Below are 71,300 nucleotides of genomic sequence, written 5' to 3'. Positions count from 1 at the left end.
CCGCCTCCTCCCGACGGGCTAGCGGCCACCGAGCCGGGACTGCTGCGGCTGCCCCCGCCGCCCAGTCCCGCGGCCCCAGAGCGGCTGGCCACCCCTCGGCCAGCCAGGGAGCAGGAGGGCGAGGAGCCCGCCGAGGTGGCGCGGCTGCTGCTACGGCTGCTGCTGTTGCTGCCCCCGCCGCCGCCGCCGTCTGCGCTCTGGGCCGCCCTCTCCATGATCGCTGCGCGCCCGGGGAGCGGGTGGCCGCCGAGGTGGCAGCCCGGCCGCCGCCGCCTCAGCTGCCGCCGCCGCCGCTGCAGCTCCGGGCTCCCGGGCCGCGCGTGGCTGCTCCGATTCCCCGGGAAATGCCTGACTCATACAGGAGGAAGAAGAGGAGGAGGGAAAAGAGGGCTGGGAAGGAAGCCAGCCGGGCTGGATGCAGCTGCGGCCGCCCCTCCTCCCGCCTCGACCAGGGCCCGGCCCCGCCCTCCAGCCACTTCTCGGGCAAGTTCGGGGCTCCAGGTCCCTCCTCCTCCTCCAGCTCCTGGTCCCTTGCTGTTGCTTGGGGACCCGGGCTAGGGATGCTCCTGGGGCGGGCCTGGCAGACAGGGTGGGTACGCCCTACATCGGCCCCCTGCACCCTAGCCTTTTGTTGCCCCGGACTTGGATCCTGACAGGGAAATCTCCGCACGCCCTTCTCTCCACCCCCAACCCACCTCAAGACCAGGGGGGAGGGACGGCCCTACCCACCCGGTCCACCCGGATATGGTCCCGCCCGGTCCCAGACACCAGCACGCTCCCTCTCGGTGTGTCGGCGCACAGGAGCCTGGGCCAGGCACGTACACAGTCACCTGAAAATTAGCTTCACTGGGAGAGCCTAGAAACAGAGCAGCGAGGCCCTCGGGGCTCTCCCTTGGGTTTGAAAGCGGAAAGGAAGGGGCAGCAGGTGACTCTCCCAGGTGAGCAGGCTGTCTGCTGGGGCCGTTTCCACAAGTCAGACAGAGTTAGGATGGATGCATGGCGAACACCAGGGCTAGGACTAGATGCCTTCCAGTGAGTGCTCTCCTGATCTCACACACTCTCTTCACCCTGAGCCTAGGGGTGACACGACACGCATATTCACCCTGAGCCCAGGGGTGATGGGCACAGATAAATGTGAGGAGTCAAGACTGCGGCTGGAGACTGAGCACCCGAGGACCAGAGGGGCCCAAACCAGAGGGCAAGTGAGAAGACACACACACACAACAGCTTCCACTCTTGGCCAAGAAACTTCTTTCGCCCACCCACGCACTCGGCACTTCTCAATCTGTCTTGCTCTTCAGCAAAGGCAGAGAGATAGAGGGCTCTCTCCAGCCCACCAGTTATCGTCGTGGATATAAATATTCAATGCAATCTGGGTGTTTCTAAAATTAGAGCTCTGAGAAGCTGCGACCTCTCCTTTACACACACACACACACACACACACACACACACACACACACACGATAGATGGATAGATGATAGGTAGATGATAGATGGATGGATGGATGGATGGATGGATGGATGGATGGATGGATCGATGGATCGATGGATGGATGGACGAGCGGACAGACAGACAGATTTTTTAATTGCTAGGTAGACTCCACTCTCACAGGCTCAGCTCCCCAAGTCCTGTACAGCTTCACACCTGTCCAGAGTTTTCAGATGGTTCCGCTCTTGAGACGCCCACGCTGACGCTCAGGGGTGATGGTAAGTGATGGCTACAAGGTAAATCCGAACTCCAGGTGTCATTATGAAAAAGTAAAACCCACCTTCCAAGAAGCACAAGAACCACACTGAAGCCAAGGGATGGTGGTCCACTCCTGTAAGCCCGGCAGAGCAAGAGGAGGCAGAGGAAGATCGATCTCTGAGAGTTCCAGGCCAGCCTGGTCTACAGAGCAAATTCCAGAACAGCCAGGGATACACGGACACCCTGGGGGAAGCGAGAGAACCACGCTGAAGCAGAAGGATGCAGGAGAGTTGCTTGGCTGGTTTGGTGTTTGCTCTCTTGCTTGTGGGGCTATGAGTTCACGTGTTCCAGGCTAACCTCAAATAACCGTAGAGCCAAGGCTGGCTTTGAGTTCTGGATCCTCCTGACTCTACTTCCCAAGTGCCGGATCACAGATGGGCGCCATCTGGCCCAACTGAGTGCAGGCTTCCTGCCCACAGAGGTCAGAGGGCTCGCTCTCAGTCCCCAGCACCTCTGAGAGAGCAGCAAGTGCTCTTAAATGCTGAGCCATCACTCCAACCTCTTAAAAAATATGGAGAAGAGAAAAAAAATTAAAATGGGAGGGGGCACATAAGCGCTACGGCATGTTTGCAGAGATTAAAGGACAACTTGCAGGAGTCAGCTCTCTCCTGCTGCATGGGTCAAGATGGCCAGGTCCTCAAGCTTGGCAGCAAAAACTTTCCCTGCTAAGCCATGTACCAGGGATTGAACTCAGGCCAGCAGATGTGACAGCAGGTGCCTGCTGAGCCGTCTCACAAGCCCATGAGCCTGTTCTTGTATGTGCCCCTCACTCCCTCTCCCTCTCTCTCCCTCCCCCCATATATGTGTGTGTGTGTTGGTACATATGCATGCATGTACATGTATGTGTGGGTGACAGATGCCGTCAGGTGTCATTCTCCAGAGCAATTCACCTGGTTTTTGACCAGTTTAGCTAGCGTGAGCCACCATGCCCGATGTTTACATGGGTTCTAAGGACTGAACAATTTCATCTTCCTGACTGACCTAACTCCTCATTCCCTGAGCCTCAGCAATTTGTCTTTGAATCTTTTTTTTTTTTTTCAGATTGGATTCTCACTACACAGTTGTGGCTATCCTAGAGCTCTCTATGCAAACCCAATTAGCCTCAAACTCCTGGAGATCCACCTGCTTCGGCCTCCTGAGTGCTGCATTAGAGGTGTGTACCACCACACCCAGCCCTGACCCTCAGTTCTTAGCCACCATTAACATCCGTTGTGTTGTGGTATTGCTCCATAAAGTGGCCGGTTTCATTTTCCATACTTAATGAAACTGTAGATTGTGCAGCCGGGTGCCTGGAAGTCCATTTCCTGTTTTTTTTTTTTTTTTTTTTTTTGCTCAGCAAGTAATCTATTCTCCCATCAGCAATTTAAGGGAAGCAGGGAGGTCCTCAGGGCTCTACCATCCAGCCACAGGGCTACACAAAGCACTGTTTATTGCTCGAGGGGCCAAACTGGCCTTACCAGGATGAAACGGGAGCTCCGAGGAGCAGTAGGGAACCAGGGTCTCTTGACTGCAAGCTCAGCATTCTTGCCGCCCGTAGCACCCCACCTGGACTTAAGCTGTGACATTTTCTGCAGCTTGGGGAGTGAGGGGGAGAGACACAACAGCAACAGCAACAACACCCAATGTGCTGACAGTCTGTCCTCCAGTGAGCATCCGGCCCCTTTATGAGTACTCTGTCTGGGCCAGGTGCTACACGCCTGCAATGCCAGTACCCCGAAGGTCAAGGAGGAAGGGTCAGAAATGTAAAGTTATCCTCAGCTACACGGCAAGTTGAAGGCCAACCTGGAATTCACAAGATCCCCACCCCTCTTACCCTCTTTACCTCCCTCCCTCTCCTTCTTCTGTCCCTTCCTCCCTTCTTGCCTTCTACCCTCCACTCTCTCTCATGACTGTAGCTTCCATAAGTCACTTGATCTCTGCCCCTGAGTGTAGAACCCAGAGCCTCACAGATGCTGAGCAAGTGATTTTCACTGAGGTACATCTCATCCCCCGCCCCTTTTTAAGTGTGGCAGCAGGGACAGGTGGTGGTGGTGGTGTTGAGACAGGCTCTTCCTAAGTCCCCCAGGCAGGCCTTGAATGTTCCGTCTCCTACTTCAGCCCCTCCGTTAGCTGGAAGTACAGGCTCACATCACTATACCCAGCTTAGCAGTTGATTTTGTTTGTGGAAACGCCCTTTGTGATTCTATGTGTGGGGTGGGGTGCACGCACATGAGTGTACCAGGTTGCGTATGCTTCTGCATGCACGCAGAGGCCGAAGCAGGTGCCTGGCGCCCTGAGCTGTCACTTTCCTCCTTGGTGCTTTAAGGTGAGGTCTCGCCCCCAAAGGTGGAGCTAGGCTGGTAGCCAGACAACCCCACGGATGCTCTGATGTCCACTTCCCGGAGAACTGAGATTAAAGGTATGTCTGGGGGCCATGCCCAGCTGCTTCCACAGGTTCCAGGGTCTGAACTCAGCTCCTCGTGGTTGCACAGAAAATGTTTACCACTAAGCCACCTCACCAGCTCAGCAATTGATCTTGGACAGACGCGCAAATGCAATTTAATGGAGTTTCTGCCTTCCATTTGTTTCATAACCGAGTTTATCGTTGCTATAAAATATTACTACAGGGTAGAGGATGTGGCTCAAATTGTAAAGTGTTTGCCTGGTTCTATCCCAACCACCACATAAAACTGGGCGTGGGGGTGCACACCCTGTGGTCCCACCACTTAAGTCGGGGAGGCAGGAAGGTGCAAAGTTCAAGGTCATTCTCAGCTACACAGAAAGTTAGTTCCAAGCCAGCCTGAGACAGGAGAGATCCTGGCAGGGGAGGGGAGGAGAGAAAGAGGGAGGAGGGAGAATAATAAAAGCATTACTAAGAATTGCGCACATGCACACACATTAAACCAATAAAATGTAATCTTTTGTTGTTGTTTGTTTGTAGATAGGGTTTTTCTGTGTAGCCCTAGCCATCCTAGAACTAGCCCTGTAGACCAAGCTAGCGTCAAACTCACAGAGATCCACCTGCCTCTCCCCTCTGCCCTCTGCCCTCTGCCCTCTGCCCTCTGCCCTCTGCCCTTCCGAGCACAGTGATCAAAGTTGTGCACCACCACTGCCCAGCAGAATGTGATTTTTTTTTTTAATGTGTAAACACGTGAAAGGCCTTTCAAGGAGAAATGAAGGAAAAACAAACTGGGAAACGCTCGTCCGGCAGCAATACCAGGAAATTACTGACACCCCAGCATCCCAGGGGAGTCCATGATGTCACAGACAAACGTCACACGGGTACTCCATTACTTCGGGCGTGTGACACTCTGGAAAAGGCAGAGCCAGTGGTTGCCATGGGTCTGTGTCGAGCAAGGGCTTGACCCGGAGAGGAGCTGCAGGGAAGACTTTTGGAGACTTCTGGGTGGTGAATGGCCCTGTCTTCATTTTGGCCTTAGAGACAAGGGCCCCATGCTTTTGTCAAAGCTCAAACTGGAGCTGGGGTTGTAGCACCCAGCAGAGCGCTGGCCCAGCACGTGCAAGGTCATCGCTCCATCCCTAGAACTCTTAACAACCAGAACCATGTATTAAGTTTGGGGTGTTTGGTTTGGTTTGGTTTGGTTTGGTTTGGTTTGGTTTGGTTTGGTTTGGTTTGGTTTGGTTTGGTCTGGTTTGGTTTGGTCTGGTCTGGTCTGGTTTGGTTTGGTTTGGTTTGCCTTTTTGAGACAGGGTTCCTTTGTGTACCCCTGACTGGCATAGAACTGGCTCTGTAGACCAAACTGGCTTCAAACTCAGAGAGGTCCTCCTGCCTCTGCCCCCTGAATGCTGGGATTAAAGACCTGTGTCACAACCACCAGCCAGCTAAATTGATTTTTTTTTTAAACTTTTTATTGATTCTTTGTGAATCCCACCCATTCCCCCATCCTTCCATATCTGTTCTCCGCTTTGGCAATCTCCCCAAAAGAAAACAAAATAATAAATAACAGCAAAGCCAACACCTCACCATGGAAGCCATAGCATGCCACAGTATGTCACAGTGTGTCACACTTTTGCCCACACAGCTTTACTTGCAAATGCTCATTGCAGTGAGTCATTGGCCTGGTTCAAATCCTCTGGCTTCTGCTACAAATACTGACCCTCGCCGGGACTCCTCCGGATATCCCGTTGTTGCCCTGTGTCACGGAGAACTTTCAGCTTTGCGTCTGCAGGACCCATCGCTTCATGTGGTCCTGCAGTTCATAGGTGCAGCAAACCTGGGATAGGCCAACTCTGAACCCTAGATCTGGGTTTGAGTGGAAGCTGAGTGTGTCAGCCCACCTGAGCTGTGCCATGCCACCAGGGCCAGCTCTCCCACCCGATGTGGGGGGCAGGGGGCAGAGGGAGGGGCGGATTCTCTCCCAGGCCCACACCACTGCTCAACAGACACCAGGTCACAAAGGGTCAGCTCACTCGTAGCCAGCCATCCCTGCCCCACCCCTGCCATCAGGACCAACTCTACTGTGCTGCCCAGGCAAGGTGCAGGGGTGGCTTTTCTGATTGCTGCAGCCCATGAGGGACGGGGCCAGCTCTCCGGAGTGCCACGGCTGGCAAGAGGTGGGGTCAGCTCACCAGCACTCGCTCCATCCAAGCTCGTCCATGCCATCAGAGCCAGCTCTCCCACATTGCCCAGGCGAGAAGTAGGGTGAACTCTCCCAAATGTGGTGGCTTGAAAGGAATAGGGCCAGCTCTCCTACAGCAGGTGAAGTGTGGGGTCACCTAGACACAGTGCTTGGACATCTGGACATCAATTTGCTTCAGGAAGCTGACAGACCAGGGACATCCACATGGCCTTTGGTAATAGAATGGGTCTCAATCATTAGCACAGACCCTGGCTCCCATAGGGCCGCAGACCCAGACATGTCCTCCAGAGGCAGGATGGTCCCAGATGTCGCCATGGCCTCAAGTGGCAGTGCAGGGCACTCAGATCAGCATGTCCCTTGGCACAGCACAGCCCTCAGATATCCCCATGGACTCAGGTGGCAGCCCAGACCTTAGATATCTACATGATAGTAACTTAGGGCCAGACATCAATACAAACTCCAGCTCCAGCAGGACCCAGACATGGCCCTCAGCAGCAGCTCAGACCAGGACTTCAAGATGGCCTCAGATGGCAGCACACTGAGGTCACTCAGATCGGTTTGACACCACCCCCTCCCTGACGCAAACAGACAGATAGATAGACAGACAGACAGACAGACACACACACACACACACACACACACACACACACACACCAGTACAGCCTCCAGCCGTCAGCATGGTCTCAGGCAGCATCCCAGTCCACTCAACTGGAGCCGCAGACATCAGTACAAACCCCGCTGTGGTGAGACCAGGGACCCAGACATGGCCCCCAGCAGTAGCCCAAGCCCAGACATCGCCATGGCCTCACGTGGTCGTGCAGGTTCCTCACATCTGCCTCTTCCTCACTGCCGTTCATCTCCAGTCCCTCCTCTCTCCTTCCACAGTGCACAAAACGCTCAGCTTCACTTGCTCTCCCAAACCTCCGGCGCAGTCACACACATCATATGGTACCCACCGCGGGGCATCGCAGTCACACGCATCATACGGTACCCACCTCGGGGCAGGGCAGGTGCTTGGGTGTCTTTCTTTCAGCCATTCCCAGGCTGCGGCCTTCATTTTTTAACATATATATATTTGGTAGGATGCCCCATGTACGTTCTATGTTAGGGAAATAGGTTTTCCGTGCCAGAGAACACAAAGGGGTGGATGGATGGACAGTGAATGGTTAGGCGGACGGGTGGATGGCAGATGGCGTTTTAGTTTCCGTTCCATTGCTGTGAGGAAATGCATGGCCAGAAGCAACTTGGGGGGCAGGGTATTTCAGCTTTCACTTCCAGGTCAAAGTTCATCGTTGAGGAAAGTCAGGACCTGAACTTAAGCAGAAACTCAAAGCAGAACCCGTGGAGGAGCGCCGATTGCTAGCTCGACCACAGGCTCATGCTCACGTGACTCCCTTATACAGCCCAGGAATGGACTCACCTCTCAAGTCAATCGTCAATCAAGACTATCCCTCAGAGTGTAGCCCTGGGCTACTCTGGCCTTAAGAATCCCTCAGCTGAGACTCCCTCAGATAACTCTACACTGTGTCAAGCTGACGGTTTAAGCTAACTAGGACAGATGGGTAACTGGGTGGATAAGTGGTGAGTGGGTGGGTGGGTGGGATGAGAAGTGGAGAGGTGGATGAATCAATGGATCCCGTGGATGGATGGATGGATGGATGGATGGATGGATGGGTGGGTGGGTGGATGGATGGATGGATGGATGGATGGATGGATGGATGGGTGGATGGATGGGTGGGTGGATGGATGTAAGTGGAAGGCTGAGTAGGTAGATAGATGGGTGGCTGATTGGTCTGATGGATGGAGGAATGACTGGATAGATCAGGGATGGAGGGATAAGGAGGTGGGTGGATGGATGAGTGGGTGGACAGATGGGTAAATGAAGAGATGAGAACTAGGTGGTTGAGTGAACATACGTTTGCCCATCAATCTACCGAATGCTTGCTTAAGACTTGATTCCGCAGAGGTTATTTCTAAGAGAAGGAATATGCACTTTCTCTCTACACAGCCCCCTCAAACACCAGTACTGTGAAGATCTCAGGCTTAAAGGCAAAACCAAATTAGAAATTATATGCAAATCGAGAAAATGCCTCAAACGCCGGCAATGGCATGTGGAGAGAAGAAACAATACAGATAGATGCCCAAGTGTTTCCTAACAGTGAAGCTTCTAGGAGACTACGAATCAAATACGCCAGCTTTTGGGACCCGCACAGAAAGATAGGTGGTAAGCAGGCGCTGTGGTAAGTGCAGTACAAAGCCACCACCAATGACCGTCCGCCACGTGTTCCTTTTCCAACATGACTTACCTTGCTTTTTTTTTTTTCTTTTTAATATTTAGTTTGGTTTTTTTGGTATGGATGGGTAGATGGAGGGAGGGAGGGAGAGATATCAGATGAGTGAGTGGATGTGTGGATGAGTGAATTGAAGGGCTAGGTGCTCAGTAGATGATTGGATGGATGGATGGGTGGACGGATGATAGATGGATGGATGGATGAGTGGATGGATGAATGATAGATGGATGGATGGATGGATGAGTGGATGGATGGGTGGATGGATGGATGAGTGGATGGATGGATGGATGGATGGATGGATGGATGGGTGGATGGGTGGATGGATGGATGGGTGGATGGATGGATGGATGGGTGGATGGATGGGTGGATGGATGGGTGGATGGATGGATGGGTGGATGGATGGATGGGTGGATGGATGGGTGGATAGACAGATGGATGGATGATAGACGGATGGGTGGATGGATGGATGGGTGGATGGATGGATGGGTGGATGGGTGGATGGGTGGTCAACAGATATATTTTGGGGTGGGTAAGTCTCCATATGTAGCCTGAGCTAGTCTGGAAGTCACTCTGTAGACAATCCTCCTCCTTCGCCTTCCTAGCAACGGGATCACAGGTACAAACCACCACACATTGTTCCAATGTGGCAAACTGTTCTTGGAGGATTGGAAACAAAGGATGGATGGATGGCCTTGACAGGTTCATGGTATGAAACTGAGGATCAGAAATAAGCTGAGAGTCTCCAGGGCACGCTGTGAGCTGAAGCGACAGTTGGCTCAACACAGGAGGATGCTGCTGACTGGATTCTGTTCCTCTAGCACTTGCCCTGGTACACGCACCCAGTGGTGTCTACCACGAAGGGACACCCCACCCTCAGTGGCAGTTCTGTCTGAAAGGACTAGCACCTTCTCGGCAAGCCCACCTGAGCAGAGCAGCAGATGACTGAAACAAACAAGACACGCAGGAGGGGGGAGAAGGGAGAGGGGGAGGAAGAGGAGGGGGAGGAGGAGGAGGAGGAGGAGGAGGAGGAGGAGGGGGAGGAGGAGGAGGAGGAGGAGGAGGAGGAGGAGGAGGAGAAATAGAAGAAAGGCGTCACTGTTCCTAAAAAGAAAACATCTGCTGGAATAAACGTGTTTAACTAAGAATTGAGATTTTTCTTTTTCGCTACAATCTACCCAGGGTAACTTCATTGTTCTCACTTTCCCACGCGGGGAAACAAGCATGAGGCTGTGGATTATCTGTCATGAAGCACCAGTCTCTAACCACCAGGCTTGCAAGTGGGGGAGGGAAAGAGTTCAGGGTACACTGAGCATGAGGACTTGGCCAGGTTTCTCCATATTGCTAAAACAAAAACACCATGCAGGGTGGAATGAGGTAGAACGCTTGCTTGGTTCATGACCACACCTTGACCTCCAGCCCCAACACTACAAAACCAGCAAATAACCAAACCCTTCCCAGAATGGTGAGTGCGTCCCTCCACCTGCCTCCATGCCCCCCACACACACACCTTAGTGTTGTGGATAGAGTAGTGCATGTAGCCTAGGCTAGCCTCGACATGTAGTCCAAGCTAACTTAGAACTCACAGCCCTTCTCCTTCTGTGTCCTAAGTGCTGGGATAACAGGTCTACCCCACAGGGCCCGGTGTGAGCCTGGCTTTCTTCTTTCCTGAGAAATGCTCATTTCTGAAAACCACAGATAAGCAGACACCTTGCCGTCTGGGAAGCTGCAGCACTGAGGAAGGAAACATACAAAAACAGGTACTAGTGACAGTGATAACCTGTCCAGAATGCTGGGAGAGACCACACAGAGCTGCTATCCAAAAGGCACACCAGGGAGGGCTCTAAAGCTGGCTCAGCCTTTAAGAGTAGGTGTTGTTCTTGTAGAGGACCCAGGTTCCATTCCCAGCAACATATGGTGGCTCACAACTGCCTAAACTCCAGTTCTAGGGGATTCACATACTGACCTGGTAAAGGACCAGAGTTCAGTTCTCAGACCTCCACTGGCTGGCTCACAGCACCTGCCATTCCAGCTCCAGGAGGTCCAATGCCATTATCTGGCCTCCTTGGGCACATACATGTGACACACACAGCACATATATATAAATACCCATTGTTTTTAGGCTACACCATCCTAACGTGACAAAGGTACTCGTAATCTCAGCAACGGGAAGGCAAAGGCAGGAGATTTCTTTGGGTTAAAGGTCAGCCTGAGATAGTATGTGTTGGGGGATGGGTTTCTGAACAGGTAAAAATGTTTGCTTTCTAAGCCTAGTGACTGGATCCCCAGATGCCCAGTGGAAAGAGAGAAGCCACTCCTGAAAGGGTTCCCCCCCATCTCTGAGCTATACATATACATGATAATGATGATAGTGGAGGGGAGGGGAAGGTGGTGTCTAGGAGGAAGAAATGCTTTAAGCAGTACCAGAGTTACCTATGGAAGGAGAATGCATAGGTCCCTGGTAGTGTGTGCTCACTGCTCAGTGGAGTTCCCAGCATGCACTTCTCTGCACACACAAAAGATGGGCAGGTCACCCAGAGAAGCCATGCCAAGCTCTGTCTCTACAGTCCAGTGACAGAGGCCTGACACTGGGGTCCCAACCAGCCCCCATGATCACTAAACTGGAGACAAGCGATGGAGGGTGTGGGGGGAGGAACCCACTGTCTGGGAGGCACTAAGGACCAAGCTGGATGCTGCTTCACCTGGTCTGGGTCTGAAGGAAACTGCCTGACTGTGGGATGGGCTGTGCTAGAGACTGGCTGGGAAGATCCTGATGGCGGAGCAAAGGTAGAGTCCTTATACGAGAGCTGGGGACACCCAGTCCCTCCGCTGATCTGGAACAGGACACTGTAGAAGCAGGGAGGGGACACACTGTTCCTTATGCTGTCCCTGAAGAGCCTGGGAACACCTCAGTTCCTCTCATCTCTGTGCCTTCAGCCTTGAAAAGGAAGGATCCCACATACAGAACAGAAATTGGACCCCAAGTTTAAAACTGCGAGAGATGGGTGCAAAATGGAGGCAGAAATGGCCATCCTGCTGCCAATTGCCTTGAGCCTCTGCAGGGCAACAGAAGAAGTCAGTGCTCTCGTTAAAAGTAGCCTCTGGGTGCTGAAGAGTTGCCTCGGTGGTTAAGAGCGCTGGCTGCTCTTCCAGAGAACCTGAGTTTGATTCCCAGCAACCACACCATAACCTACACAACCATCTACCTACAGTTCCAGTTTCAGGGTATCTAATGCCCTCTTCTGACCGCCATAGGCACCTGGTACACATGTGGTGCAGACACATACATGTAGGCAAAACACCCATACACATTTTTTAAAAGATTTATTTTCTATATATAAGTATACTGTAGCTGTCTTCAGGCACACCAGAAGAGGGCATCAGATCTCATTACAGATGATTGTGAGCCACCATGTGGTTGCTGGGACTTGAGCTCAGGACCTCTGGAAGAGCAGTCAGTGCTCTTAACCTCTGAGCCATCTCTCCAGCCCCATTTTTTTTAAATAACTTCTAAGTATCACTCAGCTGGTAGGTCTAAGGCTGGCAAAGCTGAGTCCTTCTGGGAGTGGAGCCTTTTGTACATGTTACCCTGAACCAGACCCCCTTATTTCCTGAAAGTGTCTGGGAAGCCCGGCTGACCTCTGATCACCACCCAGTGTCAAGAAAGAATAAGGAGACCCCAGAAATAAAGTTGCCACAAGGAAACATGGAGCTGGCCAGGGAGGGCTCCGGGTTGAAAAAGCTTCAGGGAGCAGACACCACAGTGAAACAGAAGAAGCCTCCTGCCCAGCTCTTCACTGGAGACCAATGGAGGAGAGGAGGGGAAAAAGGAGGGGGAGGGAAGGGGGAGGGGGAGAGAAGGGGGAGGGAAAGGGGAGGGGAGGGGGAGGGAGAGGGGGAGAGGGATACCAGAATCCCAAGCTGAGGCCCTGGCAACATAAAGAGATGCCCTCTGCCCTTTGGCTGTCAGGGATAACGGCTGTATCACCATTTAGTCACTTTGCAAAATTAGTGCATTTAATATTTATGTAGAAATCAGAGCTTGAATTCACATCCAAGGAAAAGATGCAGGGGCCAGGAATGTTCTGGGTTGCAGAAGGGATTGCCCAGCATGCAGGAAGCTCTGGGCTCTACACCAAGCACTGCAGACGTGAGTCACAGTGGAATGTCCCTGCAGTTCCAGCCCTGGGTCGGTACAGGGGAGCAGAATTCAAGGCCACCCCCAGCTATAGGGAGTGTAAGATCAGACTGGGATATATGAAACCCTGCTTTTAAAAAAAGGAAGGAAGGAAGGAAGGAAAAGAAAAGCTACAGAAAGATTCCACTCCATTCTCTGTCTAAGGACTGAAGACACAGGCCAAGAACTTGGCCAAACACAGCACAGACCTTACAGCCATGACAACTCTTATCTTTCCACAGTGGGAGACATGGGGACTGCAAGTGAGCTCAGCAGGTGGACTTGCCACCAAGGTGGACAGCTCAGTTTCGCTGGCCCTCGGGACTTGGTGAAAGAAGAGAGCTGTAGGCATAAAATGTTGCAGACTACTACCTCTCCTCCAGCCCACCACCCAGCAGAGGCAGTGGAAGAGGAAAGTTATTAGGATAAGGGGAAGTGGACCTGCTCAGCAATAGTTCTTTGGGGGTGAGCTCCATCTTCTTGGACAGCAGTTCAGTCCTGTAGCAAACACCAAATACAACTCAGCAGATGCAGACCAGTCCTCTAGGCAGGCAGACACCAGGCACGAACCAGCAGCTGGAGTTCAATTCTGAAGAAACCTCAAGTCGCCAACCAGCCCTTTAAGGCAAGGCCTCAGAAGCAGCAAACTGCCTCAGGAACCTAACGAACAGGTTTTGGGCAAGAGTTGAGCTCAACAACGCTATGTAAGGCGAACCAATCCATCTGTGTCGTTAGTGGAGAATAACGAGGCAGTGCAAACCAGGCCAATGCTCAGTGCTTGTCCCCCACTCTCTGTGGGGTCATATTTGTACTCCTTCATCAAGGGTCCTTTCACACGTCTGCTATATCCAAACATCCTTTCACCTGTGTCTGCTTCAGGAAAACAGTCTTCTGCGTGTCCTCTTTAATGTGTGCCCCAGCAACACAACCTTTGACATGACTAACTTTCCAAAGAAACTAGAAGTTTCCACTTCAGAGAACTGACTCCCGCCATTGTCCTCTGATGGACACACATACAAATAAATAAAACATAATTTTTTCCCAAAAGTTCAGGCTTATTGAGGGCATAAAGGAATCCTGGAAGCCCCGGGTGCCTGGGGTTTGAAGCCTGGCTTGTGTTCTACAGGGAGGCCTCTACGACCTAGCTCTGCTTTAAAGTGTGCTGCTCAGCTGCTCCTTGGGCAAAGCCTTTGGGCCAAGCATGGCAGAGGAGAAGGGATGGTTGCAGTACGGTTTGACCTCATGGTCCCCAGAGGTGAGAGACTTTCGGCATTTTCACGCTCCAGGAAGCACTGATGCCAGCCCCGGCCTGACCAAGTGCACCCCCTCATCACACTTGGGGTACCTGGGCATAGCAGGGCCTTGTCCAGAATGAGTGCCTGTAGCCAGGAGGGAGCAGGCTGTGGACTCTGGTCTTATTTTTTTCTTTTTTTTTTTTTTCTTTTTTTTTTTTTTTTTGGAGCTGGGGACCAAACCCAGGGTCTTGTGCTTGCTAGGCAAGTGCTCTACCACTGAGCTAAATCCCCAACCCCTTATTTTTTTTCTTAAGTGGGAAATATTTAGCTCCACGTTCCCCAGCCAGGACGGAGTGGACACCTATCCCTGGTAACCAAGAACAGAGAGAATGGAGCAACCTGGGCCCCTATGCTTGGGTCCCCTGGAAGCGTCTGTTAATGTGTAGCAGTTATGCTCACTATAGTTACAGAGTAGCCTCAGACACTGGGGAAGAAGCAAGACGTCGCCCATCCTCCAGTTTAAACATACTGTGAACAGATACATTTTCCTTTACCAATTTCAGTTTCCTAATTTCTTTGAAACACAGGGAAACTGAGGCAGCAGGGTTTCTAGACCTTGATTCAGTGGAACGGCAGGGTGGAGGCAGAGAGTTGTAGAACAGGAGGTAAAGCTAGGAGCTCTTTGCTAACCTTTCTCCCTAGCGCAGAAGTTGTTTGCTACACTTTGACTGGAAAAAAATGTGAAAAGTGTTGTCATTCCCAACGCAGCAGGAAACAGCAACTCAGCACGAGTGTCTTCACGAAACCTCCACCTCTGAAGCCAGGCAGGAGAAAATGTTTACAGTTAATTATGTAATCTGGTTTCATCCCTGTTGTTTCATTTAAAACACTTCCTTGTTGGAGTCTAGAAATGTGAAGCCGGACCATGGTCTCAGACCTCATGTGAAAGAAGAAGGGAAGAGTGGGGCTGCATACAACCCTCAGGTTACCCTAAGCAACATGGCAAGTTTGAGACCAACCTGGGCTATGTGAGACCCTGGGGGCCAGATAGGGTGTGTGTGAGAGGGGTATAGCAGGTGTGGTGAGCAGCACACTTCAGACTGAGATAGGAATATTGTGAGAAATCCAAGGCCAGCCTAGGCTACCATACCTCATCTCAAACCAACAATGTAAAAAAAAAAAAAAAAAAAGAGGAGGAAGAGGAGAAGGAAGAGAAAGAGGGAGAGGCAGCAACAACACAGGTAGTGGCATGTCCAGGCCTTAGCAGGTCTGCATAGACTCTGAAGGTCAGGTGGGGACTTTGCCTTTAAGGCTGAGCAGAGAGGCAGCTGCTGGCCTGCTTTTGCTAGGTGACAGGCAGTAGGCCAGCCTGCCCGCCTATCAAAGAACCAGAACATACTGCCTTTGCCACCTGACTTCCTTGCCACCTGACTAAGAGGATCACAAATGAGCCTGGGAGACCAGGAGAGGAATCACCACCAATGATAGCAGACCTAGAACAAAGACACAGGACTTCCCTGTTGATTGTGAACCTTGAAAGGTTTACAGTGAGAAAACTGGAAAATCTTGCTTTCAGGTGCTGTGGTCTTGGTGGAGGAAGATTTTTTTCCCTAAGTTTCTAAGAAATGTAGACATTGATCTCTTAAAACTATATGGGGAAAAAAAAAAAACTCAGTTTGCACCCTTTTTGTATGTAAACCTTTCTTGGCAAAAAAAAACAAAAAAACAAAAAAACAAAAACAAAAAAAAACTCAGTTTGCACCCCTTTTGTATGTAAACCTTTCTTGGCTAAAAAAAAAACTATATGGGGATAGGGAGTGGCTCAGCAGTTAAGACCTCACAATACTCTGTCTGTCTGTCTGCCTGTCTGTCTTTTATTTTCTTTTTTCCGAGACAGGTTTCTTTATGTAGCCCTGGCTGTCCTGGAACTCCCTAGGTAGACCAGGCTGGCCTCAAACTCAGAGATCCACCTGCCTCTGCCTCCCAAGTACTGGGATCAAATGTGTGTGTCACATTGCCTGGCTGCCACACTGTCCTTACAGAGAACCTGGGTTCCATTCCCAGCCCCCCTCAGGTGGCTCACAGCCATCTGTGCCCTCAGCTCCAGAGGGGGAACCATATTCTGGTCTCCACGGGCACCTGGGCTCACATGTGCAGACACACACAAACAAACACGAAATTTTAAACACATAACGTTTAAAAGACTGACGGAGCCCATGTGCTTTGTGCCAGGTACCAGGTGACCAAGAACCAAAAGCTCAGGAGCCCTTCTTGGGCCCTGAGGACACTCAGCAGTTAATGAGGTCATGTTAATGAGGTCAACACAGGCTACACTGCAGAAAGAAGAAGAAGAAGAAGAAGAAGAAGAAGAAGAAGAAGAAGAAGAAGAAGAAGAAGAAGAAGAAGAAGAAGAAGAAGAAGAAGAAGAAGAAGACGACGACGACGACGACGCAGCAGCAGCAGCATTGAGGTTTCTGCAGCTGCAGGAAAGCAGAGTTAATTACACTCCCCGGTTCATGGCATGATCTGTCATCTGTCTGTTTCTTCCTTTCCCAGTCCATGACAGCTCCTTCTCTATCTCCCTCTAGGATACTTCAGTATCCTTGTGAAAACCTACTGAAGTGAACCGGGTACTGTGGTGTGTGTTTGTGATAGCAGAGGCAAAAGATTCATGGTGAGTTCAAGGCCGACCTGGGCTACGTGAGGTTGGCCCAGAACAATCAATCAGGGCTGGGGAGGGGCGATGTAGTTCAGTAGTTAGGTGCTTGCCTAGTATACATAAGGCCCCTGGGTCTGATCCCTGGCACAGTAGGAACTGAGTGTGATTGTTCCTGCCTATCATCCTAGCCTTGGAAAGTGCAGACAAAAGGGTCAGAAATCCAAGGTCGTGATCAGCTACATAGCAAGTTGGAGACCACCGAGACCTACAGGAGATCCTGTTTTAAAAATGAAAGAAACAAGGCCAATAGGTAAGGGTGCTTGCTGACAAGCCCGGTGATCCGAGTTCAATCCCTGTAAACCACAAAATGGAAGGAAAGAAACGACCTCCTGTTCTAGTTAACTCCTTATTAACTAGACACAGCCTGCATTCATCCAAGGGAATCTCAGTTGAGAGATTGCCCAGATCAGATTGGTCTACAGCCACATCTGTGAGAGACTGACTTGATTGATGTAGGAAGACTCGGCCCACTGTGGGCGGCATCATCCCTAGGTTGCTGGGCCTGGACTCCGTAAGAAAGCTCTCTGAGCACGGGCCACTGAACAAGGCAAAGAGCCAACCCACAAACCGGCATTCCTCCATGGGTTCTGCTTGAAGTTTCTGCTTAAGGTCCTGCCCCTCGGTGATGAACGGTGACCTGGAAGTGTAAGCCATATAAACCTCTTCCTCTAAGTAGATTTTGGAATCACTGCAAGAGAAGGAAACTAGTCAGTCACCCACATGCCAAAAGAAAGAAAAAAAATGAACGAAGGAAAGAAACAAAGAAAGATACAAGAGTCAAACCAACAGAAAACTTCTATGGTGCTCTAATTCCAGTGTTTCATAACTCTGTGCTTGTGAATGGCACCGCGGTTTCTGTTCAATTCTGTGTTGCTCACCGGGCACAAGCAAGGAAGCCTATTGAGCCATGCAGGGCGATCTCTCTTTCAGCAAGATCGATAAACTCCTAGATACTAATAGTTTGTTTATTGATTCTATTGACTTTCCCATACAGTTTATATCACTGAAAAATAATGACAATTTTTTATCTCTGCCTTAGTCTCTTATATATTTCATTTTTCTTCCTCATGTCTTTCTGCACTGGTTAGACTCATCAATATTATCGGTGTCCTGTCCCATATTATTATTGTCCCACAATATTATGGGCTCTTGTCCCCATTTGTACCTTTCTCCCCTCTGTTTCCTCCTTCCACTTCATCTTTAAGATCTGTTTATTCAGGGTGTGTGTGTGTGTGTGTGTGTGTGTGTGTGTGTGTGTGTGAGAGAGAGAGAGAGAGAGAGAGAGAGAGAGAGAGAGAGAGACAACCCTGTATGCCTGTGTATGTGACTGTATGTGCCTCTGTGTGTATTCCTGTGTTTGTGAGTGAATGAATGTGTGTGTGCCTATGTGAGTGTGTAAGTGTGCCTGGTCATGTGCATGTGAGTGTGTGTGCCTCTGTGTGTATCCTGTTTGTGAGTGAGTGAATGTGTCTAGGCATGTGCATGTGAGTGTGTGTGCCTCTGTGTGTATTCCTGTGCTTGTGAGTGAACAAATGTGTGTGTGTGTGCCTGTGTGAGTTTGCATGCACCACATTCTCTTGAGGTCACAAGAGTGTTTCAAATCTCCTGAAACTGGAATTACAAGTAGCTGTGAACCATTTTGTGGGTGCAGGGAACGGAACCCAAGTCCTCTGCAAAAGCAGTAACCACTGGATCATCTCCCTAGTTCCTCCTTATAGATATGGAAATCAGAAAACATTCTCTGGGGGTGGTGGCACTTATAACAGTCCAGAGTTTGAGCTAGTATAAACACAGCCTAGGCTTCTCCAACTCCGGGCAACAGGATTAACTACCTTCATATGGAGAAGGCTAAAAAGAGGGCTGGAGTGATGACATATACCCACGTACATGGGCCCACAAACATGCAAACATACATACACACATACACACAAGCATGCACGCACACTACTCATACACATACAAAAGGAGAGAGCAAGAGAGAGAGAGAGCAAGAGAGAGAGAAAGAGAGAGAGCAAGCGAGAGAGAGAGAGAGAGAGACAGAGACAGAGACAGAGACAGAGAGACAGAGAGAGAGGTCAGTGGAGTCTTGGATTTAAGATGTAGCCATGTGGTAGAGAGCCCTGTGGTCGCTAGCATGCAGGACCAAGGTTCAATACTCAGCACTGAAAGTAAATGAAGCATCTGGGGTCTCACCATCCAGGCTGGCCTCGAACTCCTGAACGCTCTCCAGCAACTGGAACTATGGGGACGTGTCAGGTGTCCATCCTCAAGCCCTTTCCATGCGTGAGACATTACCATCCTGAAACCAGACATCAAGGAATAAATTTGGGATCTGCCGCACTGTGGTCTCACAGAAAAGAATGAAAAGAAAGACAGAGACAGACATGGAAATGGGCCATTTCTGAATAAGTAGGCTCCACTCAGGGAAGGTCTGGGTCACTCTTGATACGGAGGCTGCGCAGTTACCACCACATTCAAACTTTAAACATCACCACAGTTAGAAGTCTACAAATTCACCTCCTCCCCAACCCACAGTTCAGTAGCTGGGACAGAGGCAAAGCCTGGGGTTGTTTGCCTATCCCACCACTAGGGGGTGATATATCCCATTCAATTCGAAACTACTGCCACTTGGCCACCTTCAGGCTGTGTCCTTAGCCCAGGATGTGATTCTGGGGATCACCAGAAATGGTGCATCCTAGAGACGACCCCAACAAGAGGCCTCTTCATAGGCGCAGGCATAAACTATAATCCATTTGTTCAAAGAATAACGCTTCCAGGAGAAACGTGGAACCGCTCGTGCACTAGTCTCTACGACTGTGCAGGCAGAAGTCGTTAGCACAGAGACCTGCCCTAGAAGGTTGTAATGAGAGGAACACATGTGGGGAGAGATCAGTGATGGTGTGAGCCTCTCGGAGCTGGAGAAGAAGCCATTATCTCGTCTCTGTTTTCATACTTTCAACATCTACGGACGGACAGCTGAGGGGAGATTGTCCCCGTGTGTAAATGACCGAATACAGGAAGTTTATTTCCTAAAAAGATTTGGCTCAGTTCTTTTTTTTTTTCTTCCTTTCTTTCTTTCTTTCTTTTTTTTTTTTTTTTTTTTTTTTGGAGCTGGGGACCGAACCCAGGACCTTGCGCTTGCTAGGCTTGGCTCAGTTCTTTAACAATCCCAGAGCTAGAATTACAATGAGCACCAGCCAGCAATTTCATTTGGGTTCTTGGGGACGTACGCCTGTAATTCCAACACTGAGAGACTTGGACACAGGGTTCTGAGTAAAGGACAGTCTAGGCTACACAGTGATGTCCTGTGTCCCCTCGATACTGTGATTACATGGGGAAAAATGATTAGTATCTGTCTCTTCTCAAAGATCAGGGTGATTTGATAACATTCCCTGTGCCATCTCCCCTTGGCCCCATCATCTATAATATGAACTGGGCACCGTAGTTCTGCCTCAGCTTCCTTTCCCTTCAGACCTTCGTTTCTACAGACCAGAGGCACGTTAAGAGTCACTGTGGCGGTCGGGGCCTTGAGCCAGCGGGGGAACCCTGAGACGGTGGAGGCACTGCTCTCTAGAAGTCAGCCATTGACCATGTCACCTACAAGGCAGAAATCTGGGCTGGGGGCTGACAGAGGACCAAAGTCAATTCCTGACACCTTGTTCTCCGGCCTCCACCTCCGGCCTCCACGTTGGAGTGACCCTGTCCACGCGTGAAAACGGATGAACGCATTTATGAAATAAATAAAAAGGCAGTGGTATGGACGCCCGTGCACTTTTCCTGATGCAATTGTCATTGTTTCAGTTGTCGTTCGACAATGTTTGTTTGTTTGGTGTTTTCTTTCTGAGGCACAGTCTACGTTGCCTGGACGGACTTCCCTAGCGCTCACTACCCTCCTGCTCAGCCTCTCACGTGAGCTGGGAGAAGTAGACATCACTGTGCCTGGCTTAGAGTTGGTTTTGATGGAGAATCTTCAGTTTGCCACAGCATGCAAGATTTATTTACCTTTCATCATTAAGGCCTCGGCGGGATCTAATTTATAACATAAAATTCACCTGCTGCGAGGCACAATCCATGCCTTTCAGCGCACTTGAACAATCAAGCAACCACTGACATATTTTAATTTTTTTCTATTGACTTATGCGGGGGGGGGGGCATTCATGCCACCATGCATGCACCTGGAGGTTAGAGGTCAACTTCTGGGGACCTGTTCTCTCCCTCCACCTCGTGGGCCTCAGGAACAGCTCAAGTCTTCAGCTTGGCGGCAGATGACTTACCCGCCGAGCCCGGCGTTTGTATCTACTTGCTTATCTTATCACTAGTATCCTTATTTCGTCCCTGGTTTGGCTGGTTGACTTTGGCTTTTCTGTTTTGCGTTGGGCGGGGTTGGGCTATTTCGTTTTCTTTTCACACAGTCCATAGTATATAGTGCAGGCCATCCCCCTGCCTCTACCCCTTGTTTGGGACCACCATGAATTTCATTTGACTCTGGCCTCTGAGGTTATTTCTAGCATTTACTTACAGCGGGGAGCTGTGCCCACCCAGGGCAGGCTTTGCGTTTATGACTCTACATTGACAAAGGTCCTGTGTGTGCCCACTGCAGTCTGCTCTGTCTGATGGAGGAATCTAGTACTGGTGAGAGGGACTAGTTAATGTAGAGTGCAGATGCATCGTCCTGCTCCCATAGGGTCCACCCCTCACACTCACTCCCATAGGGTCCACTCCTCACACTCACTCCCATAGGGTCCCCCCTCACACTCACTCCCATAGGATCCATCCCTCACACTCACTCCCATAGGGTCCCCCCCTCACACTCACTCCCATAGGCTCCATCCCTCTCACACTCACTCCCATAGGCTCCATCCCTCTCACACTCACTCCCATAGGGTCCACCCCTCACACTCACTCCCATAGGGTCCACCCCTCACACTCACTTCCATAGGGTCCACCCCTCACACTCACTCCCATAGGGTCCACCCCTGGCACTTATAGGGCCCATCCCCAAAGCTAAGAATATATGACATGAGCCAGAAAAACCTTCGAAAGCACATTTTTAGTTGCTAGCTAACAGGGCAGGGGGCAAGCTATGGCCTCTTTATGTCTCTGTACATGTCTCCTCTTGTGGGGAGACCCTTGGCAATCAACAAATTATTTTTAATAATAATAACAATCATGTTCTGTCTGAGGGCAGTAAATACTGAGAGTGCCCATTAACAGAAGCCTGCCACCCTCTCTTGAAATTGCCTTCTAGCCAGTTTCAAGCTCGGCTCTATTAAACCATTAAATAAGAACAGAAGAGTCGGTGTCATAAAACGAGAGAGGGGATTGTGTTGAAGAGGAAGGTTGGAGGCTAAATTATAGTATCTACATTTTCTTAAAGCAATGATAAAATTTTATGACCCACAATCCATAAGTTATATGAAAAACACTTAGGCTGGATCACGCCAGCCAAAGGGATGATAAGCTAACATAAACGCTTCGTCCTACTCCTTTTTATTTATTTATTGGCTTCCAGGGGTGTTGGCTTCTAGGATTTCTGTTTGTAGGTCTGAGACAGGGTCTCACTACGGAGCCTTGGCTGACATGGAATCATTAGGTAGCCCAGGATGGGCTGGAACTCATAGAAATCCACCTCTCTCTGCCTCTTAAGTGCCGGGATTAAAGGTATGCACTGCCTAGCTTCATTATTTTTTGAAACAAGGCTCTAGTCTACAGACCAGACTGGCATTGAGGCTTCTACGTAGTCGAGGCTAAATTTGAACTCATGTAATCCATGCTGGCCTCAAACACTCAGTAATCCTCCCTTCTCAACTCTGGGAAAGCTGAGATTACCGGTGTGCCTAGCTAATCTGATAGATTTTGACAAGGGGACGAAAGTCTGACAAAAAGTAGGAGGGTGGAGTTTTGTGAGAATCAATGTCTGATATTCCAGAAGCTGCTGACCGCAGGGGATGAGTGCTGAGGAGGGAAACACCCAAAGCCTACTTCCAGAAAGTCCTCCACTCTTCAAATAGGTAGGACACAGAGGTCCATCACAAAACCCAGCTCAGACACTTCCCTGAAGGTGGCCCAGGAAAAGTAAGGGCAGTTGTGCCATCTGGTCACGTCAGCGTGGAGAAGACCAATGGGAACGCAGTACAAGTGGGCGGGGCTTTGTTTCAGAGAAGAGCGTTCATGTGACATGATTCAGAAACCGCTGAGAGTCTGAGGGTGAAGACAAAGGTGTCTTCACCGAGGTCCCCGAAAATAGTGTTAAGCCTTTGAACTGAGAAGATGGCAAAGGCAAGATTGTAGCGCTCCACAGTCCAAGAGTACAAAACAAACTATAAATTGTGCTGTGAAAATTCATCTATAAGGTAAATTGTGTGAAGAGAAAAAAAAAAAAAGGTAGACGAGAGGACCGGGACATAGCTGTTGACAAAGCACTTGCCTGGCATGGATGAAAGTAAGACCCTAAGCTGGGCTCGGTGGTGCATGCCTGTAATCTCAGGCAGGGGGATCAGAAAACGTTTGAGGTCACCTGAGTCTATACAGTGTGTTCCAGGCCAGCCTGGGTTATGTAAGACGCTATCTTTAAAAAAAAAAAAAATCACATCACACAAACAAACAAAACCAAAAAAAGACTAGTGGTGTCGAGATGGCTCGTCAATAAAAAGCAGAGGAATCTGGTTCATTCAGTTCCCAGAGCCCACATAATGGTTCACAACCGGCTGTAACTCCAGTTCTAGAGGATGTGATGCCCCCTTCTGGCATTCTAGGGTACTGCGTGCACATGTCGTACAAAACACCCATACCCAGAAAATAGAAATAAATACATCTTACTTTTAATAAAATAAGAGAACCAGAAAGATGGTTCAGTGGGTGAAAACACTTGCAAATCTGACGACCTAGGATCCACATGGTGGAAGGAAACAGCTAGCTCCCACAACTTGCCCTCTGACCTCCATACATGTGCAACCATAAACACACACACACACACACACACACACACACACACACACACACTAAATAATTTTAACTTTTGGGGTTGGGGATTTAGCTCAGTGGTAGAGCGCTTGCCTAGGAAGCGCAAGGCCCTGGGTTCGATCCTCAGCTCCGAAAAAAAGAACCAAAAAAAAAAATAATTTTAACTTTTTAAAAATACCTGGGCACTGTTGACACACATCTTTAATGCCAGCAATGGGAAGGCAAAAGTAAGTAGATCTTTGTGAGTTCGAGGCCAGCCAGGTCTACAGAGTGAATTCTGCCTATAATTCGTTCCAGCATTCGGAAGGCTAAGGCAGAAGGTTCACTAGGCTACATATGAGGTTTAATACTAACCTGAGCTATATAGTAAGTTCTAGGCCAGCGTCTTAGTGTTCTATTGCTGTGAAGAAACATCACTCCCACAGCAGGTAACTCTTATAAAGTATTTAATTAAGGCTGGCTTATAGTTCCAGAGGTTTAGTCCATTGTTACCATGGTGGGGTGTGGGGGGAGCATGATGGCCCGCAGGTAGAGAGAGAGAGCCACTGGGCCTGGTTTGGGCTTCTGAAACCTCAAGGCCCACCCCCAGTGACACACTTTCTCAACAAGGTCACACCCCGTAATCCTTCTAAGTAATTCTATGCTCTGATGGTTGAGCATTCAAAATGGATGAGCTTGGGCTATGCTTGGGCTACATTGTAAAGTCCAGGGCAACCTGAGCTACTTAGTGAGTCATTAACTCAAAAAATAAATAAAACAAAATTAGAACTTTTTAGTAGAATCAGACTATTTTTGGCGAAGAAGAAGGAGGAGGAGGAGGAGGAGAAAGAAAGAAAGGAAGAAAGAAAGAAAGAAAGAAAGAAAGAAAGAAAGAAAGAAAGAAAGATTGTCCTCAGTTATTTAACCTGGGCCCTTGCTTTACTCTTTATTGTTGGCCGTGCTGAGGTCCAGCCCAGGGCCATACATATTTGCTCTATCACCAAGTCACATCTGCAAATGGGAAAGGCCTTTAATATGAAAATGTGGCTGTGGAGATGGCTCCTTGGGAGAGGCACTTCCTACACAGATGTGAGGGCTAGAGTTCAGATCTCCAGCCCCCTTGGCACACATCTGCAATCTCAGCACACTGGTGGTGAGAGATGAGGTGGAAGACATCCGCTCCAGGAGTTCAAGGCCAGCCTGATGTGTGTGCATCGGGAAACTAGACTCTGCCTCTGACAAGGTGGACAGGAAGCTGGGAAGCCTGACGCCCGAGAGGAGACCTGGTACCCAAGGGGTGTCCACACACCAAATAATAAATAAATAAATGCATTTTAAAAATAAATAAAAACCTCAAGGCAGCCCATATATTTTGTCTCGTGAAAGGGACAAGTTCCCACAGATGTGACATCTCTTCTCCCACAGTAAAGGAATAACAGAATGAATACAGTCTAGTTTAACTTGCCATTCCAACCGCACACTGGGAACAGTGTGTGATGACTCTTGCTGGTAATCCCAGAACTTGGGATGTTGAGGAAGGAGCCTCACCTTGTGTTTGAGACCAGCCTGGGGCAAAATATGAGAACTCATCGTAAATAAACCAAAAGAACAATTTAAAAAATAGTAAGAAAGTGGTATGGTGTCACTGTAATCCCAGCACCTGGGAACTGGAGGCTGGGAGATCAGAAGTTCCAGGCTAGCTCAGCTACATAGAGGCCAGCCTGGGCTACATGATACTTTGTAAAAGTAAGGAAATAAATATACTAGTAATAATAAATAAATAAATAAAGTAACATGCTGTGATCCAGCACTTGAAAGGACAAGGCAGGAGGATTCTGAGTTTGAACATGAGCAGTTAGAGACCTTCTCTCAAAAAACAAACAAAACAGAATGACCCTGGTTCATGCAAGTTCATCTTACTGAAAAGTTAGGTTACTTCTAACACCATAAAGCAACTCAAAATGTGCCGAAGCTTTGTGCTTGCTTGGCTTGTTTGTTTTGTAGAATCATCCTAGCTGCAGGCATTGAACTGACAACCTAAGAGCGGTTTTAATTCCAAAAAGGCTTCAAATCTGAAGCAATCTTGTAGGATTAAATATCAAACAGAAAGTCTGACATTTTAATGCCCAGAATTAATGAGTTTGAACTTACATGATCCTGCAGAATTTCAAATAGAATTCATTACAAAGTCTCTGAGACCTGGAAAGCTCGAACACATACTCACCAGGAGAGACTGAGGTGGACACACAGCTAGCTACGAAGGACACAGGAGGATGTTGGCTTGCCAATGACTGTGACAGAAGATCCTGGAGACCATGGAGATTTGAACCTCACAGCCAGTCACAGTAACATCACACACACAGGTCCTATTAAAACAAAAACGGGGGGTTGGAGATTTAGATCAGTGGTAGAGCGCTTGCCTAACAAACGCAAGGCCCTGGGTTCGGTCCTCAGCTCCGAAAAAAAGAAAAAGAAAAAAACAAAAACAGGATTCCAATGAAGCTGTTAGTGCTCCACAAGGAGCTTCCTGGGACAGTTAGCTAGCTCCAAAGGGAAGGTGAGAGCTTTCAGGAGAGCGAGCCAACAGGAGCCGCTGTTGTTAGCTTGCCTGCCTGGTTACCCTTCATCTTCCCTCCCTCCCTTCTTCCTTCAGCATCTTTCCCTCCCTCCAACAACCTCCCTCCTTTCTTTCTCCTTTTACTTTTTCAGGGGTTGATCAGAACAAACAGAACTAAAGCTGCCCAGGGGCTGACCCTGAACTGCCAGGTCTTCCTGTCTGCACCTCCCAAGTGCTAGAACTACAGGTGTGGGCCTCCTGCTGAAGCTTCCGAGGAAAGCATTGAGATCTGAGGATGAGGACAATAACAGTAGGCATCTTGAAACAATGTAGCAGAGTCACCGGATCCAAAAGAAAAGAGGTATCAGGGTCCTCAAGATGGCTCAGAGGGTAAAAGTGACTTCCATGCCACATAAGGCTGACAACCTAAATTCAGGGCTCGCAGAGAGAAAGGAGAGGGGGAGGGGGAGGGGGAGGGGGAGGGGGAGAGGGAGAAGGAGGGAGAGGGAGAGGGAGAGGGAGAGGGAGAGGGAGAGGGAGAGGGAGAGGGAGAGGGAGAGGGAGAGGGAGAGGGAGAGGGAGAGGGAGAGGGAGAGGGAGAGGGAGAGGGAGAGGGAGAGGGAGAGGGAGAGGGAGAGGGAGAGGGAGAGGGAGAGGGAGAGGGAGAGAACATCCCAGTAGTCCTATAGAGTTGGGTTGTAGAGACAGAACTGGCTGCAAGTTCACAAGCCAGATACTGTGGAACAGAAACAAGTTAGACCCAATTTAACTAATCTGACAAGAACCGACTTCAGACGCTTGCTGTCTTACCTCACAGACATACCTTGCTACACCACACCTGCACACATGTATCATACACAGACACACATGTAACAATAACATGTGATAGACATCAGGCTAAGGCTACAGTTGCTGGGCAGATGTCTTTGTAGGAGAACTTTTTTTTTAGCCAGGCATGGTGGCTCACACCATTAATCCTAGCACTCAGGAGGCAGAGGCAAGTGGATCTCTGTGTGAGACCAGCCTGCTCTACATGGTGAGTTTCAGGCCATCCAGGGCTACAAAATAATAATAATAATAATAATAATAATAATAATAATAATAGGGGCTGGGGATTTAGCTCAGTGGTAGAGCGCTTACCTAGGAAGCGCAAGGCCCTGGGTTCGGTCCCCAGCTCTGAAAAAAAGAACCAAAAAAAAAAATAATAATAATAATAATAACAATAACAACAACAACAATAATAATAATAATAATGTTTTAGAAAGAAGTGCTTCTTGGGCCTGAAAATGTAGGTGAGGGGTGGAGCACACACCAGTCATACACAAGACCTTGGTTCTGGGCCCCGGCATAACAACAGAAGCTGATTTTATAGGTTACAGTGGTTCCAGGCCAGCTCATATCTAGCAGTCATTTCTTTGTTTTGCTGTGTTGAGATGGAGTCCCATGTAGCCCAGGCTGGCCTCCAGTTTACTACTGAGCTCACAGTGACCTTGAACTTCTATTTTTCCGGCCTCTCCCTCCTCGGAGTTCTTGGTGCCAGGTGTACAGCGTCACACCAGACTTCGAGGTCTTTTGAGATGTCTCACGATTACGCAATCCCACAGAAACGCCCAGCTTTTTTTTATTTCTAGGGCTGGGCTGTTACATGCAACTCCCTTTCCAAGGCTGCTCTCAGAGCAGGGCCTGCACAGCAGGAAGTGGAAGACTGGACTTGGGCTCCTGCCATTCCCCTACAATCCTGCAAACAGGGTCTTAGTGAAATAAAGTCAGACCTCCAGAAGCAGAAGCCTGAAGTCAGGGAGAACAACAGAGACCAGAGGGACCGGTGACCCAGGACTCAAAGGGTCCAGCTTCATCTAGCCAGAACCTAGCCAGAGCCAGCCTCCTTTAGCCACGCCCATCCCAAGCCACCCTGGGGGACAGTGGCCAAACAGAGGGTGAGAGAGAACTGGAGTCAGTCCACACCAAGTGTTGTGGACAACCAGAAGTGATTCACTCACACCTTGAGTGTTGGGGAAGAGAATAACAGAAGTTGCCAAGAACAAAAATGGAATTTCTTCTGTGAGAACATGGCTCCTGTCACAGCGGTCGGGGTGGGGGTGGGGGTGCTGTGATTACATTGTGGTTCTCTGTATTTTTTTCCAATTGCTGAAGGCTAGCCAGAAATACCGCAGTGCACGCATGCTTTCCCTCTATCCAAGGTGGTCGAATGTTTGCTTTTCTAATATTTTTAAACCCTTGTTTATTGGTGCTGGGGACTGGATGGGCCACAGGCACATACACCATGCAACAGCTGTGGAGTCCACAGGATAATCTTCAGTGACTGGCTCTCTCCTTCCACGACATGGGACCTGGGGATGGCACTCTCAGGTCCTCACACCTGAGGGTGAAAACCACTTCACCCTCTAAGCCATCTCACCAGCCCAATAGCAGTCTTCAGTGACTTCACCCTTGCCACCAGGAAGTGAGGATCTTTGTGTTTCCTTGTTCCTCCTCTGTCCTCCCCACCCCCACCCCTGCACAGGCTCTCTCTGATCCTCTGCACGAGTGGCAACCAAAGAGCCACCCCTTCAGGGCCCTCGTGCCAGTGTTAAAGTGCAGTTATAGACCCCAGCAGTGTTCTGTTAATATAAGCTGTCCACCGTGTATGCTAGCAGTCTATCTCTGAACCGGAAATAGTTTAAAAACAAAACAAAGAAAATTAAAAACAAAACAGGAGCTATATAGCTCAGGCTGGCCTAGAACTCACAACCATCCTGCCTCCACCTCTTACCTACTATAATCATAGATGAGTGCTATCACACCTGACTTTCTTACCGAATTTTACACACACACACACACACACACACACACACACACACACACCTCTGTAAGCATTTTCTGCTGCTGAGTTGTTGGGAGTCCACTTTGTAACAGTAACACCCATTTTGGTTAGAGTTAGAGTTTCAAAGTCCTGGTCTCCTTCAAAGGTTGGGCAAAGGCATGTCCTAACTCCAAGGCACACCCTGAACTCCAGATCTGACTTGGGTAATTTGTAGCTATCTGGTTCTCTGGCCCTCTCTCCTCCCTGCCCCCCTCTTATCTTAAGACCTAACACCTGGTGTGCACCTCAGCTGATGTCACCCTGACTAGCTTGGAATTCCTTACTTATGTAGAGCAGGCTGGCCTCGAACTCACAAAGTTTCTGCCTCTGCCTCCTGAGCGCTGGGATTAAATGTGTACACCACCATGCCTCGCTCCTCTTCTTAGCATTCTCAATGAAATTTACTTCCATTAAAGTCATGGCTCTACCAGGCAGCTGGAGTGTGTGTGTGTGTGTGTGTGTGTGTGTGTGTGTGTGTGTGTGTGTGTGTGTGTGTAATGAGGATGGGGATGCAAGAGACCCTTCTTGTTCTAAGTGTCCAAGATTTGTGCAAAAATATAATTATTCCCCACCCCTCCCTCCGCCCACCCAGTGAATGGCTGGAGTATTGGGGACACTACCATCTTCAGAAGATCCTGTGTGCTTCTCACTATATGGCTACTGGGCTACTGGAGACGGGATATGGCTCAGCACTCACTACAGATGCCGAGGGCCATGAGTCCAATCCCTAATGCTGCAGGCTGGAGATGGCAGCCTACATTTCCAGCACTTGGGAGGTAGAAGCAGGAGTTCAAGGCCAGTCTTGGCTACATAGCAAGTTTGAAACCATTCTAGGCTACACGAGACCGTGTTTCGAAACAAAACCAAGGGTGTAGAAATGGCTCAGTAAGAAAGGGTGCTTGCCGCACAAACATGAGGGGATGGGTTCAAATCCCTAGCACCCAGGTACAAAGTCAGGTATGACCACACCCTCATATAACCTAGCACTGTAGAGGGCCTTGGGAGAATGTCAGGCCTTGCTGGATGCCAGTCTCGTTCCAGGATTAGCAAGAGATCCTGTACCGTTTAGTTTTAAGTTAACTTGACACAAGCTCTAGTCATCCGAGAGGAGGGAACCCTAGATCCGGCTGGAGCATTTTCCTAATTAGTGATTGATGGGGAAGGAAGGACCCAGCCCATTCCTGGCGGGGCCATCCCTGGGCTGGTGGTCCTGGGTTCTATAGGAGAGCAGGCTGAGCAACCATAAGGGGGAAGCCAGTCAGCAGCACCCTCCATGGCCTCTGCATCAGCTCCCGCCTCCAGGTTCCCGCCCTGCTAGAATTCCTGTCCTGACTTCCTTCAGCAGTGGGCTATGTTGTATATGCGCAAGCCAAATAAATGTTTTCCCCCTCAGGTTGTTTTTGGTCCTGGTGTTTTATAATAGCAGTAGTAACCCTGATTAGGACAGACCCTGGTCTCCTCCAGCCTCCTTATGCAGACTGCTGTATTCATGCACATACACATGTACATACATACATACATACATACATACACACACATACATACATAACATATTTAAAAGTTAAACACACTGCATTAAACACAGAACCCCACTGTGCAGTTAATGAGCAGCAGACAAAGCTCCAACCCACGATCAAGTCCTCTGCATGTGACAAGTCTCCAGACCTGAGCACGACCCACCCCAAAATCAAAGCACCTTTCAGGCCTTAAAACTCAGCAGCTGCACAGCACCACCCGCTGAAACCAAAATGAGGGCCCGAGTCCGTAGGGCTCTGGGGAAGTCTCTACGTGTACTAGCCTTGATTTTTTTAGCTTCTGAAATTCTGCTTCTGGCTAACTGATCTTGTTAGCTGAAGTATGTCAACCCAGAATATGGATTTTTTTTTTTTTTTTGTACTTGAAAGCTCACCCTGAGAAAGGCTCAGGGCTACACCCGGATACCCAATACTAATAACGGTTTTCAATTGACTTAAACCTGCGTCCAATCGTCTTCTCCGGTGGATACTTCACAGCATAACCGCTTACCTCGGTGCTTCCAGCCAACAGACATTCCCTTCTCCAGCCCGATTTCTCCTCTAAATGACTGAGACCTCAAAGGTCACCTGTCTTCCTTGGTGACTTTCCTTGCCACTGTGACCAAACGCTCGATAAGAAGCAGCGTAAGGGAGGACGGCCTCTCCAGGCTCACGGTTCAAAGGGCTACAGTCCACTGTGTTGGAGAAGGCGCGGTGGCCGGTGGCCGGGGATGAGGCAGCTGGTCACACCCACTTGAGCAGTCAAGGTGCAGGGAGTTGACAGGGAGTATCAAACTTCAAGGCCCATCCCAGTGACTGACTTCCTTCATTGGGGCAGCATTTCCTAAGGGTTCCACAACTTCACAAAGTGCCACAGGCTGGGGATAAAGATCAAACACCAGGGTGAGCCGGTGGGCAGCTTTTGACAGTCGGTTCACAACACACGGTCTTCTCCCCCAAGCACTGTTAGTGCAGCTTGGCTCTTGCCCACACACCCCCAAGCCCCACACTACAGCCCCAAGAGCAGCAAGGCCCCCTGTAAAATGGCTGATCCGGTAGCTCTATTGTGGACCTGCACAGTGTGGAGTAGCACAGAGAGAGTCAGACATGTGGCTGGCACGCGTGCCCTCAAGTCTAGGGCCCGAGAAAACACAACCCATGCAAAGAACACAGCCCTCGCCATAGCCCAGATAATTGTTGGGTTTTGTTTTTGGTTTTTTTTAGCTGTTTTTTAGTGATGCAGTAAGATTCAAATATCCCATGGTGACATCAGGAGGTTAAGACCAATGACATTCAAAACCGGTCACCCAGATAATGCTTTTTTTAACTTTTTAAAAAACGTCACTATGATCGTGTGGGTAGAATGTGTGTAAGAAGCGCCATGGCGGGCTGGAGAGATGGCTCAGCGGTTAAGAGCACCAACTGCTCTTCCAGAGGTCCTGAGTTCAAATCCCAGCAACCACATGGTGGCTCACAACCATCTGCCCTCTTCTGGTGTGTCTGAAGACAGCTACAGTGTATTCATATACATAAAATAAATAAATATTAAAAAAAAAAAAAAAGAAGCGCCATGGCTCATGCTTGGAGGTCAGAGTACAATCTGATGGAGCCAGTTCTCTCAAGTCAGCTTCATGTGGCTTCTGAGGATCGAACTCGGGTCCTCAGGCTTGAGGGCTAAGTGTCTCTACCCACTGAACCATTTTCCATCTTCCTGGCCCCTGAAAGCTCGGCACCTGAGGAGACCCTGATTCTTGTGTGGAATGCTTGCTATCTAACTATTAGAAAACCTCAAGGTCACTGGGGACGGACCCCTCCTTGGAACCAGCTTTAAAGTCAAGGATTGGAAACTATGAGACTCTGATTACCCTTCAGGAGAAGGGGGTCAGGTCTTGGACCCTGGGTGGGGACATGACCTTCTGAATTGCCTGGAGATTCATTAATAATTATGCAAATAGCCTGATAAGATTGTGATCTAGGAACTTCCAAGATGCAAGTTTGATATGCAAGCATTTGACGCCAGTTCCATTCCCAGTAGCCACCAGAGCCTCTACTCCGAGCTCTGAAGATGGGTCAGACAGAGGGTCAGAAGTTTAAGGTCACTCAGCTATAGAGTGAATTTGAGGCCAGCCTTGGCTACAGGATTACAATTAAACCATTGTAATTGCCCTATGTCTGACTTTATTTTCAGGATGGGAGATTTTTATCCCACCTGTTTTGTGGGGAGAAAAGGGCAGAATGTGGAGAAGGCAGCTCGGTGGATGAGAGCACGGCAGCAGGCGTGATCACGTGGGTGCCCTCCTCTCTGTCAGCTCGGGCTGCTGCTCACACAGCTGCAGACTGAGCATTCACAGCACAAGATCGGCCTGAGTCCAGGACTTGCCTCACTCTCCAGTGAGGTCCTCACATGGAGGGACACTAGCAGATAGCAAGGCCTTTGATGTCTCTTTCCATAAAGACAGGCAGTCAGTCTATGAGGCCTCTCCCCTCAGACCCTATTTCCTTTTGGAAGCCAGATCTCCAAGTACCACCACCTCGGGGAGCCCTGCTTAGGTGTTCCAGGCCTCCTCTGCCAAGGTGGCGGTGGCAGAGTTTGCTTTAGTTTGTGTTTCGAGCCAGGCTTCCTCATTCTTTTTCGCCCAGGCTGGACTTGAACTCAGTCTTCCTGGGGTTGAGATGGCCGCTGTGAGCTACCACACCCAGCTCCTGATTAATTCTCTTCAGAACTGAAGTCAGCATGGTGCTGAACCCTGCAGACATGAGCCATGGGCGCTGTTAGTGTGGCCGGACACCTGGGGACACACTAAGCGTTTGCTGCCCTGTCCCTTTCACCTAGTTCCAGAGTAGAAGTGATATATGTCACTTCCTGTTGAAAACATTTAAGGGGCCAGTAACGGTGTGCTGCTGGGTAAGGAATATGGCTCAGTGAGAAAGGGTGCTTGCCACCAAGCATGACAACCTGAGTTCAACCCCCACAAGCTACCTGGAGGAAGGAAAAAACTGACTCTCGAGAAAGTTGTTCTCTGACCTCCACTTGTATACCAAGGCATAAATTGTTGATAAAATTCCTTCCCTGGGGGAGACACAAACATCTACCCCTCCCCCTACGGTCCCAAGTGAAACAGAAGCAGGATTCCGTCAACGGTACCTACACTCTGGTGAACTCATGGGTTTATGGGGCTTCCTTACAGAGTTGGGGTGACCCTCACAAAAGGCTGCACCCCAGCAGAGATGATTTTCCCATAGCAGCATAGGTGTGGCCCCTCACCCCACAAGAAGCCTATTCACCCTAGCTCCTCCCTGAGAGCCCACACAGCTAGGCAGGCTCCTTACAAAGGGTGGAAGGGAGTGGCTGGAGACTGAATTGAGTGTCTCCCGACCCTCCCGCCTCCACGAGGGACACAAACATAAACAGTCATCAAGGCCAGTTGGAATGTTCCTTTGCAAGTGAGTGCAGCCAAATGACCCAAGGCGTTTATTTGGCTGAGAGGATGGTCCTGTACTGTGTAAGGACCTCTTCCACACTCCCACCACACCATTTGTAAAGAAATGAGTGCAATCCTTTAAAAACTTTTATTGATTTGTCCTCCTCCACGACCCCTTCCCAGCATTGCAAAACTGAGTTTGCAGTCCTGGATGAGGGAAACCAAATCCACCGCCAGCCTTCAAAGTGTAGGTATCACGTGTTCTAAAGCAGCCACTGAGAACTCAGCAGAGCGAGGGGGATCTCTGTGAGTTCCAGGCCAGCCAGAGCTAAGGAAGTGAGAGATAGGAAGGAAGAAAGGAAGGAAGGAAGGAAGGAAGGAAGGAAGGAAGGAAGGGAGGAAGGAAGGAAGGAGGGAGGAAGCCTTGAACTCAGAGATCTGCCCTACTGAGTCTCCCAAGTGCTGGGATTAGAGGCTGTGGCACCACCACCCAGCTTTCATTCCGACATTTTTACACATGTGTATCAAGTACTTTTCTAATATCAAATACCCTCCATTGCCATTAATCGTCTTCTCGGTCACACCCCGTTCCTCTCCCGCCCTTTCGCTTTGCTTTAGATTATGCAGCCTGGATTGAGCAGGAATTTATGATCCTCCTGGGTCAGCCTCCAAGAGGCTGAGATTATAGGCAGGAGCCTCCAGCCCTGGCTTTAGGGGTTTCTGTTAGAAAGTCTCCACATTCTTAGCCAAGTATGTAGTGCATAACTGTAATTCCAGCCCTCAGCTAACCCAGATAGGAGGAGCATGAATTTAAGGGCAGCCTGGGCTACATAGTAAGAACTTTTCATACTAATAATAATGATTAATAATGATGATTGCGATGGCCAGGGGAATGGTACACACACACACACACACACACACACACACACACACACACACGGGGGGGGGCAGGGAGGGAAGGAGGGAGAGGAAGAAGGAGGGAAGGAGGGGGAGGGGGAGAGGGAGGCAGGGGGAAGAAGGAGGAGGGAGGGAGGGGGGAGGGAGAAGGAAAGAGACTAACTTGGGGGGTTGCAGGGGCTAGCAGATTTCTGAGAGTTGGAGGGGGTTGGATCCCCTAAACTGAAGTTAGGGATGATAGATGATTATGAGCCAACATATGGGTCCTGAGAATCAAACCCAGGTCCTCTGCAAGAGCAACAAATGCTCTTAACCACTGAGGCATCTCTCAGTGAAGTCCAAATGCCTGCCTACTTCATGGCTAAGAAAACCTGTGTTCACAGTTGTAATCCCAGCACTTGGAAAGTAAAACCTGGAGGATTGGAAGTTCAAAGCCACCCTTCATTACTTCACAGGTTCCAGGCCACCCTAGGTAATAGGAGGCTCTGATAGATACATACACAAATACATACATACATGAATGTTATAATGGTAGATTGTTTTGTTGTTGCTGTTGTTGGTTATTGGGGTTTATTTGTTTGTTTGTTTGTTTGTTTGTTTTTCTTTTTTTTTTCAGAGCTGGGGACTGAACCCCGGGCCTTGTGCTTGCTAGGCAAGCGCTCTACCACTGAGCTAAATCCCCAACCCCTGTTTGTTTGTTTTTTAAGACAGAGTCTCACTGTGTAACCCTGGCTGACATGGAAATCACTATGTAGACACTCTGCTGGCCAGACTGGCCTTGAAGTCACAGAGCTCCGACTGCCTCTGCCTCCCAATGGTGGATTTTTAAAAGCAAGGTATTTTATTATTATTTGTAGTAATGGGGATTGAACCTTATGCCTCTCGCTTGCTGTATGCTCAGCCCTAAATTTTGATTTTACTTTTTATTATTCTTTTTTTATATTTTTATTATGTTTATTTGTTTCAGGGGGCACGAATATGTCATAGAATTTATGTGGAGTTCAAAGGACAACTTTCAGAAGTCCATTCCACCATGTAGGTTCTGGGGATCGAACTTAGGTCATTATCAAGCTTAGCCACAAGCACCTTTACCTCTAAGCCATCTTGCCAGCCCCTGCTGTTTTGTTTTGTGATCCAATCTCTTTAGGTCCTTATGCTGGCCTTGAACTCACTCTTTAACCCAGGAAGCTCTTGGATTTGCCACTCTCCTGGCTCCTCCAAGCAGCTGGGACTCAAGCATTTCCTCAGGCCTGGCTCATCGTGAGGTTCTTCGTTGCTTAGTTTCTCAAGATGTAAGTTTCTTTTACAGCCTGGGCTGGCGTCCTAGTTCAAGATGACCTTGAACTTTCTTTCCCCAGAGCTGAGGACCAAACCCAGGGTCTTGCGCTTGCTAGGCAAGCGCTCTACCACCGAGCTAAATCCCTAACCCCTTGAAGTTTCTTTTTTAATTTTTTTGAACTTTCTTTTTTATTTTTTTTGAACTTTTTTCTTTTTTATTTTTTTGAACTTTTTTATTTTTTTGAACTTTCTTTTTTAAAATGCTTATTTATGTTTATTTCGTGTGCATTTGGTGTCCCGCTTCCATGTCTGCGTGAGGGAGTCACATCATGTGGGTGCGGGGAATTGAGCCCTAGTCCATTAGAAGAGCAGCCATGCTCCTAATGGCTGAGCCGTTTCTGCAGCCTCAACCTAGAATTCTTCTGCCCACATCTCCCAAATGCTAGAACTACAGGCATGTGTCACTGGGGCCCATTTAACGGTATCGTTTTTATGTGAGTGTAGCTGTGGTACATGTAGGCATGCATGTGGACATGTGCATATGTGTATGCATGCATGCTCAAGAGTGTGCCATACTCATAGAGACCGGAGGTCGATGTCCTCCGGTGTCTTCCTGAATTGTATTCCACCATTCCACCTTATTATCTTTTTAGACAGGGTTTCTCATGGAACATGAGCTCACTGATTTGGCTAGAGTGGCCACTGAGCAAGCCTGCTCTATCCCCAACGCTGGGGTACAGGTGCACCTGGCACTTGTGCCTCATCTTCACAGGGGTGTAGGGGTTTGAACTCAGATCCAGATTCCTGTACACTTAACCCCCTGAGCCTTGTCCTCAGCCTTGAGATATGCTATATTAGCTTTGTATTTTAAATCTCTCTCTCTCTCTCTCTCTCTCTCTCTCTCTCTCTCTCTCTCATTGGATAAAACCCCAGCCACAAACCACTTTGATAACTTAATGAATCTCGATGTCAGCAAATGACAGTTTGACGCGCTTTGCTGTTAAGTGTCCTGGGCTCTATTCGGTTCTCGTGAGCTGACAAACCTGCCTTTCATCCACTGCGTCTGTATTTCCCTCATGAAGGGAGATAAAAGCTCTTTAGAAGTTCCTAGGCATTGTTTCTTCAGCCAAAAAAAAAATATGTAATTGCTCATTGGACTGTCACGAGCAATATTGAAGATGGGCAATCCCACTTGTAGCCTGCTGTACCACGAACGGAGATCACAACCTGTATGTGGGGCACGCTGACCCAAAAAGTGGCGGTGGCCGCATGGCATTGAGAGTCCGTCACAGTTTCATTTCGACATCCTGTCCCAGGGGTTGGACAGATGCTCAGTCACTAAGGGCACTTGCTGCTTTTCCACAGGACAGTTCAGTTACCCGTACCCATGTCAGTAGCTCCAAACCACATAGAACTCCAGCTTCAGGGGGATTTGATGCCCTCTTTTGGCTTTCATGGGCATTGCACATGAATGATGTGTATACACACACACATATACATACACATGAAAATAATATAAACCTTAAAGCCTTAAAGCAGGGGGATAATAAGACTGGGGCAATGGCATGGTGGGTAAAGTGCTTGCTCTGCAAGCCCGAGAACCCAAGTTCAAATCCCAAACAGCCACTTCAAAAGCCCTGCAGTCCCTATGTGTTGGAGTTAGAGGCAGGAGGATCCAAGGGACCTTGCTGGTCAGCCAGCTGTAAGTGAAAGACTTTGTGTCAAAAACTAGAGATGGGGGGTTGGGGATTTAGCTCAGTGGTAGAGCACTTGCCTAGCAAGCGCAAGGCCCTGGGTTTGGTCCTCAGCTCTGAAAAAAAAACAAAAAACAAAAAAACAAAAAACAAAAAAAACAAAAAACAAACTAGAGATGGAAAGAAGAAGGCACTTAATAATAACCTCAGGCCTGTACATGGCCACTCACTGCACACCAATACCAAATCAAATTAAAATAGGCAAATACTTTAGGGTAGACTGAGAACCTGGAGTGGTGGCTACATAGCTAAGTCTAACACACACACACACACACACACACAGCCTAAGAACGAACCCCAACACCACTGGAAAAAGAAAGAAGGGGGGAGGGAGAGAGAGAGAGAGAGAGAGAGAGAGAGAGAGAGAGAGAGGGAGAGACTCATGTTTTCTAATAATTCCGACCTCACGAAGAGCCCTTCACTCTGCAGTTTGAGTCCCGGCAGCCAAACTCACGACTTCACTGTCTATATCAACGCCTTCTGGAAGCATCCACTTCCGAAGGAAACAGACCTGAAGTGATCAACACCCAGGGCTGGGGCTGCCCACACGGACTTTCACCTCATCATGACCATCCTCTCCATCTCTTAGAAAATGGCCACTTTAGGTCACCGATGTCCCCGAACCCAGTGGGGAGCCCTCCTCCATGGCTCCTTTCTCACCCACTCGAGCTGGGGGAGGGGGAGAGGGTTATCCTGTGTCCCCCACTCCCACGCCAGGCCGGCCTGGAACTCACTATACAGTCACCATGACCTTCTGATCTTCCTGCCTTCACATCCCAGGCACTGAGATTACAGTCCCCATGCACCACAAGTAACCACCTTTGCACTTTAAGAACTCTCAACTTACATCCCTGGGGGCTCTGATGGAATTGGTGTGAGGTGTTGCCTAGACACAGGATTAAAGGTTAACATGTAGCAGTTCGAGAATTCTAGGTCTGGTTTTCTATTTTCTTTCTTTCCTCCTTCCTTCCTTCCTTCCTTCCTTCCTTCCTTCCTTCCTTCCCCCTTTTTAGGGCAGAGCCTCACTGTGTAACCAAGCTATCTAGATCAGGGTGGCCTCCGATTCACAGAGACCTGCCCACTTGGGGATTAAAGGCCTATATCACCACACACACTTTGACTTAGGTTTTTGAGATGGTCCCAATATTTGGCCTTGGCTGACCTGGAACTTGCAATGTAGACCAGGCTGCCCTGGACTCATAGATACTAATTTGCTTCTGCTTCTAGAGTGCTAGAAATAAACCTATTTTAAAATTAAATTTATTTTAAACCAGGCATTGGTTAAATATATTTAACTTAATCCAGGTAATTGCCTTTAATCCCAACATTTGGGAGGCAGAGGCAGGCACATCTCTTGTGAGTTCGAGGACAGCATGACCTATAAAGTGAGTACTAGGCTGGCCTGGTCTTTAGCTTGTTTCAGATCAGCCAGGGCTACACGGTGAGACCCTGTCTCAACAAATGTATCAATTAAAATGTTTTCGTTTAAGGGCTGGGGATTTAGCTCAGCGGAAGAGCGCTTGCCTAGCGAGCCCAAGGCCCTGGGTTCGGTCCCCAGCTCCGAAAAAAAAAAGAAAAAAAAATGTTTTCGTTTACTGTTGTCAAGCTTGTGAGACAGGGGCACTTATATGGATTAGCATAGGGAGGGTTTGAGGACAACTATAGGGAGTTGGTTCTCTCCCTCCTCTGTGGGCTCTGGAGATCTGACTCCAGTTCTTAGGGTTACATCTTTCCTTGCAAAACCAGCTCATCCTCCCCACTCTTGCTTTTGCTTTGTGACAGGGTCTCATGTGACCCAGGTTGACCTCAAACTCACTGTGTAGCTAAGGATGACTTTGAACTGCCGATCCTCCTGACTCTACCTCCCTGGCGCTGAGATTACAACACATTCCACCATCTCTGTTTTCTGTCGCCTCGGCGTGCGCATCCGCAATACAACGACAGCTTGGGTGGAGCAGAGGTCATTGAAGCTCTGGCAGGGACGGGAAAGGGGGATGTCCTGTCCTAAGAGTAACCATATGAGGGGACAGTTCAAGTTTCTGTTTTGACCCTGTGTAGGCAAGTTTTACATCCTGAAACACAAGGGTGCTGGCTTGTCTGAGACAAGGCGACAAGGTGGCCTCTCATTTTTATGCTGGTCAAAAATAACCTGGGACTTCAGATTCTCCACGTGCTGTGATTACAGGCCAGAGCCACCAGGCGCCGGGGATGGAACTTCCTGTGTTCCATCTAGCCCTCTACCAACTGAAATACGACCGTCACCCTTGTATAGCAGATACTACCAGATCTAGGGCAGAAGACATTAGATTAAAGCTCCAGGCTCGCTAGGAAATTCATAGGTGCCCGGACCTGTCCTGTTTAAACGAATTTGGCAACCGTTGTTAAAGCAGGTGTAGGCTCTGAGCCCAAATCTGGGTGAATTCACAGTCAACTATTTAGAGATATCTGGGCTCCACCCTTAAGTGACAGCTGTCCCTGCGCAGAGAGCAAATAGGTGACACTTCTATAGGTTGGGGCGGGCTTGCTCTGTCCCGAATAGTGACACACAGCAGCAGGACCTCAGGGATCCAGTCTGCGCAATAACATTGGCCTGCGTGTGGCCCGCCTGGAACCGAAAGGGAGCCCGCAGGGAGAGGGACTACACATCCCAACATTCCTCGGGCAGGGGTGGGGCGACACCGGAGGCTGACCAAGCTACCAGCCCGGACCAGGCGTGCGCAGTGGTTCTTGGGAGTGGCGGGGCGGGGCGGATCCTCCGGGCTGTCAGCTGTGGCCCTAGGCGCCTAGGCGGGTGGCGGTGGCCATTGGCGGACAGGAGGGCGGGGCGGGGTCGCCCGGAGCGGCTATACTAGGCCGTTCCAGTGGAGGTGAGCAGCCGGCCCGGGAGGCACTGTGTGTGCTGCAGCGATCCGGCTTGCAGCAGCGATCCGGCTTGGCCCTGGGAGGAAGGCTGTGTACAGCAGCTACCCGGCTTGGCCATGGCAGCGGCGCCTCTGAAAGTGTGCATCGTGGGCTCCGGGAACTGGTGAGCAGAGGCGGGTGGGCGGCGCGGGCTCCGCCTCCAGGAAGCCCCGGTTCCAGGCGGGCCAGGGCTGCTTGCTTGCTGCTTCGGCGTGGACACCAGGGCACCGCGGATACGCAGAGAGGCGGGCCTGCGATCGCTTGTCCCGGTTGGGCACTGCACACACAGAGGCCACGCCGAGGCACCAGTGCACGAGGTGCCCGGCCAAGCTGGCCTGGGTGGCAGCGTGCACGGCGCCCGCGGGCACCTGTCTGCGCATTGGTAACCCTGCGGTTACGGCCACCTGCTCGCCAAACCCCGTTACTTAGCAAAACAACCTAAGGGCGTTCTCCATTCTCCCCTGCCGATCACCCCCATGGAGGAATTTGCAGAGGCTCAGTTCTTACTGCAGTTTGGTGGGTGAGGAAACCGAGGCACAGAGAGTGATAAGGGTCCTTGCTACCTGGGGCAATGCTCTCCTTCAAGAGACAGTTCCCACTTCCTGTGGCGAGCGGTTCCCAATCCTGCTATCGAGAAGGGGCACCGAGTCCCCACCGGCCTGGCTGCCGGAACATGAGGGTCCTAGGGAAAGGTGTTTGCAGAGCTTTGGGGACACCACTGGGCTGGATTTGACTTCACTTATAAAGCGCTTGGTGCTTGGGGGGCTTTCAAGCTCCCAGTAGTTTCAATACCTTGGTGATTCTTAACACAGGAGAAGTTAGGGTCTCTGTGAGAAGGAGACAGAATATGGTGTGTTCCCGCGGCCCAGGGGTAGAACAGTTGAGGGACATTCTCTTGGCTCCTGTCCCCTTCTGTTTTTCCGTGGTCTGACTCACACCACTGCTCAGGGTGCTAGAAGCGGTTCTGTCCAGGAGTCGTAGGAGCCACCTGACTGGTGTTTGAAGACTTGGCTCTGAAAGTCGTTTTGGAGGAAACCTTAGCTGGGTGTTCTTTTCCATTGCGGCTGGACCGGTGGCCTCTCCCCGGCCTCCTGTTGCTGACCCTTGTGTTGGCCTCATCTTTTAGTTGTCTGTCTCCTGGGAGCTCTCTCCTCGGGCCCAGTTCTTTACCTAGTGCCTGGCATGTGCTAATTTTTTTTTTTTTTTTTTTTTTGAGACAGGTCTTACTTCAGCTCTGGCCTGATCTACTCACAGAGATCTGATTGTTGCTATTAAAAAGGGGGTGCAAGGGCCTCACAGACCAGCTTTTTTTTTTTTTTTTTTACCCCTTTTGGTGATGGAGATCGAACCCAGGGCCTCTTGAATCATAATGAATGCTCTATAATGAGAAGACATCCACACTCAACATAAAACTACTCTGTTGCTAAGTTAATACATAGACTCCGAGCTGCTGTAGATCAAAACCCCGGGGCCTTGCTCCTCCTGGGAAGCAGCTCTACTCCCAGTCAGACTGCCCTGTGCTTTAAAAGCCAAGTGTTGGAGTAACACCTGCCTGGGATTCCAGTCCTTGGGGCAGGCAGGGGAATCAGAAATTCAAAGCCATGCTTTTTGTATTTTTATTACAATTTGTTTAACTTTTATTTGTATGGGTTTGAGTGTTTTGCCTGCATAAATATGCAAGTGCCCTCAGTGTGCCCTCAGTGTGCCCGGTGCCTGCAGAGGTCAGAAGAGTGCAGACGATTTCCTGGAACTCTGGAACTGAGTTACAGATGGTTGTGACCTGCCAGGCAGGTGCTGGGAAAGCCCTCTGCAAAAGCAACAAGTGCTCTTAACCATGGAGCCGTCTCTCTAGCCCCTATTTTATTTCTTTTTTTGAGACTGGGTCTTGGTGCTTGCTATGTAGGCCAGACTGGCCTTGAACTCAGAGATCTGACAGCCTCTGCTTCCTGAGTGCTGGGATTAAAGGCATGTGTCACCACATCTGTCTACTCCTTGTGTGTGTGTGTGTGTGTGTGTGTGTGTGTGTGTGTGCGTGTGCGTGTGCGTGTGCGCGCGCGCGCGCGCGCGCGCGCGTGAGAAAGAGAGAGAGAGAGAGAGAGAGAGAGAGAGAGAGAGATCCTGCAGAAGTCAGAGGACAACTTTTCAGAGTTCTTTTGTAAACTGGTGATCTAACTCAGGCCATCGGGTTTGTGCAGCAAGCACTCTTTTACCTGCTGTCCCACTATGTGCTTTTAGTGTGCTATTTGAAGCAACAGCAGAAAGCTCTGTACCACATTCAATAGGATTCCTATCTGTCATCCAGAGCTTCACATAGACCTTTCAACTTGGCTTTACATCAAGGTCACTGCAGAGAAATGTCAGCGGCCTTGCTGGTTCTGCCACTGGACAAGTGGGTGCCACGGTGCCCCCACTGAGCACGTTGTTGTTGTTGTAACAGGGTCCCATTTAGGCTGGGTTAGCCTTGTCCTAGTTGAGGATGGTTTTGAACTCCTGCTCCCCCGTGCCTCCCACACCCTGGTGCTAGACTCACAGACAGCCTTTCCCTCTCCTGAACAACTCCACAGAGGGCAGCCCTTCTGCCAGTTTGTCGGGGGCAGGCAGGAGTGGCCATGCTAGACTGAACTGGAACAAAGGCTGTCAAGAGAGCGTCTCTGGCCTTTCATGGAGGCTTGGCTGCTGGCCCGAAGCATCTTCATTCTGATGTTCTTGGCTGCGTTCTTGGTCCGATCCAGCTCTGGGAGTGAGTAGAACTTGGCCCTGTGACACAGCGATTGAGAAATGTTTGGGAGGTTTGGGCTGGCTGCCTGGCTCCATTAAATACGGGATCGGACAGACAGTTGTTGGCTTCAGGCCATAGCCTTGGGTATAGAGTCACCCAGGTCCTAGACAGAGGATCCCCATTTCCTGAGAACTTCCCCATGACAGGGACTGAAAACAGGGAGGGGCCAGAAGGGGGCAGAATGGCTGAGTCTGTAACTGCACATGAGGAGCTGAGACTGGAGGAACACTACAGCTAAGAGGCTAGCCTGGGCTACATAGTAAGTTCCAGATCAGCCAGAATACAATGAAACTCTGTCTCAAAAAAAAATTAAAATAACCAGGGTGGAGATAGTGTTCGGCTCTGGACTGTATGTACTCCAGTGTTTGCCCTGGTGGGTGCTGTATTCCTTAGGGTACTATGCCTTTTCAGGAGCAGGACATGGTCTCTTAAGTGATTTGATGTGAGATAAACAAGGGCATAGAAGATTCAAAGATACAAACTGTGAGCTGGGGTCTGGCACAAGCCTACGTGTTACATTTTACACAGGGTAGTTTCTCTCTAGTTTCTCTCCCTCCCCCTCCCCTGCCTCTCTTGGAGGGGCTTTTATAGCCCAGGCTGGCTGTGAACTCAATACAGGGATGACCGAACTACTTTTTAAAAATGTATCCTGTAGGGTTTAATTTATGTAACTTTAAGAAAAGAGATTGATGTATTTCGTGTGAGTGTTTTGCCTGTATGTATATCTGTATACCATACCATATGTGTGCCTGGTGCCCTTGGAGGCCAGAAGCAATCATCAGATCCTCTCTCTGGCTGGAGTTAGACAGCTGTGAGGCACCATGGGGTGCTGGGAATCAAACCCTAGTCCTCTGGAAGATTAGCGATGTTCTTAGCCTCCTGAGCCATTTCTCCAGCCCCAACTTTGAACTTCTGACCTTTTTACCTCTACTTCCCCAGTGCCAAGACTACAGGGACGCCACACCATGTGGGGGGTTTCGTTGGTTGTTGGTTTGTTTTTGCGAGACAAAGATTCACTCTGAAGACCAGGCTAGACTTGAACTCAGAGTTCTGCCTCTCCTCCCCATGCGCAGCACGTGGCCGAGAGACTCCGTACACCAGGGTCGCCTCTGCAGCTAGTCTTGGTGAACTGCTCCTTAGAAAAGGGCAGATCTCCCCCTGAAAGGCCTTTTGCTCATTTTCAAACAGGAGCCAGACCTTCTATCCAAATCAGGTCCTCGCCACAGGAATGTAAATATTACTCAAGCAGTCTTTACAACCAGCGATTTGAGTATTTATGTAAACAGAGGTGCAGTCACTTATAGCTAAGATATGTAGCCATACCTTTCAGGTCAGGCCCATGTGTCTCCCCCATGTCCCCCATGATACCAGTGACTGTGAAGGTAGGCTAGGTAAGGTACTCTTGTCCTGGATGTGGGGTTTGGGGGCCAGAGGAGCCTTGAACACCCATTGGAACTGCGCGCGCGCGCACGCGCGCGCGCACACACACACACACACACACACACACACACACACACACATTTCTAATCCCAGTGGAGCTGGAGGATCATAAGCTCAAGGCCAGCCCGAGCTACACAGTGAGACCCTGTCTCAACATTTCTAGGGCTTTCTTAGCACATTAAACCCTGTCTCAACATTTCTAGGGCTTTCTTAGCACATGCAAGAAATGAGCTTACTCCATAATTATTACAGGATATTTTAACCTGTTTATTGTTAGGGTGTGGGTCAGCCTTTAGCACACACCTTTAATCCCTCTGGACTAGAATACAGACACTAAGTACACATCTTTAATCCCAAACAATGAAGGTAAAGTTAGCTTGTAGAAGGAAGCACCCATGTTTGATGTCTAATCGAGGGGCAGGCAAAGTGATGAATCAGAGATTTGACAGAATAGGTTATGCCCGACTCTCAAGGAGAGGAAAGGGAAGCTATTTAAGGGGGAGACGGACAGTACAGGAGGAAGAGAGCACAGCACAGGAATGCAGTAGAGTTCATGGAGAACAGTACAGTAGAGTGGAGAGGGAGAGTGGAGCGGCCCAGAGAGGGAGAAGGAGGCAGTGTTACCGCGAGAGTTTTACAGAGACAGATCGAAGAGAGAACAAGCTAGACACAGGTGAAGACAAAGTCAGAGGATGAGAAGAAGCCAAAACATTGGAAAAGATTGTTTAGTTTGAGGCCAAGCGGAACAATTCAGAGGCTGAGAGAAAAGCCGATTGAATCAGTCAGTTGGGAGAGAGTTTGAACCAGAACAGCTGTGTTGACCAGCCATCAAGAGCTCAGAAAGAACAAGGAGGAACTCATTCGGCAGTAAATCTCAGAGGCTGGAAACATTCTAGGTCTAGAGTAGATTGTATGGAGGCTCGAAGCTTCCAGAACTAGGCCTGGGTTAGCAGACTGAGGCAGTGAGCCTCCCAGACAACAATTTCTACAGGAGAATGAAAGTTATATTTACACACAATAGAGCAAAAAGTAAAGGAGGAGGAGGAGGGAGGAAGAAAGAAAAATACTAGTAAAATATATAATTTTAGTACTCAAGGGATGTAGGTAGAGAGACTGCCCAGAGTTTGAAATCAACTTGGGCTATATGGTTTTACATAGTGATTACCAGGCTAGCCTGGACTACATAACATTGTTGGATATATATATATACATATATATATATATATGTGTATATATATATATATATATATATATATATATATATATATATATCCAAAACCAAATACCAAAACAAAACATGTCTGGTGCCTGCTTTTAGTCCAAGCCAATAGGAAGCAGAGGCAGGCAGATCTGTGAGTTCAAGGCCACCCAGAGCTACATAGTGAGGCAGTCTTGTGATGTACTGTACAGCCAGTCAGGCCTCCAATTCTTGTTGTTCCTCCTGCCTCTGCCTCCCCGATGGCTGGGGTTACAAGCATGAGTCACTCTGCCCAACTTGGACGTGACCTTTAGTTGCTGATATTGGGCAGTTAAGGACTTCAGGATGGCCCTGTTCAAGGGCGTTATTTAAGTGTCCTGGCTGCTGATACTGAGAGCCAGGACACCATGCTCTCCCTCCCATCCCTTCTGATGGCTCCCTAATTTCAGACACACCTCAGAATACCTTTGGAATTCAAGTAAGGATTATAGATGCGATTTGTCTGAGGCCTGCTGCAAAGCTCTAAGCTGCTCCTTAGGCTACCACCCTACCCTACTTGCATGGGGGATACGGTGCACTTTTGGACATATGTTCCCTTTTGCAGTGACCTGAGGTCGTAGTTCACATTGTTCCTGAGGGATCTTCCCAAGGAGTTGGGGAATCTGGGAAGCTGGCTTTTGTTGGCAATTGGCTCTTAATATATTTTTTTAAAGATTCATTTATTTTATGTATGTGAGCACATTGTAGCTCTTCAGACACACCAGAAGAGGGCATCAGATCCACCATGAGGTTGAGCCACCATGTGGTTGCTGGGAATTGAACTCAGGACCTCTGGAAGAGCAGTCGGTGCTCTTAACCGCTGAGCCTTCTCTCTCCAGCCCTCGGTGTTGCTCTTGTGTGTGCCTGGAGAGGACTGATCCTCCCTCTCTTGGCAGCCACTAATTGCCCAGGTAGGACCTTGTGAGAGGTTCCCATCCAATTTAGGGTGTCAGTTGGTGTTGTCATTGTGCAGGCCTTGTTTATGTGACCGTATGTACAGGTCGTGTAAAAGAATGCTCCTGTGTTGACATAGTTAGTGTGCTGGCATGTGTGTGCTCACCACAGCCCATGAATGTTGTGCATCAGAGGACAACTTTTGGGAATTGACTCTCTCCTTCCGCCTTGTGGATTCTGGGGATCCACCTCAGATATTCAGGCTCGGCCCCAAGTGCCTTCACCTACTAAACTATCTCTATGGCTTCTGTTTTCCTCCTTGTTGTGTTTGTTGCCTTGTCCTGGGCCCACAGCTCACTGAGTAGGTCCAGGCTGCCTGGCCAGCGAGTCTCGGGAGCCCACCTGCCTCCCCTGCTGTTCTGGGTTTAAACTCAGGTAAGCAGGGCAGCAGACAGCCATTGCCCCAGACCACTTTGCTTGCTTTTCAGGCTTGGAGTTTTGTTGTTGTCTTTTGTGTTTCCGGGGGATTCTCACTATTATTGGAGCCTGGCTTTGATCTTCCAGCCTTTTCTCCTGTGTGCTACACTGTGTCGGTTTATAGTCTCAGGCTTTCCTGGGTTCATGGTAGACATGCGTTGCACCAACCTAGCCCTGGCCCAAACTCTTGGTTTCTAATTAACTAGCATCCAATGGCATCGTGCCCAGGAGCGTAACATACAACTGGAAACAAGTTTCTTTGCCCTGGTGTCAATGGGTTGAGGAACTGGGCCCCTATTTCCCCTGTTTTAAGTCCCCGCCTCCTGCCAAACTTGAGAAATGCTGTCCCAGGGGGTGAAGTAGCTTCTCCCTCTCATCCTCTGGTTGCTTCTACCTGCTTTTCCCCAGTACTAGAAAAAGGAAGCGGTTTGCATGGGCTCAAAGCAACAAAACCGAAGAGTGCATTTCTTCAAGAAGTCTGACCTAACAGCCCGAACTCTCTCCGGCCACATGCACAAAAAAGCCTGAGTTCCGTCCTAAAACTCTAACCCCTCCTTCCTTTAAGACTAGGGGCATCCTCTGTAACTCATGGGGTCTTTTTCCTTTGTGTGTGTGTGTGTGTGTGTGTGTGTGTGTGTGTGTGTGTGTGTGTGTGTGCGCGCGCGCGCGCGCGTGCTTGTGCATCTGTATATGCATGTTTGCATGTGTGTACACATGCATGTTGAATCTTGAAGCTACTGTCAGCCGTTGTCTTCTATCTCAGGGTTGCCATTCCTACGCCTAGAGATCACACATTTTGGTTTGTCTAGCTACCCAGCTTTCCCTGGGGTCCGTCTCTGCCTCTCCTGAACTGGCCTGTCATGTGGTCACCTCCCCTTCCTGGCTGTACGTGGGTACTGGGGGTCTGAACGCCAGTCCTCACACTGTGTGACAAGCTCTTCATCCATGAGCCGCCTCCCTTCTCTCCAGCCCTTCTCTGGGGTTTTTAGATGGCTTGATGCAGCCATAGGAAGTATCTTACAAGAGCTGTGTCTCTGCTCTCCCGACACTGAGTGTCTGCTAAGAGTCTGTGTGTAGATGACACTCAAGTGGTAGCGGGCTTGTCTAGTGTGCAGGAAACCCTGCACAAACCGATGATCCTATCCCTATGGAGACAGAAGAGTCGGAAGTTCAAGCTCATCCTCAAGTCACGAGTTGGAGAGCAGCCTGAGCCATATGATACTCTGTTGCAAAAAGGGAGGGAGAGGAGGCTTAGCAGGTAAAGGAACTTGTTGCCTAGAAACCCAGTTTGTGCGGTGCTGGGGTTTGGAACCAGGGCTTAGTGCTAGGGTACGCTATCAACTGAGCCACATCTCCCGTGTGCTGTGCTGCCTTTTGTGGAGGGTATCATGGCGCACAGTGAGCACTGCCCTGAGCAGTCACCAGAAGCCCTGTGGTCTCCCCATCTTTTAAGTGAAGTGCTCACATTGATTTTTCCCCCGTCTCTGCTTTCCTCTTTTGGTTTTAAACTTGGAAAGCTTTTGTACACAGAGACCAAATAAACAACGCAGAGGATTGAATCTAGTCTTAAAAGTCTTTGGTCTTTCACATTTGTATCTGAGTCTCTGGCACTCAGTTGGACTTTCAAGGCCTTTTAACTCAGAGAACCACAGGCGGTGTTAGTCATGGCTCTGCCTGGGTGGTGAGATGGGGTTGTTTATGTTTTGATCTCCTTCACGTATTGCTTTTAGGACTAAAGCCTAGACGTTGTTTAACAGAAACTCACCAATACCCCTGATTGCCCGGTGAACCTCACCTCTGGGCAGCCCTGGGAGGGGCAGGGGCTCAGGCCGTAGGAAGCATGGCCGACTCATTGTCCCCTCTCCCTTTCCTTGGTTAAAGGAGAAAGCAAGAGGCTGGGGGATGGCTCAGTTGGTATAAAATTTCTACCATGCACACAGGAGGACCTGAGTTATGTCCCAGAGCCCAGTAGTAAACCCAGAGTGTGATAAAACCTCCTTTATATATTTACACAATTTTAAATTGCATTTAAAAGTTACCTTTACTGTGTGCGTGGGTGTGTTACGTACATTCTTCATGGAGGTCAGAAGAAGGCATCAGAGCCCTGGGACTGGAGAGAACAGACAGTTGTGAGCCCCAGATGAACACTGGGAACCAAACCCTGGTCCTCTGAAAGGAAGAGTGACATTTATTTATTTAGGGTGGGGAGGGGGAACGCATCCCTCAAGTTGTCAGAGAACAACCTAGGAGCCAGTTCTCTCCTGCCACCACGTGAGTCCTGGGGATGGCTAAGATCACCACACTTGTGCCCACCCTGTAATACATCCCCTTTAGATGGAAAACTGAAGCCAAAGGTCTGCCCTGTCCAATTCACACCCAGGGGCGGAGGGTGGGGGGCCCTTCTGAATGGCACTTTTCCACCATGATCAGGTTGTTCAGGAACCCACTTTTATCAGTGATAGACATCCTCCTGCCTCAGCCTCCTAAATGCTGGGGTTACAGGGAGGAATTGCCACACCTACTTTCTTACCACACACCATATTCCCATACCTGAGCCCACAACATGACTTTGTGTGTGGAGGTAGTCACACTACTGACTGAACTACACCCCACACCCCAGCCTCCTGACTTATTTTTAAACTCTGTACCAAATGCTGCCATTTTCCCAATAACAGGGTTGGTTCGGGGGGGCATTTCCTATAAGAACAGAGTTTTCAGTGGCTGGAGGCTGATGTGCCGCTCACCTTGAGCGGACTCCTGTGGACTCAGAAAAACCAAAAATTCGAGACTTCTGCATTCCAGTCAAATGTTTTTTCTCTTCTCCAGCGAGCTTACGGTTTTTTGCTCTCCTCATTCCAGGGGATCAGCTGTTGCAAAAATCATCGGAAGCAATGTGAAGAACCTGCAGAAGTTCTCCTCCACGGTCAAGATGTGGGTCTTCGAAGAGACTGTGAACGGGAGGAAGTTGACAGACATCATCAACAATGACCACGAAAATGTGAAATATCTCCCGGGACACAAGCTACCAGAAAATGTGGTAAGACTTGGCAGGGGTGGGGGCACATTCGGTTCTGTCTCCTGGCTGGCATTGAGTGGCACCAGGGTCTGGATGTGGTAAAGCGACCTTTGACTGGCTCTGATTTTCTTGGAATCAGGTTGGCTTGTTCTTTGAGACAGGATCTGTGTGTCTTCTGTGGATACTGTTGGTACTGTGTTGCTGCCTCTTTTTTTTTTTTTTTTTTTTTTTTTTTTTTTTTTTTCTTTTTGGAGCTGGGGACCGAACCCAGGGCCTTGCGCTTGCTAGGCAAGCGCTCTACCACTGAGCTAAATCCTCAACCCCGTTGCTGCCTCTTAAAATGAGTGTGTGTGTTCACGTGTGCTTGGAGCTCAGACATTGAATTCCTTGGAGAGGGAGTTACAGGAGGTTGTGCTGGGAACCGAACTCTGGTCCTCCTGAAAGAGCCCCAAGCTTTCTTGACCATGTAGCTACCCCTCACCCCCTCATCACTGCCTCTTCCAAGGACAGCCATATTGGATTAGAGCCCTCCCCACTCTCCCTGATGTTAGTTAACTGACAGTCTTTTCTTTTGCATTTTTAGGCCTCCCCACCCTCAGCCCCCAAGACAGTGTTGCCTGCATGTAGCCCAGGCTGGCCTCAAGTACATGTGGCACTGAACTTCGGGTCTTTTTGCTCTTACCTCCCAGGCGTTAGTACCACAGCTTTAGGTCAGGCAGGGCTGAGAATCAAAAGTCAGGGCTTCACCCCTGTTTACTGGGGCAGGGGAGTTAGGAGGTCACTGTCATACTCCTTTCTTTGTGCCAGCAACAAGGAACTTGCTCCCTCTGTCTACCCCATGCCTGAAACTCTGGCTTTCTGCTTTTGACTTGCTAGGCATCCGGAGTAGCCACCCTGGTGCTTTTCCTTGTTGAGACATGTTGCCTAGGTAGGGCTTAAACTAGCGATCCTACTGCCTCAACCCTCTGAGGAGCTGAGATTGGAAATCTGTACACCGGGGCCAGGCAGCTTAATCCTGGGGACCATGAATCTGCCAGGTGGCTCTAAGAAGCAAGGGCCAATGCCCTGAGAGGGAAGGGAGGAAGCTTGCATGTCAGGGGGAGGGGAATCCTCACTGGCCACCTCCCTCCCCAGGCTGAATGTAGACCGGTGGAAGCCTACTCTCTACTCAGCCTTGCTGTTCAATCCAAATGTGCATTTGGTCTCTGGAGTGGACATTTATGTGACCTCTCTTCTGGATAGCGCTCCCAGAAGCCACGCAGCCCTCCCCTCTGCAGCCCTCTCTCTTCTCCGGCTTCTCAGTTTTAGCGTCTGTCTTCTTGTGAATTCGAGAGGACACACAGGATCGCCAGCCATTTATTTATTAATTTATTCACTATTTATTATTATAACTAATTTTCCCAAACTTACATATATATGCATGAGGATGGATGTCTTGCCTGCGTGTGTCTGTGCGTGGCATACATACCTGGTGCCCGTGGAGGTCCGAAGAGGGTGTGGATCCCGTGGAACTGGAGTTTCAGAGGGCTGTGAGCCACTGTGTGGGTGCTTAGAATTGAACCCTGGTCCTCTGCAAGGGCAGGCAGTGAGTGAAAGCTCTTAGCAGCAGAGCCAACTCTCTGGCATTCCTCAGCACTGCGTCCCCATCTTTTCCAGAGCGGCCTGAATTTGGTATGTAGCTGAGGATGAGTAAACTGAATCTTCCTTGCCCCATCTCCCCATCCAGCTATCCCTGGTTCTGGGGAATCTAACTCAGGGCTTCCTGCATCCTAAGGAGGTTCTCTACCCACCCAGCCCCGTCCTCAGCCAAGCATTGCTAGGTATGTCTGTCAGTGAGGCTGAGACTTCGGAATCCAAGGCTACCTTGCATGGATCCTTAAACCAACCACTGCATGCCTAAACCTGCCTGAGGCCCGCTCAGGAACCTTCTGTGACAGTGACCGCCGTTTCTCCGGTGGCTCTCTGAAAGCTGGCAGGTCAGAGTGTGTGGTTTTGAAGGACCTGAATGGAGAGGAGAGCGGTTATTTCCTGCCCTTGCAGGAGCAGTGGCCCACCTGGCTTTCCTGCTCTTCCCCAGGAGCTCAGCAGGTGGAGAGAGGCTCTCCTGCTGTGGCGCTCTGACTTCAGCTGGCCCCAGCGTGACATGGGAGCCAGCACGGCTCCCTCTGGGATTCGTCTCATCGTCTCATCGTCTCTCTCATCTTGGCCTGCTGAGCTGTCAGATTTTTCAGAAACACTGTTCTCGTTAAATCTGCACATCTACACTTGAGTGGGGTTTCGGTTTGGTTTCTGGCCTTCTGAAGCAGTCTTGTGTAGCCAGGGCTGGTCTCAAACTTGCCAGGTGGCCTAAGGTAGCCTTGGACCCCTGATCCTTCTGCCTTAGCATCTTGGTATCCGGGACGAAAGAGGCTGAGGCAGAAGGATGGCGAGTTTGAGGCCAGCATGGGCTACGTGGTGACTTCCAGGAGAGCCTGTGCAGTAAAGGGCCATCCTGTCTCCAAAAAGCAGTGATAAGAACAACAGCAGAGCAGGTGAGATGCTCAGTGGCTAAAGGGGTCTGCACACAAGCATGATGTCCTGAGTTTGATTCCCAGGACCTACCTAGAGAAGGAGAGAGCCAGGCTTCCCTCTGACTTCCACATACATGCATGTATGCATGCATCACACACACACACACACACACACACACACACCCCAGACATAATTAAGACATAATTTTTAAGATTTAGCAATAATTGATTAACAGGACACATCAGGGTCTGTCCAGGAAGAGTGGGGGTGCGGATGTTGGCACCTCAAGGCAGTCCGTGTTTTGAAGGGGCGAGGGAACAGGCTGGAATTTCTGCAGGGGTTATTGGTCTCCTCCCTTCGTCACAGGTCGCTGTCCCAAATCTCAGCGAAGCCGTGCAGGACGCAGACCTGTTGGTGTTCGTTATCCCCCACCAGTTCATTCACAAGATCTGCGATGAGATCACGGGCAGGGTGCCCAAGAAGGCCGTGGGAATCACCCTCATCAAGGTGAGTACCATGCATGCGGAGCAGAGAAGGCTGGACTCTGTTCCTCCAGGGTTCGTGCCCTCTGTCCTCTGCTCGAGAAGTTCCTTTCATGCTAAACACCTGACAGGAAGCAACTTCAGTGGGGAGAGGGTTATGCTGGCTCCCTGTTTGAGGCAAGACAGTACATTATGGCCAGGGAGACCAGGCAGGCCTGGCTGTGGGCAGCTGCTAGCTCACAGACCGATAGGCAGAGACTGTGGAATCTGCTGGCTTGCTGAGTCTCCATTGTTTGGTTTTGTGCTGTGCTGCTGGAACTCATCACCTGGTGCATGCCGGGCAAGCACTTAGCACTGAGCTGTATCCCTGGCCTCCTTGTCTTTCTTACTCAGTCTGGGACTCTGGTGGTGCTCCCATTTTCAGTTAATCTTCTCCGACACTCAGGTGGGCATTGCCTGAGACTAGCGCAATCGAGGTGACAGTTGGAACTAACCGTCCATGGAGGGTGAGATGGCTTGGTGGGTCAAGATGCCTGCTGTGAGTCTTGAAGATCTGAGTTCGACCCCTGGTACCATGCCTGGGAAGGATGCTGTGCAAACCTTAACACACGGCTAGTGCTGGGGTCTGTCGTAGTGGTGGATTCTGAGCTCCTCACTTTGGAAAACCATGCATCAGGGAACAGAAGGGTACATGTGTCCATGTATGTGAGTTTCTAACGTAGTTATGTAGCACCGGGCAGAGCGGTGTAGATGAACATTGTAGTGCCATTTATCAACTTTCAAGAATGGTGTCACATTATGGTGGGACAGTTACATGTGATAAGATGATGAAGAGAATCAGGGTGGACTGGACAGGTGGCTCAGTGGCTCTTAGATTAGGACTAAAATTTTGTGCCTAGCACTCACCAGGAGGCTCCTGTCTTTAACTCCAATTCCAGGGGACCTGATGCCCCCTTCTGGCCCTTTTGGGAACTGCACATACATGGTGGACGGACATACTCTCCAGGCAAAGCACTTATGCATGACACATAAAATTAACTTAATAAAGGGAAATTATGTGAGGCGTAGAAAACATTCAGGATGGCTGTTCTGTCAGATGGGAAAAGGGTGGGGAGAAGAAGAGAAACATAGAGAGACATACACACACACACATTATGGGAGGAGCTAATATAGTGGTTAGCTAAGATTTATTTTAGTATGTATGTGGTGGTGGTGGGGTCTGTGTCTTGTGCATGTGGATGCATGTGCACAGATCTATCTCCTCAGCCCTAGAGAAAAGAATCTTTCTGTCCCATTCTGAATGGGCCAACTGGTGTGGCACCAGCTTGTAGTGGGCTCCACACTTTGTGCAGCTAAACCAGAGCCAGGGGACAGCACGGCTGTCCCTCTTCACAGATGCCACGCACTATTCACTGCTGATAATGGACAGAGCTAAACTGCGGTCTTCCTTGGTGCCTGAAGCTGACTTTGGGGGTGCTTATGACAGCAATTTCGATCTCCCCAACATCTGGTCCTTATCAGTGGGAGCCACCAGAAGCCCTGGAAGGTGCCACTGGACATGTGCGCTCTTGGAGCCTTCTGGGCCAGCGCTGCCATTCTGCAAAGTAACCTTAGCAGTCTTTGTGGGGGGGTGGGGGGGTCTCTCCAAACGCCTCGGCCAGCCGAATGTCGAGAGATAAAGAGGCAGACTGGTTCAACGGGACTCAGTGACAAGACTTGACTGTCAACTTTGTAAAGCACATGAGACATCTTCCATAAAGATGGATTCTATAGATTGGGAAAAACTTGCTCACGATAAGGGTTTGGGTGAGGATCTGGTGTCACCTGGTGGATGCAAAGGTCACCAGGCTATTAACCATATCTGTTCCCGGCCCTCTCGAGAGAAAACAGGTTCTATGTCTCACTTTGAGACATCCCTGTGCGTTTAATATTCCTGATCCCCTAGTGCTTATCTCTGAGCACAAGCACCTCTGTGCCCCCCACATGATTCTATCCTGTCAGTGCCTGATAGAGACAGAGTCTCACTCTGTAGCCCAGGCTGATTTCCAGCTTTCTATGTGGCTGAGGCTGGCCTTAGACTCCACGCAGTCCTCCTGGATTACAGGTCTGGCGGGATCACGGGTTGTGAGCCACCACGTTCAGCTAAGATTTCTTACAGAACAACTGTCTCTTGCCTGTTCGATTTGCAAGTCCCCTGACTGGTGCGAATCCTTCTAGGGTATAGATGAGGGCCCGGACGGGCTGAAGCTCATCTCCGACATCATCCGGGAGAAGATGGGGATTGACATCAGTGTGCTGATGGGGGCCAACATCGCCAGCGAGGTCGCTGCGGAGAAGTTCTGCGAGACCACCATTGGTGAGGCCACAGAGGGCCCTGGCTGTGTTGGGTGCTTAGGGAGTGCCGTTCCTGCCCCCACTTGGTTCTTCCCGGCTCTGCCTGGGGGCTCAGGGCCTCATTGCTACACATACGGTAAACTCAGCCTGTAGTCCTGGTATTGCAATACGTCATGGAGGCAGGAGGATAAGGAATTCAAGGCCAGCCTTGGCTACGTGGGGCGCCGGGGAGATGGTTCAGTAGGTGAAGTGTTTGCCTGAGGACCTGAGTTCAGATCCCTGGATCATGAAAAACTGGCACGGCATCCGTTGCCTCTAATCCCTGTGCCAGGAGGTGCCAACCGGAGGATGCCAAGGGTTTGTTTGCTGGACAACTAGCCTACCCGGTCAGCGAGCTTCAGGTTCCATGAGGGTCACTGACTGGAGAGATGGCTTAGCACTTGTTCTTGTAGAAGAGCCAGGTTTAATTCCCAACATCTACATGGAGGCTCAGAAATGCCTGTAACTTCAGTTCCGGGGGATCCAGTGCCCTCTCCTGGCCTCCATGGGCACTAGGTACATACACGGTGCACATACAGACCCATAGACACAACACCCGTACACGTTTATGAAAAGAGAAAACAAGTGTAGAGATGGTAAGATAGAGTGTGACTGAGGAAAATACCCAATATTGCCTTCCAGCCTCCGCCTTTCAGATTGATTTTACCTGTACGTACCCGTGGAAGGGTTGTATGCACATAATGCAGCTGCCCCTAGAAGCCAGAGGTGTAGGATACCCCAGGAGCTGGACTTAGGGGCGGTTTTAAACCACCTGCATGGCTTCTGGGAATTGAACTCGGTTCTCAGGAAGCGTTCAACTGCTGAGTCATCCCTTTAACTCACTTTATTATCTGATGGTGTGGGGCCTTGGGCATGCTAAGCGCTCCGTCACCGGGCTACAGCCCCTCCTCCTGGTCTCTGGGTTGATGACATTAAGGACCAGCTGCTGTTTAACTGTAAAGTCGGAAGTCTCTTGTCCCCGAGTGTGAATTCTCTGGAGGGGAAAATCATAATTTATAGAGCACCAGATGGAAATGCTGCCATCGAGAATCTGCTGCCCCCTTGTGGTGAACATGATGCCTTCATGCTCCTGATTTTACAAAACCAGTGTTAAGTCGTAGTGCTCTTTTAAGCAAATAGGACTCCATATTTATTTATTCATTCCTGCAAAGGCCACACACCTAGATATATAACATAGTTCCTGATGTATAGGTGATCTGGAAAATAATATACGGAATGGGGGATGGTATCAATGACCACCTCCATATGCCAACAGATGTCAGCTGGCTTCGTAATTGTGGGGCCCAAGCTCTGTTCCCACCAAAACTGTTTTCTTTCTGATTCTTACTTAACTTTGAAGCCATCCTGGGAAGGCCAAATGTTTCTTTCTCAGGAGGGAGCTGGAGGAGGTTAAATCAAAGATCTACAAACTTGGCTTCTCTCCAAATCTCCTGGGGAGCCTCAAAAACTAGCCCTGCTGCTCCACTCCAGAGCTGTGGTTTAATAGATCGGGGCTGTGGCCTGGTTCCTAGTGTTTTCAGAGCTCCCCGGTGGCAGCTTGTGCAGGCGGTTGTGAGAACAGCTGGCCTCCCACCTGGAGACAGGCAGAGCCTGGGGCTGGAGTTCTCGGGGGCTTTCTGGTGTCCTGATAGTTGCTGTTGGCTTGTGGGCAGGATTTACCTAGAAAGACTCAAGAGTCCTGAGTTTAGAACCCAGGGAGGGGTTCACCAAAGCCACCTGCACTCCATCAGCCACAGCAGATTTCACATCAGGCATTATGGGTAAGGTTTGGCTTTGGTTGATCTTCCTTTGTTGCTGTCGTGTTTCCGTATTTCTGAGAGCCGTTTTCCCATGTAGTCCAGGCTAACCTGGAGCTCCTGGCTCTTGTCCCACAGATACCATGATTACATGCAACATGTCCGTCACCAGAACTGATTTCTTTTTTGGTCTGGTGTCTTCGTTAGGGTTTTACTGCTGTGAACAGACACCATGACCAAGGCAAGTATTATAAAGGACATTTAATTGGGGCTGGCTTACAAGTTCAGAGGTTCAGTCCATTATCATCAAGGCAGGAGCATGGGAGCATCCAGGCAGGCATGGTGCAGGCGGAGCTGAGAATTCTACATCTTCATCTGAAGGCTGCTAAGAGAATACTGGCTTCCAGGCAGCTAGGGTGAGGACCTTAATGCCCACACCTACTCCAACAAGGCCACACCTCCTAATAGTGCCGTTACCTGGGCCAAGCATACACAAACCATCCCATCTGGATCATTTTCTGAGACACGGTCTCACTACATAGATCAGTCTGGCCTTCTGATTTGTAGAGGTCTACCTACCTCTGCCTCCAAACTGCTGGGATTAAAGGCGTGTCATCATACCTGGCTGCTTCAATCAAAGGTGTCCAAGACACACACAAAAGAAGAGTAGCTGGGGGTATGAAAGCCAAGGGCCATCAAACACACCCCAGCCTGCTGCAGAGGAGGGGAGATGGCCAAAACAAGACCTCTTGACCAAATACCTGTCCTACAGCATTTTCGGACAGCACACTGTAAAACACATGCAGTTCTGTTTTGAGAAAACCTTTTCGTGTTTAATAAATTAAAAATGTATGGCTTAATTTTCTTTCTTTTCAAAATTAACTAATTATTATTGTGTAGAGCTAGGGGTTTTTGCCAAGCCCACATGTTGAGGTCAGAGGACAACTCTGGGGAGCTGGTTCTCTCCTTCCACCCTTACGTGGGCTTTCCTTAAAACAAAACAAAACAAAACAAAAAACCTAACCACACCTGTGTTAAAGATGCCACAATTGACTTGATTGAACTCTGGAGAGTTGGGGTGTTACAGAGCCAAATTATCTTGGTCTATCTTTAGCCGAGTGTTAACCACCCGTGTGTCTGTCTCTAACATCCTGTGACAACCAGATAAAACCTTTTGAAATGAGCCAACTTAACAGACTGCTGGTGTCTACCAAGCCAAGAGCTAAGGACGACACGAGGTGGCACCTGGAACCTGTAACAAAGCCTTTCCCGACTGTTGTGACTCCCTGATGCTCCCACTGCTGTATTTCAAAGGCGCTTTGACTCTTGACTTCTGGATCTAGAAAAGGCTCGGGAGCCTATTACCCTGGTGGAGCATGGGATTTGGGGCAGCCTGAACCTGTGCTCCAGGTCATAGTCACTCAGCTGTAACTCTCTTGTTCACTTAGAGGTGAGAGCTGAGGTTTTGTCTCCATAGCTGTGTGCCTTTTCTCTGCGTGTGTGTGTGTGTGTGTGTGTGTGTGTGTGTGTGTGTGTGTGTATGTGTGTGACACAGGGGACATCGCTAATTTTTTTTTTTTTCTTTTTGGCTCTCCTATAGGCAGCAAAGTGTTGCAGAACGGCCTTCTCTTCAAAGAGCTGCTGCAGACGCCCAATTTCAGAATCACGGTGGTGGATGATGCAGACACCGTGGAACTCTGCGGTGCTCTTAAGGTATCCCACCCGGGGGAGGAGGTGCTGAGGCTAGACCAGTGTGAACAGTCTGATATCGGAGAGTGGACTCTGTTTCAACTGGCTGGTGCGTTGGTAATCTGTGTGTGCGCCCACTCAGGTGTGTGTGTGTGTGCAGAAGTCAGAGGACCATCTACAGCGTGTGCCCTTGACTTCCACTTTGTTTGAGACAGAGTCTCTTTGTCGCTCACCCTTAGGTACACCAGGCTAGCCCTCAAAGCCTTCTGGGATTCTTTTTCATCACCCCTCCCCCGGTTATAGCTTTCTCTTGCTGTGTCCAATTTGACCTGGGTCCTGGGGTTAAATTCAGTTGCCAGACTTGTGTGACTGGTACTTTCCCACTGGGCCGCCATCTGCACTTGTCGTAGGCTCCCATGAGAAAGAACAAGTCTTGTTCTTGGGTGACTGGTTGCCTCTTCCTAGGTGGGGTCTCTTTCTCTCATTTCTTATATTTATAAATATCAGTGAATTGTGGTTTTTTAAGTTGCTCTTTGATCATTTTTATTTGTGTGCATGTTTTGCTTGCGTGTATGCACCATTCACATGCCTGTTCCCCAGCGAGGTCAGAAGACAGCATCAGGCCTTCTTGAAGTGGAGTTACGGGTGGTTGTGAACTGTGTCGGAGATTGGTTCCAACGCTTTGATTCAATCGGGAATCCGTATGTCCAAACCCTAAAGGTCCTTGTCTCCAGTTGGTTTTCTATCGGTCAATAAAGATGCCAGTGGCCAATGGCTGGGCAAAGGAAGATGGGGCAGGGCCCTTACAGTTGTGATGGCTAGGACACTGGGGAGGAGAATGTTGTGGGTGACGGATGATGTAGGAGCTGCAAGAGAGAGCCAATGAACCATGTAAGAATTCAGGTAAGTGGCCGCTGGCCAGGCCACTTCTCCAATTGGCCCTAAGTTAGCAGGGGAAGGTTTAGGAGTACCCAGACTTTGAGGTATCCAAGGCATTTTAAAATTAATTGGGGTGTCTCTCTCTGTCTCTGTGTGTGTGTGTGTGTGTGTGTGTGTGTGTGTCTGTCTGTCTGTCTGTCTGTCTGTCTGTCTGTCTGTGTCTTCCATTTGTGATGGGTCCTGGCTGGGTGCATGAGTGTGATCCATTGAGAGCCAAAGTGGTGTAGCCCAAACTCACTGCTACAGTTGTGTGAGTGCCGGGAACTGAGCCCAGGTCCTGTGCTAGAGTAGCCACCGCTTAGCACCCGGTCATCATCTCTTTGGCCCCATATTGTAGTTTGTTTTCTGAAAACTTAAATAATTTTTCAGATTTTGTTCTTGTTCATTGTGTCCATCTGAGTATGAAGCCAGGGGGCAACACTGGATCCCCCCAGAGCTAGAGTTTCAGGTGGTTGTGAGTCAGTCACCTGACAAGGGTGCTGGGAATCAAGCTCAAGTCCTCTGGAAGAGCAACAAGTGCTCTTAACCACTGAGCCGTCTCTCCAATCCCCTTTTGATTTTTATTTGTGTGTGTGAGTGTGTACCTGCAGGCTTGTCTGTGTACCCTATGCATACGGTACCCTGGGACACCAGAAGAGGACATTGGATGCTTTGCAACTAAAGTACAGGTCATAAGCTGCTTCATGTAGGCTGGGAATGGACCTCAGGTCATCTGCAAAAGCAGCCAGTGCTCCTGACCCTGGGCTGTCCCTCTAGCTCCCACATCTTCTTCTCGGAGATGAAGGCTTGGCAGTCCTTGTGTTTGGCTTCTCTGGGTCTCACCAGTCTACTTCCTCACCCCGGTGTTCTCTTGAGTGGGAATCTGTTTCCTCTCTCGGTGGAACAGTTGTCTCCTGCTGATGAGGTTTCTTCAAAGAATGGTTTATCTTTGTCCCCTACCGTGAAAAGAAGCGGTTTCAACTGGCCAGTGACCAGGGATTGTCAGGAGACAAATCGCAACAAATTTAATTACTTGATAAATCGGCCTCTATCCCCAAGTGTGCAGAAGGCAGCCTCCATCTGCCAAGGGGAACTATGTCCGGTTATGGGGGATTCGGTAAGGAGAGAAACAAGGAAACAGCAATGGAGAGAAGCTGATCCAAGTTACTGAGGGTTACCTCAGAACGGCGCAGTTGGTTTGGGGGTGTTGTTTGTTGGTTGATTGGTTGAGATAGGACATCAAGTAGCCCTGGCCGGGGTCCAACCCGATGTGTAGCTGTGGATAACATTGAGATTCTGATCCCCCTGCCTCAACCCTCTAAGCACAGGCATGTGCCACCTTGTCTGGTTTATGTGGTGCTGGGGACCAAACCCAGGCATCATGTCTGCCAGGCAAACGCTCTGCCCACTGAGCCACACCCCCAGCCTCCTTCCCTTTGCTGAGTTCAGGGCCCTGCGCCAATCCAAGGCAGGCACTTCCTTCGCCACTGAGACACACCCCCGGCCTTTTTAGGTTTTATTTTGAAATAGCGCCCAACAAAAATGCCCAGAGTGGCTTTCAGCGTTTGATGCAGCCCAGACTGACCGAGGTGCTTTTTTCTCTATCTTGAGTTCTGCCTCCACGTTTAGCACTTTCTGTCAGGATGGACTCCTGTTTCCAGGAGAAGCTTCTCGATCTGGAGCTTCCTGGTGGTCAGTCCGAGGTTGCTGCCCCTGCTGAATGACCCCCTTCTGGCAAGGCTGGTCTGTGGGGTCTCGTGGAGAAGCGCTGCCCAGAGCAGCTCTCTTAATTAAGAGTGGGTCAAGGGAAATGTTTCTATACGTGTTTCTCTCTCCTGGGGAGAGAGAGCTAAGGAACGGTCTACAGCAGCTACGTCCATGATCTCTCTCCCCAGGAGTCAGGACTGGTTGACCCTGAGTATTTGGGGGGTGCAACATGGAGGACGGGCCCGTAAGATGACTCTCGGTAAAGCCACCTCCCTCTGAGTCTGTCGACCTCAATTTGGTGCTTGTGACCCATGTGGTGGGAGAACTCTTAGTTACCCTCAGACCTCCACACTCATCCTGAAGTATGAATACGCACTAAATACATACACAGCACATACGTGATTGTCGTGTCTTCCTTTTTTTTTTTTTTTTTTTTTTTTGGTTTTTTTGTTTGTTTGTTTGTTTTTTTGAGGCAAGGTTTCTCAGAGTAGCCCTGGCTGTCCCAGAACACCACATGTAGACCAGGCTGGCCTCACGGAGCTCTGCCTCCAGAGTCCTGGGACTAAAGTTGTGTGCCACCACACCTGGCTCTGAAAAAGGCGATTTTTTAAAAGGAGGAGGGGGTGGCGCTGGTGTAGCTCTCATGGTAATTAAAATGCTTGCTCAGCATGCGGGAAGCCCTGGGTTCAAACCCCAGCACCACATAAGCAAGACAGGATGCAGCGGGCCTGTAGTTCAGCCCCGGACAGGTGGAGGCAGGAGGATCAGAAGTTCAAGGTCACCCTTGCTACACAGCAGCGTGTTAGGAACCAGTCTCCCTCTCCCTGCCACTTCTCAGTGTGAATTCCCTGTGTAATCCAAAACTGCTTCTGGAGTTGGAGCGGCTGGGAAGGGAGCCAGGCAGCTGACATCCAACCTCCCGTTTCCAGTGAGACTCGCTGTGGGAGCACGGACAGGAAAGGGAGCACCTACCCCCCTCTTCCTCAGGAAGTCTACATCATCAAAATTTAAAACTGGCTTTTTGGTTTAACACTGTGTGGTCACAGAATTCACTGCACATTTAAAGACTTCGAGCCAGCTAAAGGCTTGGGCTGCCAGGCGGCTCGTGTCTGCATCTCTGTGTTGGGGGGACCTTCTTCCAGCTCTGTGCTGGCAGGCCTCTTCCCACAGCCAACAAGGCTTTGGTGTTACTTTGGGTGAGTTTTGTTTTTTGTTTTGTTTTGTTTTGTTTTGTTTTGTTTTTTTATGGCCTTTAATCGTCGTCTATTAAGTAATGGCCACTCAGCAGCAGGGGGCGTCGCAGACGCCTGATTGCTCAGCGTTAGCCATAAGCTGCACACAGCCGTTTTATTAAGCGACTGGATATTTTGGGTTACCAAGTGGGGAGATGGTGTGAAGTCCCACTCAGAATGGAAAGTGCTGGGTGAGAGGATTCTAGGTGGATGGTTCCAGAAAGCTTCTGTTACTGGGAGCTGGTGGCTGCTGTGCTCCTGCTCCTGGCAGGGTGGGCCGCCTGTGGTTAGATTTGTGCCTTTTTTTTTTTTTTCTTTTTTTTCCGGAGCTGGGGACCGAACCCAGGGCCTTGTGCTTGCTAGGCAAGTGCTCTACCACTGAGCTAAATCCCCAACCCTGATTTGTGCCTTTAGGACAGAAAGTGTGAGAGAGAGGCGGGTGGAGGCAGAGGGGCTATGGAAGGCTCCTCGTTGTCCTTCCCTGGGACTATCCGTCATTCCTTGAGCCTGAGTCAGGACTGGGGATTTCAAAAACTGAGAATCGGGGACTTTTCACTTAGTCTGGCCATGGTATCCCATCCCACAAATAAAGAGATAGGAATCCAGAATGAGTGACCTCGGTGTCCTTTCTCTGACCCACTTCTGCCTCTCCGTCCTGGGTGGGTGCCCCTCCTCCTGGTGTTCACCCTTCCCTCTGGCAGAAGGGCTAAGGCTCAGACTCAGTCAGTGGGACCCATCCCATCCCCAGTTTTCTGTTTTTGTGGGAGGGTGAGAGTAGAAGAGTCCTGTCCACCTGACTCAAAGCACCATTGAAGACATTGTCCCTCTGGGTGGAGGGCTACTTCTGGGCCCTGCTGGGACCTGGGGAAGGGTTTAACACACCTGTCTTCCAAAAACCATAGCATTTTTAGCTGTGGCCGGTTTACAGCAGATTTGCTTGAACTGGTGGATAATGACTGAGCGACCGTGCTCTACCTGGCTGACTGTTTTTATTTTTAGCCTTGGGTCCTATTAGAAGAGAGCTAGCCTACCCAAGCCCTCTGGTGGGGAAGTTAGTAACCCCTGGAAGCTTCGAGGTAGTCCAGACCCCAGAGTCTTGCTGGAGAGGAATCACAGCTCTGTTCCCCACTAGCCTGTTTCATGTTTGCCTTTTTTCCAAGTGTGCAGCTGAAGAGCTGGGCCTGCTCATGCTGCCTGGCTTAGCCAGTTGCCAGAAATCTCCTGCCAAATCTTTTTGGTTGAGCAGCTCTTACCGTGAGAAAGCCCTTGCCTGGACTCTGAGGGAGCTCTCTTGTGTCTTTTGCTCACTGGGCCTGCAGGTATGGTGTATCTCCTGGCAAGCTTCCTTTATCCTTCGCTGTGCGGGATAAAGAGACGTGTGAGACTCTGTGAGGTGCAAATTGATTTTTTAGTTTTTGCAACAGGACCTTGCAGCTGCTAGGCAGGCACTGTAGCACTGAGCTCAGGTTGGCGTTGTCCACCTGCCCTTTGACTCCCTCTGTCCCTGAGAAGCCATGGAGGCCTGTCCCCGTGACACAGAATGGCAGGGGTGTGAGGAAGCCTCTCAAACCTGAGAGGAAGGAAGGCAAGCATCCTAGGCATTGGATCAGTGACCCATGGGCCACACACACATCGTGTCCTGGGTGCAGCCTCAGGGGTGAGTTTCCTTCTTCCTTCTCTCAGCCAGGGGAGAAGGGTAAGCCCAGGCCTCAGAGTCATGACCACAGAGGATCTGGTGTGACCCCCACTTCATCTTGGGAATCCATGCAGCAGGAAAGAGCCTGTTCTCTTCAGTCATGGATAATTTCTAGGATTGGATCACCATGTTGTCATCCAAGAGACAGCAGAGAGGTTCAGAATTCCAATCATTCAGCTGAGAATCCCCTGTAAGACTCCGTTCATTGACATGACTTCAAAAGAACCACTGGCCTGCTCATCCAGCTTTGCAAAGGAAGGCTTAGTGACCACTGCATCAGATGGGACAGATATGAAACATCAGGATGTCCCAGCTTAGTGCCCTGAGCCTGGGTCTAACCTTGGACTTACTAGACTCTTTAGCCAGTTCCCTGATACAGGGCCTGACCTGCAAGCAGGAAAGAGCACCTTTGTTGAGGTTTGGTCTTGGCTATGTGTTGTTTTTTGTTTTGTTTTGTTTTGTTTTGTTTTGTTTTTTTTCCGGAGCTGGGGACTGAACCCAGGGCCTTGTGCTTCCTAGGCAAGCGCTCTACCACTGAGCTAAATCCCCAACCCCGGCTATGTGGTTTTTAATGCTAAATGCTGGCCCCCAAGGCCTGGTTCCTCCCAGGGACAAGAGACTCTGCAAGTACAGTGTGACCTTGCTCCTTAATCTAAAACTATTGGCCAAATAGAGATGCTGGTAGCCAATAGCTGAGAAGGAGAGGCATGGGTGGGGCTTGGGGTTCCCAGGAGAGCCATGAGGAGAGAGAAAGGTGCCCAGGAAGAAGCTGCCATGGGGGTAGGTGAGTCATGAAAACACGGCCATGAGGGATGGCCAGTTGGAGTTAAGAGCTGCCCAGATGGGACATGGCAAAGTCTAAAATGGGGTTGTTGATGGGGTTATTGATTTCAATAGCACAGAGGGTAGATACCTGCTCAGCCCTAGTGTTCAATAAGACTTTTATAAAAATAAAAGTTGTAAGTTTTTTGTCTTGGAACAGAAGAGACTAAGGAGGATTGAGATTAAATGTTTTTTTTTTAAGATTTATTTATTTACTTATTTATTTATTATATATAAGTACACGGTCGCTGCTATCTTCAGACACACCAGAAGAGGGCATCAGATCTTATTATAAATGGTAGTGAGCCAGCATGTGGTTGCTGGGATTTGAACTCAGAACCTCTGGAAGAGCAGTCAGTGCTCTTAACCACTGAGCCATCTCAGACCTCAATTAAATGTATTCTACACCCCTTGTCATTGGTGAGCCCACTGTTCACACAGCATCACTTGAGGTCAAGTCCACTAAGAGGTAGCCTCCAGAAGAATCAGACGGAGGCTGTTGGACCTCCAGAAAGAAGGGGATTGTCATTTGCACGCATTTTATTGTTCCTTTTATAACTGACAAGCATTTTCCACGAGGACCAGATACAGGCCCACAAAGACTGTCTCGGTCATTCAGCCTATGATAATCGAGTCATCTGCCATCAGTAGCTGGTGTGGACCGGGTCCTATAGAATGTGGCTGACAAACACAGGCCTTAGGGTGATATCCTCTATCCCAGCTTATCCCCTGTGGAAAGGGAGCTCCGTATCTGGTTTGCCAGTGCCTAGGAGAGTTGATGCAATGAATATACAGAGCAGCTGCCCCAGGAATATTCATGTGGAGATATTTAAAGGAGAGAAATGGCTGGGACTGTAGTTGCATGCATGCTTACCTTGTGACCCTGCAAGCCAGCTCCTAGAGCATACCGGAGAGAACTGCCCACACCACAACAGACACCAACCAGAGGCTCACCATGATCTCTTACCTGCTGCAGTATTCTGATTTACCCTCCTTCCAGTCACTTTGCACTGGGGTGAATCTCAGTTTGAGGGCTTTTGTAAAATCATTAGTTCTGAGGATCAAACTCAGATTTGTTTGCAAAGCGAGTATGGTGCTTGCAGGGTGGGGGTGGACAGGGTGGGGCTGGTGCTTGTTTGGGACAGGGTTTGTAGCTCTGACAGAACTGGAATTCACTGTGTAGACCACACTGGCCTCAGAGTTGCTGCAATCCCAGACTAGCACTCAGTTTTGATTTAAAACAAACAAACAAACAGGCAAACTAGTGGGCTGCAGAGACGACTCAGTGGTTAAGAGCACTGACTGCTCTTCAAGAGGTCCTGAGTTCAAATCCCAGCAACTCCATGGTGACTCACAACCATCTGTAATGGGATCATCAGATTACATTTCCCATCCCTCTTCTGGTGTGTCTGAAGACAGCACAGTGTACTTATATACAATAAATTTTTCAAAAAAAACATTTGAGGGCAAACTAGTTTGCCCAGAGAGAATGCACCCAAGGGCTGCTGTCAGCTGACCTGACTCTCGGGCTGATGCTCCATACACCCGTGCCCACCTCCCATATTGCTCCAAATCCTTTCAGGGCTGCATGTGCTCCTGTGTCAACTCCTGCCCTGTATTCTCTGCAGAACATTGTTGCTGTGGGAGCCGGCTTCTGCGATGGCCTCCGCTGTGGGGACAACACCAAGGCAGCCGTCATCCGCCTGGGCCTCATGGAAATGATCGCTTTCGCCAAGATCTTCTGTAAGGGCCAGGTGTCCACGGCCACCTTCTTGGAGAGCTGCGGGGTGGCCGACCTCATCACCACCTGCTACGGAGGGCGGAACCGCAAGGTGGCAGAGGCCTTCGCCAGGACCGGGAAGGTACCCCGAGCCCCAGCCTGCTCTGCTTGATACTGGGACCCTCTTCGTCTGAGACCCCAGACAGGGAAATGGCCGGTGCCCATGGAGATTCCCCATAACATCAACACCCACCCGTTCTATCTTGACTATGCTTACCTGATCTGTAACACCCTTTTCTTTTTCTTTAATTTTTTTTAAGGTTAGCATACAAAGTGACAGGCCTCCAATAGCATTTTCATAACACTTAATTTAGATTACTCCTCCCCTTGTCTTCCCCCTCCCACCCCATCTCCGGTTCCGCCTTCTGTCTTCCATCCCTATATCACATGCCTTCTCCCTCTTTTTTTTTTTTTTTGGTTCTTTTTTTCGGAGCTGGGGATCGAACCCAGGGCCTTGCGCTTCCTAGGTAAGCGCTCTACCACTGAGCTAAATCCCCAGCCCCGCCTTCTCCCTCTTTTGTCCCTTCTGGGAGGGTGGGAACCCCTTCTGGCCTCTCCCCAACCACTCCAGCATAAATATGCCAATACGAAGACTAGGCGCTAGGAGGCTGGGGAGATGGTCAGCGAGACCAGCTAAGTTGGTGAGCTTTGGGTTTAGGGAGGAAGTAACTAAGAAGACACACGTCATCAACCTCTGACCTTTCTCTCCATGCATGCATACCACATGTGCATGGACATGAACACGCATGCACCCGCTCATGCATGTGCACACATACATACGAGTGCGTGAGCACACACAACGCGCACACACAGGCACAGGCACACATAGGAGGTAAGAGCCTCACTTGAGAGTTCACACACTCCTTGTCTTTCTGAGCCCGGGTGACTTTATTTAATGTGACACTTGCCCGTAAATGTCACGGTTCCATTTTCCTCTCGAAATGTCCTTACCCTTTCCTTGCATGCAGACAAGACATCTCAGCTCTCCTCTCCCTCTCTCAGTAGGAACAACTCTCAGGGGGATGCTGTATTTATCCTTTCTTCTCAGACCATCGAAGAGCTGGAGAAGGAGCTGCTGAACGGACAGAAGCTCCAGGGACCTCAGACCTCTGCGGAGGTGTACCGCATCCTCAAGCAGAAGGGGCTGCTGGACAAGTGAGTCCCCTGTTGCCTGGAATGCCGGTCCTCAGACAGTCGCAGCGGGCGGATGAGGGAGCTGCTCAGCCAGGGTACTTAGCATGCGACAGATCTGTTGAGACTTCTGAGTGATGTGTGGGCATCTCTGGTGGGAAGTATCTGTCACACAAAACGGATCTCAACTCCGTTGAGAAGAGCTTGACTCTGTGGATTAGGCATGCTATGGAATATGAAATTTTAGTTGAGGGGTTGGGGATTTAGCTCAGTGGTAGAGCGCTTGCCTAGCAAGCACAAGGCCCTGGGTTCGGTCCCCAGCTCCGAAAAAAAGAAAGAAAAAAAAAAGTGTGAAAAGGGGCCTCACCATAACCCTGGTTGGCCTGGCACTCACTACACAGACCAGGGTGGCCTTGAACTCACAGAGAAATTTGACTGCTTCTGCCTCCCAACCGCCAGGATTTGAACTGTGTGCCACTACACCCAGCTACTTTTGGTTTTTTGTGAAGAGATGTAAGTGTGGGCCTGGTGTAGTTCATGCCTTAAACTCCAGCATTAGGGAAACCAAGACAGGAAGACTGATACAAGTTCGAGGTTAGGTTAGGCTACAGAGAGTTCAAAGTCAGCCTTGGCTAAAGAGTAAGACCATGTGTAAGTTAAAGGGCAGGGGGAGTGTTCTGGGCTTGGTGACACATGCCTGAAACCTTAGCACCCAGCAGCCTGAGGCAGGGGGATCAGGAACCCACTGCCAGCATTTGAAGCATTGGTAGCTCATCGGCTGGTGACTACATTGGGAGTTCCAGATCCCAGTGCAGCCCTGAACCTTTCTCAGGGTGATCGATCTTTTAAGCACAAAAGATCCTAGGTTGGCACACCTCCGTTAGCAAGAAAAATTACCCAGAAGTACGATTACAGGAGCCAAAAAAAGCAAAGTCTGTACATTTGGGAACTTTGCCAGAACTATGGACTTTGAAAGATTGGGTCTTCTTGTTTTGTCAAGTTAGGCTGCCTATATCCTGGGTTATAAGACCTGAATGATACTTCAGTCATGGCATTGCTTGTGCATTGTCTGTGGGCCTGTTACAACACACATGCATACACACACACACACACACACACACACACACACACACACACACACACACACACGTTCCTACTCCAAGAAGCAAGATACACAGCCTAACATGTCCTTCCCACTTCCCGCTCCTAGGTTTCCCCTCTTCACTGCCGTGTATCAGATCTGCTATGAAGGCAGACCTGTCACCCAGATGCTGTCCTGCCTGCAGAGCCACCCGGAGCACATCTGAAGGAAGTCAGGCAGCCCTGTGGGAAGGGCTCTGCCTTGCCCATTGAGGACCACCCAGAAAACCAGGGTGTGGCAGTGAGATCCTGCTGAACTGTACTCTGATCTGAACACATACAAATTGTCACAGCTTTGTCTCTGTGCGAGGAGAGGCACAGCTACAGAGGCACACGCACATGAGTGAATGAGTGTGTGTGTGTGTGTGTGTGTGTGTGTGTGTGTGTGTGTGTGTGTATGCGCGCGCGCACACCAGTGTGCACCTTTTCTCATTCTGTGAGTGTTTCTCTGAATCCAAATCAGGTGTCTATTTTAATGATCACATTTTAAATTTTCCCTCCAGGGCAGCTTGTGAGATTAGAACTAACTCAGCTAGATTTTATGGCCATGACTTGTATGCAAGTGAAGGGAAGAACTGTTTGGTTTTTCCCTCTGAAAACAGTTATCCTGCTGTATGCGGGTATGTGTGCTTGACGACCTCCACACTTTACTTTTAAACAGCATCTCAGAGCCAGCAGCACGAGCTCCTGGATTGTGGTTTGATAGCTTAACAATCAGGTGTTTTAATCAGATCCTCCACATACACTTCTCTTCTTGATACGACACCACATTTCTTGCCTCCTCTTCATTCGCTGCTAGAATGGGTTTTTATACAGGACCAGCAGCAGAGGAAGGAGGCACCCCTGCAGTGGCTGGCATTTCCTCCTGGGGAAACTATCATGCTCTTTGTTAGATGTGGCTTGACTTCTGCAACATTGTCTCTCCGGGCTCGTGGCACCGTGAAGGGTGCCACTGTCACTTCTCATGTAAGAAGCCATTGCTGTACCTGATTGTCCAAGGACATTCCTCCATCCCTCCAGGACAGGACCTGCTAGGATGTCACTGGGCCTCTCCGACCCGGCAGTTTATAGGAATGGTATCTATGTGCAGCCTTTCCTGAGGCCGCAGGAGGGCTTCCCGACTTGGGGGTTTGTGTGGCAGAGAGCCGGAAGGTCACCACTGAGTGATGTCCCCAATTGGCCGAGTCATTGCACTCTTAAGAAAGAGGGTTCCCGGGCCTCAAGAATGGCCCCTGTGTTTCAATATGCCTTTCGTGCATTTCTGATGGTCACTACATTTTGAGAGCCACTGCATTTGAGAATTTACAGCCTTTGCCGAACAATGTTCTATAAATACAAGTGTCCT

General features: G+C 49.7%; 2 protein-coding genes across 8 annotated transcripts in view; one reads left to right on the top strand and one right to left on the bottom strand.

Moving 5' to 3' along the window:
• Positions 1-350, bottom strand: part of Osbpl10 (oxysterol binding protein-like 10) — a 255,044-nt gene extending 254,694 nt beyond the window's left edge. For 6 of the 7 annotated variants that reach the window (XM_087562464.1, XM_087562465.1, XM_087562466.1 and 3 more), the window contains exon 1: positions 1-350. This exon is cut by the window's left edge and continues 72 nt beyond it. In XM_087562464.1, the coding sequence (XP_087418590.1) occupies positions 1-215 (215 nt within the window). In that variant the 5' untranslated portion in view covers positions 216-350. 7 annotated transcript variants of the gene reach the window in all.
• A 40,396-nt stretch (positions 351-40,746) lies between these two features.
• On the top strand, positions 40,747-70,122 carry Gpd1l (glycerol-3-phosphate dehydrogenase 1 like). The gene is given in 8 exon segments (NM_001191885.1): positions 40,747-40,998; positions 50,561-50,738; positions 53,595-53,735; positions 55,928-56,066; positions 59,441-59,553; positions 67,533-67,766; positions 68,733-68,839; positions 70,026-70,122. Coding segments are annotated over 8 exon segments (1,056 nt in total). The 5' UTR covers positions 40,747-40,951.
• The last annotated feature ends 1,178 nt before the right edge of the window (positions 70,123-71,300 follow it).

Source organism: Rattus norvegicus, chromosome 8 (genome assembly GCF_021556685.1).
Source record: "Rattus norvegicus strain SHRSP/BbbUtx chromosome 8, alternate assembly SHRSP_T2T, whole genome shotgun sequence".
NCBI classification, from domain to species: Eukaryota; Metazoa; Chordata; class Mammalia; order Rodentia; family Muridae; genus Rattus; species Rattus norvegicus.
Note: the sequence above shows the minus strand (reverse complement) of the source record. Positions and strands in the feature narration are given on the sequence as shown.